This window comes from Octopus bimaculoides, chromosome 1 (assembly GCF_046866305.1).
Source record: "Octopus bimaculoides isolate indiv1 chromosome 1, ASM4686630v1, whole genome shotgun sequence".
Taxonomy (NCBI): domain Eukaryota; kingdom Metazoa; phylum Mollusca; class Cephalopoda; order Octopoda; family Octopodidae; genus Octopus; species Octopus bimaculoides.
The window spans coordinates 11,047,924-11,117,196 of NC_142928.1; the positions used below are offsets into that span (position 1 = coordinate 11,047,924).

The window sequence follows — 69,273 nt, forward strand, 5'->3', positions numbered from 1 at the left end:
TTCTCACACAAGAACAAGCCTCGGTCTATATATACGTGCGCTTATTAAGCTTAAGAGTGAAACATTACTTATGTAACAAAAAAAACAAAACAAAAAAAAACTGAGTTGCACTGTAATTCATTGTATAGTTTCCCATGATGTGTCGAAACGAATCATTATAATAAATAAATAAAGTGTCCAGTATACTCTGCCTTCCGTCTCCATTGTTTCTACTATACTCAACGTGGATTTAGAAATTCCTAACGTAGATCCAGCGACAATTGCGCAATTACCGTGGATGATACAAGGTAGCCATAGGTAGTGAAGTGCTGTGTCAGCATACTATTAAGGACGTACCCAAAACGCAGTTTAAATTTCGAATTTAAATGTAAACTTTAATTTCAACTAATATATATCGATGTTTGCAGCGATGCCCTGCTGTGTTGGTGTTTGTGCTTCGGCAGGGCAGCACGCTGCTCCACCACGGGCGTCTTTTCAAGTTAAAATAAACATGAGAATGAGCGCTTAACATCGCATTGATGGACAAATATTTTGTATTTGTAAGCTAACAAGGCCAGCATTGGTTTCATGCCGAGAGAAATCTTAGCAATTATGAAACCTGTCACCGAAGATCATGTTAGTGAATACGATAACCGTCAAATATTGTAAGAATCCTTCAAATGTGATACAAACATTCAATTCTAATTTAAAACACGCTGTTTAAGATTGGCATCATTACCAGCATTGAAATCGAAAATGGCGGTCAAAATCCAAGATGGCGCCCAACATTAAAAAAGTAAAACTTGCGATGAACAAAAAATAAGTTTTATTATAGTAAACCTTATATTTACTTTTTGAAGGAATTTTCTGCTATCGTCTTCACTAATTCAAGTTATACATACCAGACGGGATACATATAGGGCCAAGCTCTCCAGACGAAGCCAGTACTGCCATCACCTATCAACTGGAGGGTGAAAAAATAATGACGATGGCACATTCACTGGACTGAACTAAGTGCCATAGAAGAACAATGCCAAGCACTTAAAAAGGGCCATTGCAAAACTGAATGTGTAGGACGTTGCACATGCAAGAAGTCAGCCCTTCCCTGTACTTCAATTTGTGCTTGTCCATGCATTTGATTAATGATGACACCTGTATAACCTGAATTAGTGAAGAAAATAGTAGAAAAATGCATCAAGAGGTAAATATAAGGCTATTTGTGTAAAATGTTGCATAATAAATAACGTTTATTATTTTATTATAATAAAACTTATTTCTTGTTCATCGCAATTATCAATGTTTAATGCTGGACGCCGCCTTGAAAATTGGCCGCCATTTTCGATTTTCACGTTGGTAATCATGCAAACTTTAGGTGTGCCAGATTGTATGTTTATTTGCATTACTTCTTGAAGGATTTTCCTAATTCATTCTTGAGATTTTGAAATAGCCAAATAAATATACAGTTGAAGGGGAACAATTCTGAATTGTTATCTCCCTTACATCAGTTGAAATTTAGAAATATAAATATGGATACGTGGGATTTTTAGGGGGGGCTGTACCTCTGAAAAACCTAAACCTTGTGTATAATACACCCCCCCCCTTCTCTAACTTGAGTCAAGGATGTCGATATAACGTCCTTGGTTTGTAAACATATATACGGTAACGTCCTTTATTATTATTGTATATATAACATAATGCAAACGTGTAGCTTTTTTTTGTGCTCTTTGTTAGCAGGAAATAAAGGAATAACAGTAATAGCGCCAGTGAAAAATAAATATCAAGTAAATTGCCTTTTACATATTTATCACTATCAGTTACAAAAGCAAAAGCAAAAACATTTATTCAAATCCTTCAAATTCAACGTCACTTTCAGCATCAAATAACTGTTCCATTTGTTCCTCCGTAAACATGTCAGCATCATCGTCGTGTAAATCTCCGTCATCGTCAGATTCAAAGTGAACATCAGAAGATTCACTTTCATTTATTTCATCTTTCCATACAACGTCATCCTGAGTACCATCCAGCGCAGACGATATACAACACTTTTATTTTAATAAATGTTGCTTAATTGCAAGTTATGGATGATTCTTTTATGGCTTCATTGCTTTCAGGCTTAGCTTAAGGTATTTTCCCGCCCGACATCACAAAATGCGTCTGAATAAACATTGCGGGACAGCAAATAGACACGGACATGACTTAGAAAATATACTTTTCATTTTTAACCTCGTATATAGTACGCACGAGGGATTTTGAGCTTTAAATTTAGGGGAAAAAATGCGGATTATACCCGAAGATTTACGGTATGTATACTTATGCAGAATATGAGTCTGAGCACACATACGCGCGCGCGCACACACACACACTCACATTCAAACACACATACACGTACATACACAATCACACACACATCTTTACGTTTGCGTTATGCATGTTGTTTGTGTTCGAGTTGTGCTCAGAATTGTAGAGTTTCGCATATTTTAAAGTTCTATATTTCTTAACATTCACGGTCGTAGGATCGCGGTTTCGATTCCCAGACCAGCATTGTGAGTGTTTATTGCGCGAAAACAACCTAAAGCTTCACAAGGCTCCGGCAGGGGATGGTGGTGAACCCTGCTGTACTCATTTTTACCACAACTTTCTCTCACTCTTTCTTCCTGTTTCTGTTGTACCTGTAATTTCAAAGGGGCAGCCTTGTCACACTCTGTGTCACGCTCAATATCCCCGAGAACTACGTTACGCGTACACGTGTCTGTGGAGTGCTCAGCCACTTGCACGTTAATAAATGAGTTGCGACGTCACTGGTGCCAAGCTGTATCGGCCCCTTTACCTTTCCCTTGGATGACATCGGTGGCGTGAGGAGGGGAGGCTGGTATGCGTTGGTGACTGCTGGTCTTCCATAAACAACCTTGCCCGGACTTGTGCCTCGGAGGGTAACTTTCTAGGAGCAATCTCATGGCCATTCATGACCGAAGGGGGTCACAGCAACAATACCACCCACCGACTTTGTTGCCTCACAACTTCCAGAAAAACAGAATTGAGTGTGTAATGATTTGTTGGAAAAAAATCTTTCCAAGGTGTTGAAGAGAGAAGCTTCGGAAAATTCACACGACCCGACATTTCCCCCCCCCCCCCCTCATAACTTTCAGGAAAATGAGTATATTTTAATAAAATCGTATACAAACTCCTTTCAAACGGTATAGATTACGATTATAAAATAAATTGCAAACAAACTTTTGTGGAAGGTGGCGAGGAAAAAGTGTGATTTAAGGGAGATTTGGCTGATGTTTCTAGCACATCGCAAGACCGCACTCCTTGTTTTTTTCCCAACTCAAATATGTACTGATGTTTTTCACTATTTTTCTCCATAAATACAATTATGCTTTAAAAAAAAAGTTTGAAACTTTATGATTTTTAAAAAATTTTAAGCCCCACTTCCTGTTTTCTATTGTTTCTATTTATATAATTCTAAAATATTGGAGAGTCTGAGAAAATTATTACTGGGATTTATCCAGAGTGATTTTAATAAGAGGTAATGTAAAAGACGATTTATTTTGATAGCATAATTTTCCGGAGTGGCCGACCAAAGCCTTGTGAGTGGATTTGGTAGACGGAAACTGAAAGAAGCCCGTCGTATATATGTATATATATATATATGTATATGTATTTGTGTGTTTGTGTTTGTCCCCCTAGCATTGCTTGACAACCGATGCTGGCGTGTTTATGTCCCCGTCACTCAGCGGTTCGGCAAAAGAGACCTAGAATAAGTACTAGGTTTACAAAGAATAAGTCCCGGGGTCGATTTACTCGACTAAAGGCGGTGCTCCAGCATGGCCGCAGTCAAACTGACTGAAACAAGTAAAAGAGTAAAAAGAGTAAAGAGTTAGAAAATATTTGTTTGCTTTAAGTTTTCCTCTCAAAAGATCGTCTTTAGCACCAACAACAACTTGATCCATAATAAGTCTGTCTTTTAATTCTCCAAAGCTGCAGTTTTTTGCAAGTTGGCGCAAGACAGATATGAAGGTTTCTATGTTCTCAAAATTTTCCTGTTTTCGAAGGTGGAATTGATAAGACTCATAAGCCGTGTGCGTCTCACCAACGAAAAATTCCTCGAATTTGTTAATCACTTCAGATAGGTCCTTTTTCTGTTCTTCATCGTCAAATTGTAGTCCTTCATATATATCAAAACATTCTTCTCGAATAGTTCTCCAGAAATACTGAAGTTTGATATCCAGTATCGACTTCATTTGAGAGTCGACTGGCAATTGAATAATTCAAAAAGCCTCGTTTAAATCTTCTCCAATTGCTAGCCATATTTCCTGATAAAAGACATTTACTTCGGTGGTGGGACACTAGCAGAAAAAGGCCTTGCGGACATTTTCCAAATCAAAGGAAAAAAATAAAGTTTTTTTTTATTTTTTTAAATCCTTCGGGATCCCACTTCTGACACCATGTTGTATAATGAAGCTTGACGATATTGGTTAATAAGTGTGAGATAAGCTATTTCAATTTATTAGCAAAGCATACCTAGTAACGGTCTCACACAATTAGTGATACAAATGTGTTCTTTTTAAACTAGAGATTTCCCGTTATGGTAGGTGAGTAATGGAAGGGAGATAACACCACACAAATAAACCGTCTCGACAACAGACGTTGAGGTCTAGCTCGACTCCTAGCTTGGTGATATCATCAATGCCCAGAGCGGGCCCGAGTAGGTCGCCCTGTTGGACTCGTAAGATGGAGGTGATGGTTTGGTCACCGAAAGAGAGATAATCCTGCCATGCAAGGCGGTAGAGTTGTGGGACTTTCTATCTTACTGAGCTGAGGACAACATCGCGGCTGATGGAGTACTTCTCCCAACCACCAATTAATAAGCATTGATTTCCTACATGGACCTCTCTCTTTTACTCGTTTCAGTCATTTGACTGCGGCCATAAACACACCAGCATCGGTTGTCAAGCAATGCTACGGGGACACACACAGACACACAAACACACACACACACACACACATATATATATATATATATACATATATACGACGGGTTTCTTTCAGCTTCCGTCTACCAAATCCACTCACAAGGCCTTGGTCGGCCCGAGGCTATAGTAGGAGACACTTGCCCAAGGTGCCAGACAGTGGGACTGAACCCGGAACCATGTGGTTGGTAAACAAGCTACTTACCACACAGCCACTCCTGCGCCTATGGATATTTTTTAATGAGATTTTATACAAATACCTTTCAAACGGTGTAGGTTACGGTTACAAAGAAACCTGTGGGCAAACCTTTTGGTTAATACGGGTCTTAAAAAATTTTGTGAAGGGGTCAGGAGTTTCCGGAAAATGGATTTTCGGATCAGACGGTCTACGTCGGAATTTCTACGTTTTGACGGGGAATTTTTCCAATTTGTTTTTTCAGCACAGTCTTCGAAATGATGGGAGGCATCTTTTCACGAAAAGAAGAAAATTTTGAACATTTATAATTTCTTTCACTCCCGTCACCCCTCACTCCGGACCGATTTTGGCCAACCTTTTTTTTTTTTTTTCACTGCGCACTTAAAGATCTGGCTGTTGTTTCTAGCACATCCCAAAACCTCCCACCTCGTTTCTTTCTCACTCTCACATCTATTGATGTTTTTCAAGGCGGCGAGCTGGCAGAATCGTTGAGTTCAAATTCCGCCGAGGTCGACTTTGCCTTTGATCCTTTCGGGTAAGTAAGTACCAGTTGCGCACTGGGGTCTTTGTAATCGACTTAATCCCTCTATCTGTCTTTGTTTGTCCCCTCTATGTTTAACCCCTTGTGAGCAATAAAGAAATAAATATTTTTCTCCCCATAAACGCATTTTATGGAATGATAATGCCAAAGTAGTCCATTGCTGGAATATAAGCAAAGAAAAAATTAAAATGGTAATTTTAATTTTTACTCGCACCCCAACCGAACGAGGCCATGTATGCGTATGTGTAAGAAAAAACATTTGCTAACATAAAATTATGCTATCAAAATAAATCATCTTATTAAAATCACTCTGGATAAATCCCAGCAATAATCTTCTCAGACTCTCCAATATTTTAGAATTATATAAACAGAAACAATAGGAAACAAGAAGTGGGGCAAAATTTTTTTTAAAAATCATAAAGTTTCAAACTTACCTTGTTTTTTGGCATTTCGTTTGTTTCATTCACAAAATCAGCCCCCTTTAATTTTGTTGTGAATGAAACGAACTAAATCCTAGATGTGTGAGAAAAATTCTGTAGTGAATGCTTTTTAATGTTTTGTGTATCTGGTAAGCACAAGCGTAGCTTAGTGGGGTTGCGGTAGCACATCACTCTCTACCCACATTTTTCCCATCCACATCTTTAATATGGGGCCGTCAACAAAATCCGATTATAGGTATAGATGCAAATCCAATTACTTGTCTCCTTCTAAAATCAGGCATAACTTGGCGATCGGTCGGCTTATAACACTATTCTTCGTCTTGAATTTACTTGCTAGAGTGTGTTTGTTAACTTGACAACAAGCTCAAAGTGAGCTCTGATTGGTTGTATGGGGTCCGAAACTCTCGTGAGAAAAAAATTTCGCGCCCAAGCAGCGCAAACTCTAGCTACGCTAGTGCAGGAAAGCCAAAACGCACTCAACCAGCAAATTGATTGTTTGCTATTTTCTATTTATAGAAAAGTAGAAATTCCGGTTTAGCCCTGAACGACTGCAACAGTATGTAACAAAGAGTAGGGGAAATAAGCTGAAAATTGTAGGTCAATATGGATAGTATAGATAAAGGAAAAAAACATCCGGTTTGTTTATTGCGTTGATTTTTTTCTGACATTTCGTAATTTACTTATAAAACGCATTATTCATATAAACGAAAACTAAAAGCTGGTTCTAAAAATAGCGGAAAAAAAGAAAGGAAGGTGCAACTTTTAATGCAGAATCCTTTTCTGGATAGTAAAATCTGGTTTGAAAGGTTTAAGAGGTGTCTTACTTTACACAACTTTAGAATGACTAGTTTAGCTGCCAGTACTGACACAAAGATTATCCCTGATTATCCCGAAGAACTGCTGAAAATGATTGCCCTAAAGAATCCACGCATCAAAGCAAGAGTTCTATATTGATGGAACTGAGCTTTCTGCAGGTTAAAACTTATATTTAGTAACTTCAATATCGGTACCAAGGTTTAAAGCTTCGGAAAATCTCATGATGCATCTTTTGGAAGGAAATACCGCTTGTTTTATGAAATTACTCCCTCCCCCCCCCATTTGTGTATCACTCAGAAAATTCAAGGCTAAGGGCTTTTCATCTGCTTGTAATTTGCGATTCAAATGAGAAAGCATGTTATACTAAGAGCTTTTCACATGACAGCTTTACCAGATATATTTTCATTATTTACATTATTTACATTTGACGGATATTCGTCCTCATCTTGTTTGTTGTTAACACAACGTTTCGGCTGATATACCCTCCAGCCTTCGTCAGGTGTCTTGGGGAAATTTCGAACCTGGGTTCTCATTCCTATCGATGCTACTATTATTATTATTATTATTATATTATTATTATTATTACTATTATTAATCAGGTCGCTGCCGTGAATCGAACTCGGAACCTTGGGGTTAGTAGCCCGCGCTCTTAACCACTACGCCATATGCCCATTGTGTTAACAACAAACAAGATGAGGACGAATATCCGTCAAATGTAAATAATGTAAATAATGTAAATAATTCCTCATCTCTTAAATATAGAACAGATATATTTTGATGTATTATTTCTAACGAATACATTGAACCACTCATAAGACGTTTTAAAAAAAGTAATCTAAGGATATACTAGAATATATCCCACAAAACACACTTTGCTCTTGTCAACGTGTGATCGCCATTTTCAAGGAGTATGATTTGAGAACTTTCAAATATTTCATAAATTCATAAAAGCAGTTGAGTGAAAGATAAACCTATTGTTAGAGACACTGGCATTGTTCCGCGTTATAGAAGCTGTGGATAATATAGTCGAGACATGGGATGAAGTGAAAGCCTAAGTTATGAATGAGTTTTTTTTTAGAAAAACATGTGTCCGTGACGGTAAAAGTTTTCCACTAGCAGGAAGTCGGTATCAAGTTCAGTAAGATTCTGACGCTGGCAAATGCTGTAGAAATCATCGATGATGTAGCTGAGTTCCTTGCTTCTGTCTTTACTTCAAAACATTTTATTTTTTAGCAAATGACTATAAAAAGTACATGAACATTTTATTATATAATAGCTTATACTTGAAGAATTAAAAGTTTGTCAGCATACAAAAACACATTACATGTATATCAAAAAGCTGAAATAGAACAACTAATTTTGACTAAGTTTATTTGAGAAGGTGGCGCCATTAGAACAAGAACGAGCTGCAGAGCAATAAAATAGAATTTCCACCCAAAAAAGACGGACGAAATACCTATTTCTTTACTGCCCACAAGGGTTCTACACACAGAGGGGACAAACAAAGACAGACAAACGGATTAAGTCGATTATATCGACCCCAGTGCGTAACTGGTACTTATTTAATCGACCCCGAAAGGATGAAAGGCAAAGTCGACCTCGGCGGAATTTGAACTCAGAACGTAACGACGGACGAAATACCGTTAAGCATTTCATCCGGCGTGCTAAAGATTCTGCCGGCTCGTCACCTTAGCTTTGGTATTTATATTACAAATAAACAAAAGGCAATGAGCTGGTAGAATCCTTTGAATTGTCAGGCAAAATGCTTTGCAGAATATCTCGCGGGTCTTCACATTCTGAGTTGAAACCATTCCGAAGTTCAGTTTTGCTTTTCATCCTTTCGAAGTCGATAAAATAAGGTACCAGTCAAGTACTAGGGCCAATGGTATCGACTAACCACTCCCTTCAAAATCGCTAACTTTGTGCCTTAATAAGAGATCGTATTTCAAATAAAAACCAGTTAGTCTCACCATAGAATATAAATATGAAGCTAAAGAAGAAGTCACTACGTAGTAGTCTAATGTATCACGATGGACAGCAGAGTGTTCCTCAAATCACATCCTTCCGTCTGAAAAACAGAGAAGAGCCCGTCGCGAACAATTTTCCTGGATATGCTATACGCAAGATGTGGGGAAAGCCTTTTAATCATAGTTATGCTTTGTCGACGCTGACCTGGCATCAACAACACGATGAAAATTTCCTGCCTAAATTCAGAAAACTTTGAAATATTGAATTTTAAATACAAAGCCATTTCACTTAATTCTATTATTCTATTTTCGGTTCCAGCCGGGTTTGTAAGCTTCCTGGGGCACCAAGTAAATCTTCATAGTCATTTCTTAAAAGTATTGGAATTCCTTTCACTAACCACGACAGAATGAAAACAGAGTAGACCACATCAGAGAAACATTAAAGAGAAACATTAAAGAAAAGACAGCCAGGAAAATTTCTGTTATTTTTATTACTCTGAAAATTATTAAAATTCCATATCATAAACCACAATTCCTGATGACTGATAACCTATTTGTTCATGGACACTAATAGAAAGAATATTTTCTGGTTGAATTTTGACACTTGGCGTTATTCCTGCTTCAATAAACTTAGCTGATAACATAGAGATCACCGCTTTTGTGCAGCCTCGTCCGCGATAATTAGCATTGACATGTAGATATCCGATTGTTCCACTATCGGTCCCCAATCCATAAGCAACTACTTTCTCAATGGAATTACACAAACACACATTTGGGAACGTGTTTATAAGTACATTGATATATTCCTTAGTACTGTCCACTTGGTCGGTAGAAGATTGTTCCCAGGTGTCTGCGATATCGTCCAAATGTTCTGTGGTAAGGACTCCTATGTCTAGATTAGTTGGTGCTACACTGCAAAAGAAAAGACTTGAGCATTAATGATACTTCCATTATGATCTTCGTTACTTTACAATTATCATCAATGAATATCTCATTAGAATTTATAATTATCATGAATGAGTATCCCGTTAAAAATGACAGTAAAATAAGAAATATTCGCATTAGGAGACAACTAACACCTTCACAAGGGGTTTACGCACATACTAACACCTTCACAATGTCTAAGGTGTGTTTATTTGAGAAATGATTTGACTTGTTATTTTATGTCACACCTGAAACAATTACGTCGATGAGGAGTGATGAACACATGCATAAACAAGGTTGTGTGGCTGTAGGTGTGTTTGTGTGGTTGTTAGTTTAGTTGTAAGGTCGCTGGCCCGGCTCTGGTTGAATACAGGGTTTGCTTAGTCGCGAATCTCTCATGTAGGGGTTCCAAGTTCCACATCGTGGTACAGTGCCTCAGTTGACGGACTGGAGCACATGATGGTCTGGTGCTGACACTGCATCACTGGACGAGCTATGGCAACGGCCAGGGCGGAGGAGTCCCAATGAGACCAACAACCAAGTGTCCGTAACTGGATGCGACCCGCACTATACTTCTTCGACATCGGCTAGCAGTCAAAAGAGACAGCTCCACTTACAGTGTCTTTCATAAATGCAAGTGCTTGGGCTTCAGGTTAGCACCCTGTCCACCGTAGAAATCTCATACTATGAAAATAGTTCAAAGTGGAAACTCTGACTACCACATGTGCCTCCCGACCTTGGGGCACCTAAGTCTAAAGTCTTAATCACAGGTAGTTCTGTGTTGTTTAAAAGCTAATTAGAAAAACAATACAATTACATTGTTTCTTTCTTTAGGTAGAAGACCAGCAGCAGCAGCAGAAGCAGCAGCATATAACTTTCGAATAAGCTGACTTCATTTTAAAGCGTATTGATGCCCGTTTAAACTGACAATGGTTATATGCAAATATTTCTTCTCCCAAAGGAATCAAATGAAATCAAAGTATAATTTTTATTTACCTGCTTTGAAGGGAATTTTCGTCTAAATGATACAAGTTGTACATGTCGCATTTTTTAACGCATTTGTCTTTAGATTTCATGTATTCTTCTACAACACTTTTTCTTTCAGAGAGAATGGCTGAATTGAGAGAGAGAGAGAGAGAGGAGAAAAGGTGACATCGCATTAGTAATTCTACATTTCTCTCCTTTCGCGATAAATAGTTACAGTATATGATATAATACTATACACACACACATATAAACGAGAGGGTGCTGAAAGGTTCCTGGATTTAAGGGTAACGCGAAAAGGTAGAGCTGTTACCTTCACAGGAGAAGAAGGTTAATTGTTAAGGAGAAGATATGCAAAAAATCATGATGGTATACTATATATTTTACTTATTTTTGCAGATTTAACGCATGATTGCAGCTCCCACAGTGCATTTTGGTAATACTGAAGCACATCCGGTTATGAAGTTCTTCTTTTTGTAAAGCAAAGGAGCTGCGGAAATCCATGGCGAGATAAAGGAAATTTTGAAAGATGACCGCCCATCTTACGCCACAGTAAAAATCTGAGTGTCAATGTTTCGGACTGGTCATTTCGAGGCCACTAGATGAATCCCGGTCAGGACGATCAACTTCCTTGACTACGGAGAACAAAGCCGACTCTGTACACGTCATCATTCTCGAGGACCACCGGATTTCAGCTGAGACTATGGGAATTTTCTGCGAAAGAATTGACCACATCATCCACAAAATTCTGGACATGTGAAAGCTTTCAACAAAATGGGTGCCGAAATGCCTGGACGCAGATCAGACGCGCTTTAGAGTGACGACATCAAAGGCGATTCTGATTTTATGGCTAGTTTAATCACCCTGGATGAAACCCGGTTTCATCATTGTGACCCTCAGACTAAGCAGCAATCAATGGAGGGGCGAAACAGCGGTTCAACGTGTCTCAAGAAGTTTCTGACCCAGAAGCTAGCTGAAAAGTTTCTGGCTTTAGTGTTCTGGGAGAAAGACGGAATACTCCTCATAAAATACATACCAAATGGTGGTACCATCAATGCAGAATACCACATGTCTCTTTTGGACGAACTGTGTGATGCTTTGAAACAGAAACACTGAACTGTGGTGTTTTCCTTCTTCAGGACAATGCACCAGCAGGCATAACACATGAAGCTCTACGGAAAATACGCGATTTAGGATTCGAACCGGTAGACCACACGCTTCACTCTGACTCTGACTTGGCCCCCTCTGACTATTACCACTTTCCTACTGAAAAAAAACATCTCAAGGAAACGAAATTTCACTCTGATTCGGAAGTCATCGCTGCTACAGAGGCCTGGTTGGACACCCAATCTACCGACTTCTTTTGACAGGGTTTAGTAAAATTGAAGGAGCGTTGCAAGAAGTGTGTGAATTTGAGAAGGGAATCTGTTGAACAAAATCGTAATTAATTGATTGTCCTGTCTTTTCTTTCACACAAAACCAGGAACTTTTCAACACCCCTCGGATGTAATACATATAATGTATTATTTAATACATATACCACGTACTTTAGTTTAATATAATACTTACATAGTGTACGCTATATATATATATATTCTTTTACTCTTTTACTTGTTTCAGTCATTTGACTGCGGCCATGCTGGAACACCGCCTTTAGTCGAGCAAATCGACCCCGGGACTTATTCTTTGTAAACCTGGTACTTATTCTATCGATTTCTTTTGCCGAACCGCTAAGTTACGGGGACATAAACACACCAGCATTGGTTGTCAAGCAATGCTAGGGGGACAAACACACACACACACACACACACACACACACACACACACACACACACACACACATATATATATATATATACATATATATACGACGGGCTTCTTTCAGTTTCCGTCTACCAAATCCACTCACAAGGCTTTGGTCGGCCCGAAGCTATAGTAGAAGACACTTGCCCAAGATGCCACGCAGTAGGACTGAACCCAGAACCATGTGGTTGGTAAGCAAGCTACTTACCACACAGCCACTCCTGCGCCTATATATATATTTATTTATACATACATGTATCATAATTTGACTTAGCTACATGTTACTCAAAGTTCCGTGATGTAGGACACAGCTACAAAGCTTTCATCAACAAGGACTTGTGTGAAGTTGCTATTAAAAGCTGAAAGGTAAAGTTGAGTTCCGTGAAATTTGAACTCTGAATGTAAAGGGCCGGAACACTGCGAAACCATTTTACGAAGGTCATAGAATTTTGTAAACGCAGTGCCCTTGTGATTACGTTAATATTGAAAAACAAAAATCATTTCATATCTAGAGGTGCCCCCATCGATACTCAGACAAAAATTGTAATTTTAGATACTATAGTAATTTTGTGAGATAATTTCCTGAAATAAAGTAACCTTATTAAAAACTATATTAAATACGGTGAGTCAATCAATCAATCAATCCATCCGTCTATCTTCTCCGCACACTACTCCTGGGAATGTCGTGGGGATAGAATCCTTAAGCAACTCTTCTATCAGAAGAACCCGTCATTACACTTTCCCGTTGAATTCCCAAGCTTGACCAACTGAGACCATGATCAACCTCCAGATCTCGCGCCGGTTGGCTCATTTGACATTGTAATCACGTGTCCCTGATACCAGAGTTGTGACCTCTTAAAGTGGAGAAGTAGCGGCTCCATTTAGATAGAGTCCCTGATCTCAGAGTTACGAACCCAGTTGAGTAACGTTACTCCTGAAATCCTTTCGAGGCCGCTTGTGTTCACGATCATACACTTTCGGTCATTAACTCAGTATTTATTCACTAGTGATGGGAAGCAGGGGACTGAATTGGTTTGATATTTAATAGCATGAATTATAATAATTCAATTAAATATATTAAATTCCATCAGTTATCATCTTCATCAGATCTAACAGTGAGGTCTGACAGAAGGTATTCCACTTACGACCATCCCCCCTTTTGTTGAACTTGTATGACTACATCGACAAATGAATCCTCACCTTATTTTAAATGGTAGAGATATTTATTCACTTGCTATTTCTAGCAGGTCGAGCAAACACTTAGAAGCTTCTTTGTTACTTGCAACTAAAACTCAAAAACTATATATAAAGAACTGGGAAATTGTGACGTCCATGACTTCCAAAGTGATAAAAGTGACACTAAATTCTTTTCAAAAACAAACCAAAATCGAAACCGGATTGCAGTTTACACTTCGAAGTAACTTACCGTTTATTCTGTGACGTTCACCATAATTTTTTTAACAAAAAAAAAAAGAAAGAAAAGAAAAGAATGTTTTTTAAATTCTAAGTTTTTTTTTCCAATTAGATTCGACTCTGATATATTTCCCATTGAATTCCTTGTCTAGAGAATTGCAGTCATACTCATTCCAGTCTTTTATGGTTTACTTTCATCTTTCACAGTGATTAGATTGCGGCCGTGCTAGAGCACTGCTTTTAATGATGTAGTCAAACAAATCGTTTCAAACCAAGTACTTTTTGCGCCGGTCTTTTTTTTGGGTGGTGGTGTTGGTTCTGAATCGCTAAGTTATGGGAGAGAAACCTAAAGGAACCACTATTGGTTGTCAAGTTGTGCTAACACACACACACACACACACACACACACACACACACACACACACATGACAGCGTCCTTCAGTTTCTGTCTACGAAATTCACTTACAATGTCTTAGCTGTGTTATAGTAGAAGACATTTGCCCATGCTGCCGTACAGTGAGACTGAACCTGAAACCACATGGTTGAGAAGCAAGTTCGTTAATTACACTCTGCCAATGAATAAAGCGTAAAACAAATCCTGCAAATTTGCATACAGGCAAGTAATATTTAATAAATATAGATACGGAGCGGTGGTTTGGATCGTTATTGTGGAAATAATTAACAGGATGGGTAACCGACAGTCATCCGTACCGGTGAGACAACGTCACATGTCTGGTTCTGAGATTAGATCAGGAATTTCTTCCCTAAATGATATCACAGGAAAAAACTATTATTTTGAAAATTTAGTTCTTGAAGGGAACAACGTAAAGAGCCTGGCTTATGTAGGGGCTTTAAATGTAAGTGATTTGCTTTTTCATCTTCCATTTTGGTTACGAATAGTGTTTTTTTATTAACCATAAAGGTTGAAACACCGAGGGGACAGCACAAGAGGTGGGGTGGGGGGGGAATTCGCCAACGAATGATAAACGGAATATTTACAAATTTATGATCAAAAGAATAAAAATAACGATGAGGGAGGGAAGGACGGATGTGACCCCACGAACAACATTCCACCACTGGACCTTTTCAGTACTTTTGTCATCCTTTTAAGTAGACACCTTCACTCTCAACACTTCTTCCACTTTCATTTTGGTTTCGAATGTGAGCAGACAGAAACTTCACTTCGAAGTCACCGTCACCAGTCTTCTTGTAAAAGTATAATTATGTACTCTACGAAAAACTGAGTAATTCTTCAGTTTAAATGTAAAGTTGGTTTCTTTTAATGATATTTCGTCATAAGGCGGTGATCTGACAGAATCTTTAGCATGCCGGGCAAAATGCTTAGTGGCATTTCGTCTGTCTTTACGTTCTGAGTCCAAATTCCACCGAGGTCGACTTTGTCTGTCATCCTTTCAGGGTCGATAAATTATGCACCAGTTGCGTGCTGGGGTCAATGTAATCGACTTGCCCCGCTACCCACCCAAATTTCGGGCCTTGTGTTTAGAGTAGAAGACAATATTATCTCAACATGAGGCGTCGAGCTGGCAGAATCGTTAGCTTGTCGGGCAAAATGCTTAGCGGCATTTCGTCCGTGTTTACGTTTTGAGTTCATTGCCATTGGGGCCGAATTTGCATTTCATCGTTTTGGGATCGATAAAATAAGACTCAGTTGAGAATTGGGGTAGCTGTACTTGACTTAACCCCTCCCCTTGTATTGCTGGTCTTGTGCCAATTTTTGAAACCAATTACATAACACAATATAAGGCAGCGAGTTCGGAATATCGTAAAGGAGCTGGACAAAATGTTTGGCATTTTCCCCGAGTCTTTAAGTTCCAAGTTCAAATTCTGCAGAGGCCAATTATGCCATTCATTGTCTTCGAATTGATGAAATAAGTAACAGCCGACTACTAGGTTGGATTTAAATGACTGTCTGCTTCCCCTCAAAATTACTGGACTTATGTCGAAAGTAAAAAGAATTGTGACTCGACATAAACATAAACCCAGTTCGTATGCGATTTCGCGCATTATCGTCGATTGTCACGACTCGATAAGTTTCAATTGCTTCCCATTATTTCTACCCATCTAAAGGAATCAGTTCCTCATTAAATACTTTGAATTGACACTAATCTAAATTGCTCTACCTCCCTATTTTTATCAATAGGTGCTGGACAAAGTTGGAATCTTAGGGAAACTGAAAAGATTCGCTGGTGTAGGAACTAGTGGCGTCATAGTTTCTCTATTAGCTGCCGATTTTGATTGCGATACAGTCCAGAGTTTGCTGAACGAGCATATTGATAATTTACTATTTGGTAAGACTTTAAATCAAACATTTTTCTTCCCTGTTGAATTTCTATCTAATTTTACTGCGTTACTTCATATCTATATATATATAAATGAGAATGTGTCTGTCTGTCTGTCTGTCTGTCTGTCTGTCTGTGTGAATCCCTAAAACTCGAGAACTACGCAACCAATTTTATTCAAACTTTACACATGCCTTACTTAGGGTTCCAGTTGTGTTTTAGTCAAAAAAAAATTATTAACTTCTTGCAGAGTTCGAGCACACGGCAACATAATATCTCCTCCACTATTTAAGTATTACGTGTCAAAAGTGAAACAAAAACACTCATGTCAAATACTTTCACTTTAAAAATGAAACTATTCCACTAACTGAAACAATCACATTTCGATACTGTAGTGACAGATACTTTCACAGAGAGAGAAAGAGAGAGACAGAGAGAGAGAGAGATGTATACATATACATGTATATGTACACCATTTCGATACTGTAATGACAGATACTTTCAGAGAGAGAGAGAGAGATGTATATGTATACATATAGATGTACACGTATATGTATATATATATAGATCTATACATACATGTATATGTATACATATGTGTAGATGTATATACATATATATATATATATATATATATATATATATATATATATATATATATATATAGATGTACATGTAATATGTACACATATATACATATATACATGCATACAGATATCTATACATATATACACCCATCACACACACATACACATGCACACAAACACACACATTAGTCATTTGTTTTCTTATCCAAAACTACGTCAAAAGTACTGAATGGATCTTTATGAAATTTGGAAATTATATTCTTTGCATAACGGCCATAACTCCCATGAAAATTCATATATTTTTGATGTTGATGAAATTTTAACCCGAACATAACAGATGAGCATTATTTAGAAAATGATGTCACACGTTATCGAGGCTACCATTCTTTCTGGATGTGCAAAACGGCATGACGTCTTTATTCCAAGAATTCCTCTTACTCCATCAGGAGCAGACATTCCTTTTACATTCAGAAGACTACAATTCCCCCTTCGTGTGACTTTTGCCATGTCCATAAACAAATATCAGGTTCAAACACTGTCTGTAGCTGGTCTTCTCTTGGAAGAGCCCTGCTTCTCACATGGACAACTGTATGTTGGCTGCTCAAGAGTGGGCAGCAACAAAAAACCTATTTGTATATGCTCCACAAGGGAAAACAAGGAACATAGTTTACAATGAGGTGTTATAATCACAACAACAAGAAAGTATGTACATGATCACCTTCTTTTACGAAACTTCATTGACTTTCATATATTTATATTGATATACATATATATACGTGTGTTTGGGTGCGTGTGTGTATATACATCTCTATATATAAAGATGATGCGTAGTCTAGACGGCGTTTTTAGATTTCATTATTCTCTTTCACCCGGGCAACGCCGGGTATTTCTGCTAGTATATTATAAAATAGGTGACGTCAATTTTAATACAATGAGTTATTTACTGAAAAATACTATGCTTCAGTATAAAGTATTTATAAAGTATTTATATCCATGTATACAGGCGGAAACTTAAACCGAGTCGTGTGAGAGCAAAAGTTTCCTTGTTTCAGTTCTGTGCGATTTGAGTTTATGTTTAAACCGAGGACAAGTTTGTGTTTTACCATTTCGGAGCTGTAACAGTTACGCCCAGGAGTCGGTGTTTTATTCTCTCTCTTTGTCAGTCTTTCTATTTCTGATAAAAAAAAGTGTTTCTATCTAAAGGTAAATGTACTCCGCCAGGTTTAAAATCCCTTAACACATGCGGTATGTTACCGTATTGGCACCACGATTCTATTAGTCAGGAGAGGATCCAAGGCAAGGCATCCGTGTTCGTATGTTATGTATTTATTTTCAAGCGTTTAATCTGATGAATAGAATACCAAACCTCGTTTTTGTCTCAGTAGATTAACGTACACTTTTACCGCTAAATATTGCCGTGCTGGTATTTTTTCTGCGTTGAGTCTATTTTGCTATACACGGTTTATAAATGTGAAATTTATTTGCATCTTAATCGAAAACTTATGAAGGCAGTTATTTCTCTTTAGATAATCAATGTGCTGTACTTGCAAAGGATGTGATGGAAAAGTTGGGTCGTAATTCGGGAAGGAAGTTTTTGGAATGGTTTGGCAACATCTTAAGGATTAAATGTGGCAATGCTGACATTACCTTCAAACAGGTGAGTTTGATATTTTCGCCACAGGTTCTCTTCGTCGTTAGTGTTTAAAAGTGAGTTTGTGATAGCTGTGCATTCGGATGTTATATTCTCTAGGCATGACTGTGTGGTACGATTGAATCCCACCATTTAAGCGCTCGCGCGCATTCCCATTCAGTCCCTCCACTTGAGCTCTCGTGCACACTCCGATGAAAATCCCTCCACTTTAGTGCTCGCGAGCACTCCGATTAAAATCACTTTTCCATTCGCAAAATGTGCCCCTTTTAATTTTGTTTAGATGGCTTTCAATTTTGGTGTATCGATACAACTGTGAATTTGATTAAGATCAACCAATTACTATATCTCAAATTAAAGAATCTGATGTTATTTTGAATTAAAGTTGGGAAATTTGGGTAATTTTAACCAATCAACGGACAGCTAGGTGTTAACAGCTTGTTACCGTGACAACCGCACGTTGTGTTGTTTCACCCACATGTGTTGGCTCTTCACACCACCAGATTTACTTCATCCGCGTCTTTTTTCTTTAATAAGAATTTATATTTATCAATTAGAATTATATTAAATTTTTCACCAATTGTCTTTATATTTTACATATTTTTCATATATAGCAAAAATAGTTTGCGATGTTTACAGTTTCTTAGCATTATGAAGGTGAATGGAATATGTGAACTTAGTACAGATAATTTGACATCAGTTTTGAATTCTGCATGCAAAAACAAGATGCAGGGATTCTTTTTCTTTGGACAAATTCTTTGTTGACCAGTGTTATTCTTATCGTAGTTTACATATCCAAGCATGAAATCGTTACACAACTATGAAGTTTTGGAGACAGACGCCCATTTTCTCAACTGACTTACTGGCTGGCTGGGCTTCGCTAACTGGCTAAACTCAGCAGCCGTCTCGCTTGCTCACTCACGGCGTACAGAATATTGAAATACGCATAACTAAACACAATCATTGCGCAGACAAAAGAAACAATAAGATGATACCTGTTTATTTTATAAAGTATTTCTGTTTATATAGAAACTTACAATGCGGTGGTCATTTCACAGACGCTGAAGTGTAAATTTCACAGGGTACAACCTTAAGTTGACACCGCTCCGCTAAGCGCAGAATGTTTCTTTAGGTTTAAAAATCTAAACTGTATTTTTAGCTAAAAGGCTAAAAATACAGTTGTAGATTTTTAAACCTTTTCTTCTCCAATTTTTTTCTCCACAACATCATAGCAATTAGCCTGGAAAGGTATATTATTATAGCCGATTTTCACATTATTTTACTGTCTTTTGAAAAATGCATTTTTTTTTTGCAAATGAAAAAAATGTAGATCCAAGATCCCTCCACTTCAACGCACACTCGTGGCACCCCGGTTACGACGACGAGGGTTCCAGTTGATCCGATCAACGGAACAGCCTACTCGTGAAATTAAGACAAATGTCCCCTTAACGTAGTTCTCGGAGATTCAGCGTGACACAGGTTTTGACAAAGCTGGCCCTTTGAAATACAGGTACAACAAGAACAGGAAGTTGTGGTGAAAAAGTACAGCACGTTTCGCCACCATCCCCTGCCGGAGCCTCGTGGAGCTTTAGGTGTTGTCGCTCAAACACTCTCAATGCCCTGTCTGGGAATTGAAACCGCGAGTCTGCTGTCCTAACCATAAGGCCATTGCTCCTCCCCTGAACATAAAAAAAAATAAACACTTGCTATCTCACATGTTAACAAAAGGATTTACATGCTCGCGCCCGTGAGTGAAAAATACTTACATGCACGGCTCTGGCCCTTTCTCACGGACACTCAATTCTTCTATGCGAAGGAAAGTACGACAAATACTTTTACTTTTCTAACGAAAATAAATGACTAGAAGAACTACATACATACTCTCTTGCTTAACTTCAACAACTAAGTAAAAACAGTACTCACTCGCCGGCTGGCTACACCATCACATATGCACCACACCAGGCCAGCAAAACAAGAGAGTAAAACACTAACTACATCATAACATACACACCACATTGCACGACACCACACCAAACCAGCAGAAGTAGACAGAAACTAACAGGAAAACTTATTCGCTATCACATACACACCACACCATTTCCAGTTTGCTATTACCCCTTCCTTCCTTATTCATGTTGTGACGGAGAAAAGCACGAGTATTATTATAGTAGATTGTTATGCAGAGCACTCTCTCGACCCTTCAACGTATTAGGGTCCAGGAAAACATAGCAAATTCACACCTTCCCCACGTCTGGAAAAATGACTATCATCCAATGGCCACCCTGCATGCTGGATCAAAGCTGAAGGCCTCCAGTAGCTTTCTGTCCCCGTTGCTTCTTTCCATATAGCTCCTGTACTTAAGTGTGAGGGCGTCTTGGTTTGCTGAACAACCAAATATTATTGTAGGCATGGTTTGTGCAGACCCAGTTCCAATATCTGATCCCTCGAACTTGTCTTGATCTGGTGCAACGAGTACCACGATGAAATGTTTGTGTGGCGTTAGCTTCACTTAGACGAACAGCAAAAGAACTAAGAGCTGAATGGTTTCTTCCGGTTTGGGTCGATTGGAGTGTTTGTGAGCGACCTATTTCTGGATCCAATTACGTGATATGCTAGTTAACCCAAAATACAGTAAACACGGGGAACAATGGTGATTCAGAGCTGGTTCTACACTCCTGGAAACTCTGGAAGTCTCATGCTAAGTGCTCACTCACTCATTCATTAAATACGCGTGCGCGCGCGCGCCTGTGAGTATATACATATATGTTCATAAATATTTGACACATAGTGGATACAGTGTGTGAACACACACACACACACGCACACGCACAATAAAAAAAATTTCTATATATATATTTATATACATATATAATGTATATATATATAAACATATTACACAAACTGGATTATTTGATCTGACAGCTACATGACCAGACTGGCAAAGAGCTCTGTATTGTTGCGATGAATCTTAGCCGGAGGTGCGAAGAATATTTTCATGTGAAAACTACTCCAGATGCTGTGATACGCCGTGCAGTTCTCATGACCATATCATTCCCAGGTATCTTGCATTTTAATCTCTGATAATGATGAATACTTTTCTTTTTCTAATCATCTATCGAATTTCAGTTTCCAGCCTGTAACTGTACTAACTTTTGAAGTTTGTATTGTTTCAATACGCTTTTATGAACAGAAGCTATGTTAATCCCTCAAGGTGTATATTCTATAGTGCCAATAACTAGTCAATCATTCGTATAACTATTCGAAGTTCGTTATACGAGTCAACGGAGCCTCTACTTGGTAATTTTAGCCTTCAAAAAAAAAAAAAAATGCCAAATTCGGCTCAAACCACACTTTATAATAATTTTAGAGGAAAGTTCTTGGGTACTAAATTCAAGAATACATGAGCTTGCTTTATCAAGAGTTGGCTGTTTAGTTTAAGCTAAGACAAAACAGATAACCTCGAATACTTAGCCCTTTTTCTAATCGCTGGTGACTCTTGGCATTCAGATAGATATAATAAAGTTTTACAAATATTTTTTGTAATGCCAAGAAAATATGGCGTTCAAACAACTGAATAGGCTTAGCGGAATTACGGGGCAGGGGTTAGCGGCAAATAACAATTTATAATTCCAGTAATACAATCTATTTTAAATGTAATGAAGCATAATGTCCGGCAGTGTAAGGAGGTGATTTAATTTTCCATATGACTTTTATAAGGTTACAGCCGTTTCGTAACATTCGTGTACTATTTTCAATTTGAGTCTGCAAAATTATAGATACAAGATTGTATTCCGTATGTATTCTCAGCATTATACAATTGTGTATTCACAACTTGAAGCAAGTAAGGCTTACTCTTCAAATCACTGGGACATTATGGCTACATCTACAATTTAACTCTAATATGATACAGAATAATGGTAAATAACGTAGTGATATCTGTATTGTGTGCTTGTCATACAATTGGTTATTATTGCCTGTCGATTTCTGGATGGATGTCATTTTAGTTGCCGTGTGTCGTTTTGACACCGTTGTTGTTATGCGTGACATTGTTTTCTAAATCAATTTTCAGGTATGTTTCAGCCAGTCAAGTACCATGTCGATGGACAAGAATCGTATTACTTAGATGGTGGAATAATTTGCAATTATCCGATTAATTGCTTCGACGGTGGGTATGAAAGTCCTTTTAATGTTATTAATATTTTGAGAACAGAGGCAGATCCTTAAATAGATAGGGATCCTAATTTCTATAACAAATAATTTGGTGTGAATGTCTTTTTCTCTCTGTATAAACATACGACCGAGGGACATGAGCTGCACGAAAATGAAAGAAGCAATAGTATATTGTTGAGAGCAAATCTTTCCCAATATTTCTATGTAAACATTGCGATCAAGTTTTAAATTTCCCCGACATCTGACATCACATATTTAATCCATATTGAGAGTTAGACACAAGACCTGAAATTTTGTGGGGAGGGTTACATGAATCCCAGTGCTCGACTGAGATGCACATCCTCGACTAAAAATAAAGTACATGTATTTTCTCATTGGTTCAATCGTCACCGACATGGGATAACAGGTTACGCTCAGTTGTGAACCACGTTACACTTACCACGGATTGATCTGAGATAATGCGGGTTGTTGATCAGCCGAAGGTTCTTGTACCGCACAACTGCAATCCAGCGAACTTCCACAATGCTCAGTTAACAAGAATGTTCTGATTATCATGACTTGTGACGCCGCGTATTTTCTGGTGACAGATTTTCGTACTTATTAATCTGGAGCAATTGAGCAGAGAATACTCTGTACAGGAGTGGTGTGTTTGTGTGTGTGTGTGGGGGGGGGGGGGGGTAGAAAATACGAGATAGTGGGAGCTTCGCTGCTGTGAGTTTGGTGTCTATGAATCGACCATTCGTTCAACGTATCGAGTGCGTGGAGAAATCCCGGTGAATAACTAGGAAAGACGAACTGAAGGAGCTTTAATATTGTAAAAAAACGTGAGCTGTATTTATAAACTATTCCCAGGTGAGACAGATGATTGAAATTATTTCATGTAGAACGAAATCATTAACTTCGCAGCAGATATCAGACAACAGCAACAGATTCCACTAAATCGATGAGTCTCACACGAAGGGAAAAGGGGGATGTGAGTTCGAGTCCACAGCTAGTCACCTACACTTTTCTCTGCAAAATAGGGATAGTTTATCCTGTTCAGGCTATATTAGCATTATTCTGCGATTGAGAATTTAAAATCACTTCTTTAACTTTCTAAAAGACATCTCAACGCTTCTAAAAGCAAACTTCGTTTGTTTGTTTACGTTTGTCATAATTTGAATTTAACCTGAAAATTATTTCGTCAGCTGTCTGTCCAAATAAGATTTTTATTTCACTCCTCACACGTTAATTTCCAACATTGCGATTGTTTTATTTCGAGATTTGAAGTTGCCACATGTCTTGTATAAATTTAAAGTGAAAGGTTTGAATAAATCCGTCAACTTAGACTTTAAAGCTTTGTATATTTTATACTTAGTGAGTTTTACTTCTCGTCTCATTGAGTTTGTTACTGTTTAATGTCTAAGTGTTATATCGTTATACCTAGAACCGATGCACTCAACCAAATTTTAAATTTTTACTCGGAATCTTTAGAACAATCCACACGAAATCCTTGTTAGACTATCGCAAGCGAAGTAAGGAGTGGCTAGTTTGTAATGGGTTGTAGTCGTTTAACATATTGTAATAGTCAAATCAAATATTAAAAATGCATTCAAAATATATTTGGTTCGGCAACACATACGTACAGTATGTAATATATGTAGTGCTGCGAGGCTAATTAAGTTGCATTTAACGGAGAAATTATTTAAATACTTATGAAAAGCCATTTTATATTCAGGTTGGTGGCTGTCGATGGAATCAAAGAACAACTTTGTGGATCGGTGTTGTTCTGCGGCTGATGTTACAACTTTGTACAAAGGACGTTTCTTAGGCAAGAACTACGCCACACTAGGAATACTTTTGGTGAGTTACTTTATATAATTAAAGCAAAACATTTGCTTCATGCGATTTTTACACTTTAAAATATGAGAGGTATTGCCAGAATGATTGGTGTCGGAAATAATGCCAGTATACTTTAGATTCCATTATCTTCGTTTTGAGCTCATATCTTGCCAATGTCAGCTTTTCATTCTAGTAGTTCTCAAAGTACTGAAGGCGAAATGGTATTAGATTTATAGCTACAAATCTATGTACCATAAAATATATAGATTTCTATATTTATAGATATGGATTTATACTTCTACAGATTTATTTGTATAAATCCATAAAGGTATATTTATACTTGTTTGTAACACCTATATAAACAGGTAAAAATACTTATACTATTGGTAACAGTGAACACTAATGATTACACTAATACAAATATCCTTATAAACTACTTAAAAGTATTAGTTTGTTAGCATTAGATGTGACTGGAATTAGCAAGTAACTATTGGTTTAGAAGAGGTTTAACATTTCAGGCAGATCCTCTTATTTGATTCAGATATTGGAGCGACAGACATCTTTAAAAATAAATGAATAAAATAGAATGAAATTTAAATCTGTTTCAGTATGACAACTATCATTATACGGAAGAGTACTGCATTGTTAAGCAACAACTCTGCATGGCTGAGACGAATGCATTGATACCTGATACGAAGCTCGGAAGGTATTTAATTACTAAACATTTTCCTAATCGTTTATAAGTGATTTGGGAATGGCCGACTGGTAGAGAAGAAATTCGCTTCATAACTATTTGGTTTCGTGTTTGTATCTTTAGCAGCATCTTTAGGAAATCGCTTCTATGATATCCTGGGAGCAACGAAAGCTTTATTAGGGAAATTTGGAAGGCTAAAACTTAGGCTAAAACTTAGGCTAAAACTTTGTGGATGGTAGAATAATCGGTCTCTCCTGGATTTAAATAATGCTAATTCCTACAGAGTCCCAAGGGCCTGCGAAGCAAAGTTCCAATGCGAGGAGAATTCCTTCCATCAATTATGATGCTGAAAAGGCCTGGAGACTGGCATTGTTTTTTCTAAGACTTTAAAAACACATTTCCTTAAATCAACTTTTTTACGATAGATTTAAACAGCCCTATACTTCAATTTCGTAGATGGAAACTGAAATAAACCTGAGTGTGTGCTTGTTCCCCCCCACCACACACCGCTTGAAAACTAGTGTTAATTTAAGTCTTTGTAAGCACTGACGCCCATTCTGTGGCTATGGTTTTTAAAAGGAACAAAAGCTTACTTTTGAAAGGTATATTGGTTAAATTGTAGCTGGATCTACATTAGTATTACCTGAATCTGAAGAGTTCATCATTACCATTTTAACTTTATATACTCTTTTACTTGTTTCAGTCATTTGACTGCGGCCATGCTGAAGCACCGCCTTTAGTCGAGCAAATCGACCCCGGGACTTATTTTTGTAAGCCTAGTACTTATTCTATCGGTCTCTTTTTGCCGAGTGACGGACATAAACACACCAGCATCGGTTGTCAAGCAATGCTAGGAGGACACACACACACACACACACACACACACACACACACACACACACACACACACACATATATATATATACGTATATACGACGGGCTTCTTTCAGTTTCCGTCTACCAAATCCACTCACAAGGCTTTGGTCGGCCCGAGGCTATAGTAGAAGACACTTGCCCAAGGTGCCACGCAGTGGGACTGAACCCGGAACCATGTGGTTGGTAAGCAAGCTACTTACCACACAGCCACTCCTGCGCCTATAGCCACTCCTGCTCAGATTCTGTAAAACATTTTTTCGGATTCTTTTAAATCACTCGAAACACAAAATCAGGTTGTGCATATAATTTTAATTTTTCCTTCTAATAAGCTAACCTCTAATGATCTAATTAAATCTCTTTGTAAATTAATATTTCCCCAATCTGAAATTTCTTGGCAGACAATTTAATGATGCTTCAGAGATATCGATGTTACAAATGGAAGTGTTTGAACGGTTTTCTGACAGCAATGAACAATTCTGCATGGTAAGTTGTGTACTTTTGTCGGGTGACTGGCACGTTGCCTAACAGTAACTAGGATTAGTAGTTTCTACTGAGAAATTGTACTAGCAGTTAAGACAATCATAGTTATGTTTAAGCAAAGTGAAAGCTCCTAAAATCATAATTTACTTGATCTAACAGATTAGTTTATGCATGCATCCATATTCTCACCCAAAATTTCCTTAAGGGTTATGAGGGTAGACTTCAGACCTCCCCCATAAGGTCCTCTGAGAAACAACCTTCATTACACTTTGCGGCTGGATTCCCTATCGTTACAAAGATTATGGATATTAGCCAACCACCTTGTTCTTAGTTTATCCCTTAGGTCTCTCATCGATTGGTTTTGCTTGGAAACTCCGTCTTGTAACTCCAGTCCGTTTTACCGGAGCTATGATCTCTCACTGCGGAGAAGTAGAGGCTCGATCTGGAGAAACTCCTTAATCTTGGAGCTACAAACCCAATGAGTAGTTACTCGGGTGGATTTGAACCGGAAGACAGTGTCAGAAGAAGTGCTGATGGGCACTTTGTTCGACGTACTGACGAATCTGTTAGGCAGCTACTTCATGTTTATAAGATCTTGCTGGATTATGCTTACACTCCGGAGGATAAAATTAGAAAGCATTTCATTGCAGATCACTTTAAGAAGTCTGTCCAAATCTGTTTTCATATATTTTAATACACTACAACGAATGGTCTCTTTTGATCAAAATCCTTTGCAACATATTTTAAAACTGAATTAAGAATAGATTTCAGATTTTAAGTAACTGTAGCTTCCATAAAATTACATACATGCTATTGGCTATAATACAAATGGCAGCCGTTTTGTTGCAGTTGTTGGACAGCTTGAAAGATTGCGATGATGCTGTGGAAATAAATTCATTGGCAAAAGTATTAAGCAGCAATGTAAGTAAAACCATTAGATTCGTCTTTCTTTACTCATCCCTGCAGTATATAATATTTTGACTTGGTTGTGATGTGATAGTTGCATGTTAGAATCATATGGAATTAAATCTGATCAGCTGCGAAGTTCAACTATTTCCGAAAGCCGTAGACTGCACTGCTGAAGGATCGCTCACCGACACTCGTCAAGCATTAGTCTTACTTCCTGTCAGTCCTGCACCAGCATGTGATGTACTGAATGTTGCATGTCCCTTATACTTACTGTCCTTATTATCTTAACTGTCTAACTATGCACCGAACCGTTTTGCAAAAGTTGCAGCATGTTTCTCCACTCATCTTAAGAATACAGCTAATGTTCAGTTTCATGCTTTATCACAAGCTTGGACAGACGTAAAATGTTCACTGAAATTGTCAAATTAGAAGTAAAAATCGGTAATTTGACGCAAAAGCTCTGTTTGTCTATCAAACTTCATTGACGGCATTAATCAACTTGACGATGGAATTGACTATTGACGAAGGTGCGGCACAATGGGTTCGCAATCGTAAGGTCATAGTTACTAAGCGAACCTTTTTATGCACACAGCCGCCATGCCCGCGTCTATATCACTGATATTTTACAATAACACGCAATGTGTGAGTCTCCGGTCAAGCAGATGGAGAGAAGGGTAAAACAAGAAACGGAGTGGGTGACTATCACAAACTCTGAAGGCAGGTGAATAGCATTCAGATTTTTCTCTCGAGTCACTGGTATTTATGCTATAATAGAGAAAGCTGCTTATTAATTAGGCATGCAACAATTACTAAAAGTACTAAAAGAAAGCAATTATTACATGGTTGACCGTCTGGGAACATTTTTATAAATTCATGTTCTAAGAAATTTCCTGTAATTTCGATTTCTGAAGTTTCTTGAATTTTTTAACTCCAATTTCTCGCAAATTTAAATATTCATGCATCCAATTCACAACTTTAAATATTCATTGCATTCACTGCGGAGTAATCCATTCTCATTTGCAGAGTCTTTCAAGTTCTCTTATAAGTTTTCATTCGCAATTTGGGAAACCGTCAGCTTATTCTATTAATGTATACGTAATTATTTATTGAATGAAAAAAATTTAAATACTCGTATAATTTTTGAACGCGGGATAGATGTGAGAAAAGCCTAGAAAATTGGGTAATTACTTTTAGACGAGGAGAAAAAGTTACCGAGAAGTACTCGAAACTTGCACGCTATTCAGTTTCCAAACACTCTGTACCACTAAGCCAATATATACACGAGTTGCACGAGCGACTTCAACACTGACATACTCGCGCGCGCACATAGATACACTGACACACAAATGAAAGGCAATGAATGTGTGTTTGCTGTTCATTGACAAAACTTGGCGCTGCATTACTTCTGCGAACAGGTCACGGTTTCAAAGTGAAGAAAATAGTTTGAGACAAATGAAATTTTAATTGCAGCGTGGAGGGTGTTTATAAGCCATTTAGGAAACGCACAAAAGCCGTTAGATCCTCTTCAACATTTAAAATTTAATTTGCCAAAATATTTCCGTCGCTTTGAGATCGAGACCTGTTCACTGACAAAATTCCGTTGTGTGTGTTTGTGTGTGTGAAGTTGTATACATATATAGACGCACGCATATATATGTGTGTGTGTGCGTTTGTTCCTCTCACCCCGTCTATCAGTGAATGGATACGTCTTAGGTTATATATGCGCATGTAACCTTATACATATTTACAAGTACACACAATCATATAGACACCTACACGCTCTCAAAAATATACGTATAATCTTAAAGTACACACACACTACGCTTATCCATCTCTCTCTCTCTCTCTCTACACACACACACACACACATATATATATATATATATATATATATATGACACCGTTTTCAATGACAACGGTTAAAATTCAAATTTGCTTTTATTTTACACGCATACATATACAATACATACGTATATCTACACACTAATACTTGCATGCATGTACATACTCATACACTAACATACTCACGTATACACACATACATCTACAGATACGTATATACGTATCAAACTATATACGCTCATACGGTTATATATAACGACATATATTTATTTTAGTATCATGCATCTCAATATGTATGTATGGATTTCCACATGTAAATGAGAGAGAAGGGTAGCTAAAGAGGGGTCCTCCCGAGTGGAATCTTGATGTTATCCCATTGGGATTTACGGTTGAGAGTGGGTTTGTATTCCTGTATACAGACAGCTTCAGTGACTTGTCTCAGCATTGCATCACTGGGATGTGTGGATAAGATGTTTAACTTTAGGTTAGTCGCACAAGCACCTTCTTGGAACTTAATCTGCTATACAGTGCTCTTGGTTTTGCAGTTCACATGTGGCTTTGTAGAACATACTACACAATTATTTTGACACGTGATTCTATCAGATGGATATGATCTACATAATGCAGATTTGATAGTCCTACCTGTCTTTTCTACAACTTTGATCTTAATGCCAGTTGTACGCAGAATTTTCTTGAATGCCTTGCTTAATTCGTTGTTAGGTGTAGCGTCAACAAACATAACACTGAAATTTCTTGTTATCATACCAAATATTGTTTTTATTTCTTTTGTTGGTGTCCTTCTCTAACCGATTCCTGAACTAGTTGCAGTATAGGAGGCATATATAGTTTTCGTCTCTTAGAATGCGTTCGAATCTTGTTTTCGCTCCTTTTTAATGTTGAAGTGAAACTGGTACTTCTTAAATACAGAGATCCCTTAACGGTACTACTTAAATACAGGTGTTGCATCCAAAATATTTTAAATGTACGTTGTGTGGACGTGTAATGACACGCTAACTAAGCCTAAAACTAGCCCTTCCCTTAACCCTAAAACTAATCTTCCCTTTCATATCGTTACGTAGATGCATCGGGACCTCCTTTATTTAAGTAGTTCCGTGAAAGTAACGGATTCTGTGTGTTCTTGAATGGCTTACAAACACCTCCGCTGCAACTTTTGTTTCAGCACACGATCTCTCATCAAGTCACTTGCTATGCAAGTACATCTCTGTGATGTTTTAAAATCACTGGATAAATGCCAGCAATGACCTTCTCAAGCTCTCCAATATTTTAATTTCTAAATAGAAACACGCGGGGTCTGGGAGTGAGGTTGCAAAAAATTCATTATTTCTTAAATTTTCTTTTTTATAGCATATAAATGTATTTATGGGGAAGAATATTGAAAAACACCAATACATGCGAGAGTGATAAAGAAACGAGGAACGTTGTCTTTAGATATGCTAGAAACAACATCCAAATCGCCCTTAAATCACTCGCTTTTCCGTCTGAAAATATTAACAATTTAAAAAATTTACCGAAAATTCTCTTCCTGTGGGTTTGCAGTACCAAGGAAAAAAAAATTGGCCAAAACAGGTCAGGAGTGGGATGAGGGCGGGGTGTGTGGAAAAAAAAGCGTTTACAAAATTTTTTTCAAAGGTGCTCCCCACTAACCCATCATTTCGAAGGCTGTGGTTAAAAAAACAAAATGAGGAATATCTCCGAAAGAATTTTCCCCACAAATTACATGCACCAACTCACTCAATTTCGATTGACACCAAACACATCTCTAAAAACCGAGTTCTTGCGGATTCATTTTCCTGTCCAAATCAATCTCCCATTTTTTACTAGTTTCCTAAATGTCCTTTTTGTCTTAGGAATGTTTGAGTGCCACGGAAAAAGAAGTCCTGTTTGGAAATGCGATGATCAGTGAAGCTGAGTGCATTGAATTCTTAAATAAGATAAGTAATGGCAATGATATGGTGAGTAACGTTCTATGACGTTGTAATCGATAACTTGTGTTTTGTAATCAATTCAAGTGTATGAGTTCAGTTGATTGGTGCAATTTCTTTTCAAGTTGGCCGTCTCAGATATGGAGAATCTCTTGGAGAGTAAAAACTGGGCGTTATATAGCCAATGCTTATGCAGTGAAAGGATTGAAATAACCAACCACTTTTGTTACTGGGGAGTTATAGCAAATGTTTTACACAGCGGTACCAGTAAAGTATTGGTAAGTAACGAGTCATAAATATAGTTCATTGTCACTTTAGCGTGAAGTCTCTCACCTTAATTGTAACCCCGAATAAGTTATTTCATAGCTTTCATTGCGATAGACCTCTGCTTTAATTCTCGACGCTTATTTGCCGCAAGGATTAGTTTAGAGAGATCTACTTTAACATTTGTAGCGATTAAACATGAAAATATGACCAGGAATTGCTCTATGAAATAATGAGTGTTGAGACGGATCATCATCTGTTATGTCGGATTTGAATCATAAACTTACATTTACATAACTTAGAACTGTGTGTGTGTGTGTGTGTGTGTGTGGAGGTGCGTGACTTAGTGGTTAGGGCGTTGTTCCCCTGTTCGTAAGACTGTGGTTTCGATTGCTGGGCGATGCGTTGCGTCGTTGAACGAAACACTTAGCTCTACGTTGCTCGTCCAACAAAACTGAGTAATCCTGCGGTTGACCAGCGTCCTGTCCAAGAGGGGAATGTTACACCACAAAATCTGGGGAACTGGCCTTATGAGCCCTTGGCTTGGGAAGGACCTGTGATCCCTATTTTTTGTTTTTGATATATGTATGTATATGTATCGGTATGTGTATTTTAGGAACTTGTTTACTTAATTTTTCTTGCAGATGGACAATTTTGAAAGGACTGTTGGTGTATACACTGGATATATCGACAACAGCGCACTTCATCTCGAAGAAGCTGATGAAAGTTATCTCTTTCAGGTGAATATAAATTTCACAAATTTTATTTATTGCTTTTGACATTTATACACTGTCTAAATGCTTGAATTATCTTGTATATGTAATGTGTATATGATTATATATATATAGCAAGGATGGAACTGTACTGTGTCTTATCTGCGGCAACTTACCATGTGAACCGAACGTACTGAAGTGAATCGAAAACCGGCTGATTAATTAACAACGACGGTCTCAACAATTGTAAAATATATAAATTAATAAACTGAGTTTGAGAAAGTATTTTCGTACTTTGTACTTCGGAAGAGACATTATGCTAGTAATAAACACACACATTGGTTCTATTTCACTTCATTTGTTTATTAACCAATCAAGTGATCGATTGTTTGCTTAATCGAACATTAAGGTTTGTCAGTCTTATCGTCACCATGCGACCTTATCAATGCTTTGGGTCTGACTTAATTTATGGATTTATAATTTTATAGGGATGCATATCGTAATTTTCTAGTTTGTTGAATCGAAAACTTATTTACTGAATATTATTTATAAGTTGATGCACAACTGAATTGAGATCGTCTGTTCTCTTCTAAATTTAACAATTGAACTTTAGTAATGCCAGTGTAGCTGGCTGGCTGTCACAAATCAGGCTGGCGAACTCTCGTGCTTGTGTTTACATAAAGTCGTGTTGAAAGTGAAAGGGCCAGCTCGAAGTACTAGGAATGTTTTGTGGGGGAAATGAGCTGGTAACCCTTAAAAAGCTTCGGAAAGGAAGATGCAATGAAAATGGATGCAGCTGTTCAGGGGATGTTTTTTTGGGGGTAAGACGAAACGAAAATGGATGTGGGAGTGGAGAGGAAGACGAATACAAAATCTCGTAAGTGGCGAGAAGAGGCCAGAACAGTCACAAGTGGCGGTGGCGGCTGATAGCAGTGTGCACGGTTGCGTCCGGCTCAAAGAGAATAAATTGGGTTTATGAGCTGTTCTAATCTTTTTCAGACAGTCCCGTTTTCCGTAAGGTACTGCGAAAAATGTTATTCGTCATCCTTACAACAAATGTATTAAGCATTTGAATTTTATTGATTAATTGACCGATTTTAAAACTGTCGACCGGAGTTTAGATTTTCCGGTTTACGAAAACTGTTTCTTAAAACCAAAAGTAGTCGGTTTTTGATATTTTGTTTACCATAAACCACGGCAAAGTATTCATGCCATTAGTTAGGTGCCCAGTGAATCACGGACTGACCACAAAAACGTCCGATAACATGCTCCAACATTAAAGCAGTTATTTTCACTTTCAACAACGGAAATTAAATCGGTTATTCTATGAGATTGTGTTGTGAAGAAAAAACAAATCTTACTTGCAATTAGATTTACCTAAATATAAAACCCAAAATAGCTTTAAACTTAATGTTTGAAGAATCAATGTTACGATCCCGTCTTTGTACTATGCGGATATACCACCAGCACTGCTCAAACGGCCTTAACATCAAATTCACAACTTATCCAAGGCTTGTATCTCGTGCCATATCCACCCCAACAGCAAGCCAGTATCCTAACACAACCACACTGCAACACAACTCTTCAAGTTCTGCTTTAATGTTATTGCATTATTATTTTTTAAAACGGATTTACTACTCACCAGGAAATTTAATTGAAGAACTTCGAACAATTCCAGGTGTTTGTAATAATTTTAAAAGACTTTCTTCTTTCAAAGAGAATTCGTAGTAGGTGTAGCTTATATGCGTGATCTAAAGAATATATTAAAAATCGAGATTATTTTTAGCTGCATAAAATGTATTTAAGAATTCTCCAAAAACGTAGTTAGACTTTTTAACCATTCGTCGACAATTTCTTTCATTAGTTAACTTGGAAATAAAAGTATTTGTTAAAAGAGGAATTAATATCTGCGCAAGTGACTACACATAATTTAGTTCTTAGTTATTTCATTCATTGGATTGCGGCCATGCTAGGGCACTGACTACACAGGTTTAGTTGAACAAATACATCCCAGGACATTTTTAGTCTGGTACTTATTCTATCATTCACAAACCAACACCGGTTGTCAAGTTGTGTTGTTGTGGGACACTTTCACACACTACGTACTTCTTTCAGTTTCCGTTTAAACCCACTCAAATGGTTTTGCTCTTCTCGTTATAGAAGACAAGGTACTCCGCAATGGAACTGAACTCAAGATCACAAAAATTGGGAAGCAAAGTTAGCCACGCCTGCGCCTATATACGATTATAATTAAACTCGAATATGGACCTACTAGAAACTTATAATATATATCAGCATTACGACATTGTGGTTGGTAGGGCGGTGTTTCTTTTCTACTCTAGGCACAAAATTTTTGGGAAGCGAGCCAACCGATTAGATGTACCCCAGTAGCAACTGGTGCTTAATTTATTAACCTCGACAGGGTGAAAGACAAAGTTGAGCTCAGAACGTAAAGACCAGCGAAACACCGCGAAGCATTTCGCCCGGTGTGTGCTAACGTTTCTGCCGGCTCGCTGTCTTGGCGTTGTTGTGCTAACGTTTCTGCCGGTTCGCTGTCTTGGCGTTGTTGTGCTAACGTTTCTGCCGGTTCGCTGTCTTGGCGTTGTTGTGCTAACGTTTCTGCCGGTTCGCTGTCTTGGCGTTGTTGTGCTAACGTTTCTGCCGGTTCGCTGTCTTGGCGTTGTTGTGCTAACGTTTCTGCCGGTTCGCTGTCTTGGCGTTGTTGTGCTAACGTTTCTGCCGGTTCGCTGTCTTGGCGTTGTTGTGCTAACGTTTCTGCCGGTTCGCTGTCTTGGCGTTGTTGTGCTAACGTTTCTGCCGGTTCGCTGTCTTGGCGTTGTTTATCATTTCGAAGACGGCAAGCTGGCAGAATGGTTTGGATGCTGAGTTAAATTCCGCCGAGGTCGTATTTGCCTTTCATCCTTCCGGAGTCGATAAATTAAGTACCAGTTGCATACTGGGATCGATGTAATAAGACTAATCCCCCCCCCCCCCCAAATCCAGGCCTCGTGCCTCCAGGAGAAAGAATTATTATTATCATTACGATTGTCTGAAAATCATTTAAAGGTACATACCTCAGTAACGGTCCAATCGTATATAACTAAAACTGCGTTGAAGTTTGGCCATGCATCTACCCAGACTTCCAGCAAATAATTTTTGGGTTTCGGTGAGGATAACTGGATTATATTTTTGATCTGAAATGGAGTTTTAAATATTTAACTCAATGCTAGCATAGATAATTTATGTATGAAAAATACCAAGCTCGCATATATTTAGCTCGAGTATAAGCATAAATTGTCGTAGGGGTGTGTAGATATCATATGGTTTCAGGTTCAGTCCCACTGTGTAGCACCTTGGATAAGTGTCTTCTACTGTAGCCTTGGACCGACCAAGGCCTTGTGAGTAGAGTTCGTAGTTGCAAACTGAAAGCCCGTCGTGTGTGTGTGTGTGTTTCTCCATCACCGCTTAGTGGTTCAGCAAAGTCTGACAGAATAAGTACTGGGTTCGAATTGTTCAACTAAACCACTCCTGGAAAAATCCCCCCCCCCCCCTTCTCTCTCGGTCTTATCACTCTAGCCCGAAATGGCCTCTCGCCTAGAAACATTCTTTCCCCACTCCCCTCTCCCTGGGTCTTATCACTCTAGCCCGAAATGGCCTCTCGACTAGAAGCATTCTTTCCTCTCTCTCTCTCTCTCTCTCTCTCTCTCTCTCTCTCTCTCTCTCTCTCTCTCTCTCTCTCTCTCTCTCTCTCTCTCTCTCTCTCTCTCTCTCTCTCTCTCTCTCTCTCTACTCTCTCTCTCTATCTCTCTCTCTCCTCTCTCTCTCTCTCTCTCTCTCTCTCGGTCTTATCACTCTAGCTCGAAATGGCTATCTATCTATCTATGTCTTTCTTTCCCCCTGCATCACCAAACTTGTGTGTGTATGCATGTGTAATATAATCATATACACAAATGCAATTTCTGTCTTACCATCTTGCTGCCTACAGCAGTGAACCAGTCTTGACGAAACTTTACATGTTAAACTAACATCCAGTTCAGTTACAAGCTAATTGGATTTCAATAAAAATCTATAATGGCCCTCACTAGGCTAGTATTTGAGGGAGCAAGAGTGTTAGTGTGAGGGAAATGTGGTAGCATAGTGAGTGTGGCTGGTATCAAGGAAGGGGAGAACAACGTTGTGTAAGCGACATACGTAACTTTTAAAACGCCAAAGGGAAAGAAAGGCGGGTGTGAGGAATGTGATCACCTGTGTGTACGTTTGTAAATGTGTGTGTGTGAGACGTCCTATAACTGTCTGTCTATTTTTGTAGGGTCTTCCTTGTTGCTGTTACATTGTGAAATTCAGTTGCAAAAGATCTTGATTGTGTATAACGATTAAAAGTTTTTGAAAATCTTGCGTAGGCACTGAGCAGGTATCGCCAAGCTTTTGGCAAAATTTGATGCAGATTCTCTGCTCAATTTTTTGTCATGGTCAATGCGATGATCACATGCTACACACCTTCCTTCCAAGCACTGCTGTAAGCAACAGAAGTGAGCTAGAACGTTAAAATTTAGTGTGCATGCATAAGCAGAGTTCAAGGTTAATTTGCGCCAAGAGGCTTTGCTCTGCGGGATGTAGCTTTGTCCGAATACTTATTGATCAGACTACGTATATATATATAAGTATTATGTGAATGATGAAGGGGAAAATAGGAAAGCTTCTGACAATGCGGCAAGTTTCACAAAACCTTTGTTTTTGGTGCAAAGGCCCATCCTCAGAAGAAACAGTCTGGGAGATGTCTATTTATAGAGGTTCCGTTAACCCATCCAAATCCCTCAGCGTTATCTTAGCAGCAGAAGTCATCCTCCATATTCGTCTAACCGAAGCATTTATTCACAGTGAGTTCTTTTCTCGTATTAAACAGGAATCATGGCTAAAATCAATGTTTATTGAGCGATGAGTGAACAAACTACATTTCTAGAGACCACACTTTAGTGCCCACCTCACTAATCTCAGTAGACACTGAGTGCAGCAACAATTTCCCTGTGCAACTCTGTCTGCCACCAGATTTACAGATGTCACAAAATATTTCTGGTTGTGTCCTGTTGCAGCTCGTGACTGTATAGACACATAAAACAATTATCAAAAGCGGTGTTACCAAGTTATATTCGCTTGAGAGTGGCGGCAGCAGTACACTATTATAAAGTAAATGATTTTTATTAATTTCCTCCAAATATATTTATACTTTGCTTTATCTTCATTCTGTTTCATACTTTTCATACATTAAACAATAATTTTAAAACCACTATTATTCTTCTACCAAATAAAATCAATTTTTATGATCGTTTTATCGATCTCAGTAGAGTCATTATTGTTTCTGAATAGTTCAATGTTACATCGTTAAAACAAAACAAAACGTGACTACTTGTGCTTAACTCAACACAAATGTAAACCAGGCTTTCAGGTTCAAACGCTCCTACAAACTAAACACAAAACTCTAGTTTTTAAAGGAGAGATAAGTGTGGATTTTTATAATTTTCGAATTAGTTGTCTAACTTTTTCTTAGCTTGTAATTTGTAAATCATCGGCAAATAATAGGAATTACAACAGTCTGAAAGCTTTCTATATCCAGATCGCTATAATTTAACATGATTTTGAAGATAAAATAATAGGAAACGGTTACTTACTAATAGTGCCTTTTCTCCGTATTCGTTTAAGATCTTAATCAACTGTAATGTATCAGATTCATTTAACTGTAGGGGTGCCATGGCGTTTATTAAAATAAAGTAAATTAAAAAAGTGCCGTCAGCTTCTTTCAATTATTACTGTTAAATTTCCACATCGATTTGTTTCACAACTTCCGTTAATTTAAGAAAGAAATGACGAGACTTTAGTTGTTTAAGTTTGATAATATAACAAGTACACCGCGTAACTTATAACTTCGAAGTGGGTTACTCAGGATTGCAGTGACAGTAGAGGTCGACAAGGGTTAGATAACAGCTTGTATTTACTAAAGTCTCGTGATAATCATTAAAGGCTATCAGTAAACAACTTAGTTTTCAATTAAATGTAGATGGTGAAAAATATCTTGTAAGAAACTGATATTGTATTGGCTGTTATTTTATAAAAGTTGACTTACAATTATTATGTAGAACAATGCATCATTTATATAAATGCAACGTAAAACCTAATGCATACAATAATCATTCTTATAAAGATTCATTATACTAGTACAAAATGACAACTATATAAGCGAAGGGTGTAATCCATTGAAAAGATAAATATACTATTGGTTCTTGTGGAGGCACAATGGCCCAGTGGTTAGGGCAGCGGACTCGCGGTCATAGGATCGCGGTTTCGATTCCCAGACCGGGCGTTGTGAGTGTTTATTGAGCGAAAACACCTATAGCTCCACGAGGCGCCGGCAGGGGATGGTGGCGAACTCTGGTGTACTCTTTTACCACAACTTTCTCTCACTCTTACTTCCTGTTTCTGTTGTGCCTGTAATTCAAAGGGTCAGCCTTGTCCACACTCTGTGTCACGCTGAATCTCCCCCAAGAACTACGTTAAGGGTACACTTGTCTGTGGAGTGCTCAGCCACTTGCACGTTAATTTCACGAGCAGGCTGTTCCGTTGATCGGATCGACTGGAAAACCCTCGACGTCGTAAGCGACGGAGTGCCAACGCTATTGGTATTTATTTTTATCGAAAGGAGGACCCAGATAAATGAAAAGCAAAATCACCTGAGCAGGACTTGCACTTAAAACATAGAGACATAGCTATACACGGCAGGTAATTTAATCTGGCGTTCTAATGTTTCTGACGTTTATCACAAGCAGCGGCTTCCATAAAGAAAATAGGACGTTGCGGGTATTGCATTCGCTTTGTAATTACTTGGTTTCAGATGCAGACCCACTGCGCAGCACCTCGGGCGAGTATCTTCTACTATTGTCCAGAGTCGAACAATACTTTGTGAGTGAATTTCGTTAGCAGAAACTGTGTAGAAGTCCGTTATACATACATACATACATAAAGCTGAAGATCAGTGAAAAAGAGAACACCTATGCTGGACTATTGAGAAATCATCAGTTACTCTATCCAGATTAGAAGTTCAGGTTTATACCTGTAATTATTGGAGTCCTGGGGTATGTAACACACTGCCTAGATACCAATCTTGAGAAATTACGCTTCTCAAAACCAGAAAGGAGAAAGCTAATTCAAAGACTACAGATCCAATCAATCACTGGAACTGTAAGAATCTGTAAAACTTTCCAGAAGTTTATCATTTAAATATATATGAGCATGTCTAGACAAGTAACAATATGCATGAGAATACATACATAAAACAAAACATCTGCACACAAAGACATACGCACATACACACACATACATACCTGCATGCAGGCCCTGTTGTTGATGTTGAAATTCCAACGAAGGAGCCTTGGATCTAGGTTCGAAACCGGTTCTTTCTCTATTGGCAAGAAATCTTGAAATAAACTGAATAATAACATACATACACACACACATACAGTGCGTGTGTGTGTGTTTCGATCTTTTCTGTCCGCCCACACTTTGATAATTGGGGTTGGTTTATTTACGTGTTATTCACTTTGGTGGTTCAGCAAAAGAGAAGGATAGAGTAAGTATTAGACTGGGTTCGATTTGTTCGACCGAAACCCTTCACAGCGGCGCCCCAGCTGGGTTATAATGCAATTAGTGAAACTAATATGAAAGAAAGAAATAATGAATTTTTAAACAAGTAAAATTCAAAGTTATCAGTTTAACTTATCAGTTTACAATCAACAAAAAGAATGGAACATGAAAACTGGCAACGTTTATTACCTCCGCCTTAGCGAAGGTGGAGGTATTGTTTTCAGTCGTGTTTGTTTGTTTGTCTGTAGACAAGATATCTCAAGACTCGCTGGATGAATTCAGATGAAACTTTCAAAGATGTTTGGCCTCCTGACTGGCACGAACTGACTAGATTTTGGAGTCGATTCGATACCGGACAAGGATTCTGGATTATTTTTCTGTTTTTTTTTTTAAATTTAACTTTTGAGAGCGGTCTGGTTCATTTTCATTATTCTCGTTTGTGAGAGCAGTCGAGTTTATTTCAGATATTCTCATTGATATCATCATTGATAATATATAAATGATAAACTTCATTTTAATCTTAAATGTCATTATCAGTTTGAAGAACTAAAGTGCAGAGTAAATCAGTTCTCCAAACTGATGATAATATATTTACTTTAATTTGTTCCATGAGCTTTTGGCTTTTCAAGTAATTTGAACATTTTTCGAACAATTCCCTCTCAGAACACCCACTCCGTTCCTTGAAAAATAACCGTAATTCATAAATAGATGTACTCCTGAACGTTATTGGTCATTTAGTGATCTTTTTGTCTATCCTTTTCTGCTTATCCTAATCTTACCTTCTTAGGCAAGATTACAATAGTTTTAAAAAAAATCTTTACTTGTTCTCTTACTTGTTTCATTCAGTTGTCTGCGGCCATGCTAGAGCACCGCCTTAAAGGGTTTTAGTCGAAAAAAAGTCGATCCCACGACTTAGTCTTTGTAAGTCTAGTACTTATTCTATCGGGTTGTTAGGCTGAAGCGCTAGGTTACGGTGACCTAAACATACGAACATCTGGCAGAAACGTTAGCACGCTGGGCGAAATGCTTAGCGTATTTCGTCTGCCGCTACGTTCTGAGTTCAAATTCCGCCTAGGTCGACTTTGCCTTTCATCCTTTCGGGGTCGATTAAATAAGTACCAGTTACGCACTGAGGTTGATATAATCGACTTAATCCGTTTGTCTGTCTTTGTTTGTCCCCTCTGTGTGTAGCCCCTTGTGGGTAGTAAAGAAATAACACAGACACATACATACATTCTCTTCCTCTCTTTCTCCCTCCTCCCATACCCACCTTCCTCCTCTCTTATATCCACCTTGCCCTTCCCCCTTCATCGACACCCCTCCCCCTTCATCGTCAACCTTCTCTCATAAGTTCATCCCACCCCACCCCACCCCACCCCACCCCACCCCACCCCACCCCACCCCACCCCTACTCTACTTTCCCACTCCACACCATCCAATTCCTTACACCCACCCCTACCCACATACCCCCACCCTCAGCTTAACCCACACTCCACCCATGCCTTCCCCACCTCCCAACACTCCGAACACCCTCACATCACACCACGCTCACACTACAACTAACCAACTCCTTTCTCTCCTCCCCATTTTTTCACAGATGCATACGTCAAGATCACCAGCATTCTTTCTCTCTCTCTCTCTCTCTCTCACACACACTCACACACACACACACACACTCACACACACACACACACACACACAGCTCCTCGTTCTTGGGTCACCGTTCTTTCTTCCCCCTTTTGTTATCTCCCCTTTTTCTTAGCTCTCGTGCGTGAACTTTCTGAACTTTCTGTCCGCAGAAGCCATGATAGATCGTTGACCAAACACCATTCATTTTTTTTTTTCTCCGTGTTTTTCTCCTTATTTTCTCCGTATTCTTTCTGTTGAAGAGCGTAGCTCGAAACGTTAATGACTTTCTGTATTCCCGAGCGTCAAACTAATACATGCTTTTGTTGTTTATCCCACCTGTCCTCGTCTGTTGTTGTTTTTTTTCATATATATATATAGGTGAGAGAATTGGTATGTGAAAGCACGTGGTTGGATGTATAAAAGAGAAAACGTCATGTTAGAAAATAATGTTATAAAATTTTGTGTGTAGTGATATTGCTTTTGGAGAAATAACCGGTTTCGTATTTTCTTTTCAAATTACTCAAATTTCTTTACCGATACTGTGTTACCTCTTCGCTATTTTATAATACTTTTCTAACATGACGATTTAAATATATATTCTTTAACCATATAATACAAGGCTTCTGTAGTTTTTTTTTCATTCTATTTTGTCTATATATATATATATATATATATATATATATATATATCTTTTACATATATATACTATACTGCTAGTATATATATATATATATATATATATATATATATATATATATATATATATATATACTAGCAGTATAGCCCGGCGTTGCCGGGGATTAAGCTAGGATTAATAAGTGATCAAGTGCTTTATTTCAAACCAAAAATGGTTTGCTGGCAATTTGATTGGGAAATCCCATAAGGAATTAGTTTATCGGTTATTTCCACTCATTGACTGTTTTTTTAAAAGTTGCATTAGAGATCTGCATAGGAGAAGGTTGATCTGAAGGTTTGCATTGGGAATCTGGATTGGAGTAACTTAGGAAAACTTACCAACAGCCTTAACCAAAAAATAAGGGACCTGTCCCTTCTAGGTTAACTCTATGAGCAACCTAGCCATTCTCTGATATCAACCGAGTGAGCATTGTTGTTGGAGAAGTCAGCATTGTCCAATAAAAAAGAGGAAGAGTCCATAAGTCATGTTGCCATGGTTTGAGAATATGTACGGCCAATGCTTCCGGATCACTGTTTATAACCACATCGGCTGCAATGACAACTTGTCTATAAAACTTCGCTATAGACAACATTGCATGTTCTGCCCTGAGGAGCATACACAAAAAGAGCGTTTCTACCACCCACACGGGAGCAGGCCACATAAAGTTGCCCATGTGAAAAGCATACTCCCCCTCCCCCCCCAAATGGATGCCTGCCATCAGTGTGCTGAAATCCTAGGAATTTCACTCCCCCCACACATTGATCTTTTCACCATCTATTTTTCAATGTACGGGAAAAATACGGAGATTACGAATATGGATAAAAAAATTTTTTTAATCACAAATTTACCATGAAAAACTCCAGCTAAATCTTTAGATAACACTCGCACGATTTTCACTAAAAAAATAAGAAATCGGATTTTTTGCGTGGAATCAACTATCCTGGCCTGCTAATATGCTACAAAACCCTTTTTGTGGTCCGAAAAATGGGTTGTGGTGTAGTGGAAGCCTCGGAAATTTTACCCATTTATATTGTGTAATTCACTGACAAATTGTTACACACCTCTTTGTTTCATTGTTGTTAAACAAATGGATTGTCAATAAACTTTTTTCTTCGGCGTGAAATATAAACAAAACCTTTTCGGTCCCAAAGTAGTATGTGTGTGTGTGTGTGTGTGTGAGAGAGAGAGTGAGAGGGGGGAGGGGAGGAGAAAGATGAACGATTTAAAATAAATAAATGATTTAAAAGAAATATATTTTAATTGTTGTGTGAGAAAGTATATATAATCTCCTTATAAAATATAGTGTCTTTCAAAAACATCCCATATTTGAAACTATATCTCATGTTTAAGAAAAAAAAAGCATTTCACATTTTCATTTTTCATGAACGATCACACTGTCTACACACACACACACACACACACACACACACACACATATATATATACGTTATATATATATATATATATATATATATATACGTTATATATATATATATATATATATATATATATATACGTTATATATATATATATACGTTATATATATATATATATATATATATATATACGTTATATATATATATACGTTATATATATATATATATATATATATATATATATACGTTATATATATATATATATATATATATATATATATATATACTTTATTTAAAAGCAGCAGAAATATAACGTGAAACTCAGAGTAACGGTTTTTTTGTTATATTTCTGCTGCTTTTAAATAAAGCATATTACTCTACCTCTGGTATTTGAGTACTCTTTTTTCCACCTTGTTGCACATTTCATGTGCTTACTCCGGTATATATATATATATATATATATATATACGTCAGGCTTCTTTCAGTTTCGTCTACCAAATCCATTCACAAGGCTTTGGTCGACCAGAGGCTATAATAGTAGACACATACCCAATGTGTCACGCAGTGGGACTGAACCCACAACTATATGAATGCATGACTTTTATCTTTTACTTGGGTTGTAACAGAACTTGTTCAAAAATGATGTTTACGAACAAAAATGACAGATGCGACTTGTCCTTCAGTTTCTATCTCTGACCACTTGATATGTTCACCGGAATACTTTACTGTCTAAATTAAACAAAAACGAAGCATGGGCGCCATGACATGTAAACGTATGCAACATATATTGTTCAGGCTTTTCGGCTCCATTAGCTGACCCCTATTTCTTCCTGTAACTGTATGAGGCACTGATGTATACTAGACCGAACCACGAACAGATAGAATTGTTGTAGTATGGCGACAAATTCTCCTACAGTCTTTACAATTTTTACACAGTCAGTCATTAACAGGTTGGACTAAAGACTGCAAACGGAAAAGTTTAGGTACAGTTGCCATGAATGGACATAGACTGATAACCTGAATGTTGAAAACACTTTTATTCGGTTCATGGTAAGAGATGAACAACCATTGTGAATTTGCTTTACAATAACTAATAACAAGAGCACTCAGAGAGTGCAAACCTCCGCCAAGGCAACACCAACGTCCTCTCAACGATTAGCCAGAGATGATTTTTAAAATGAGAATATCTGAAATAAACTCGACTGCTCTTACAAATGAGAATACTAAAAAAGAACCCGACCGCTCTCAAAAATTAAGTAAAAAAACCCGGAAAAATAATCCAGAATCCTTGTCCGGCACCCGGTCGATCCCAAAATCTAATCAGTTCGTGCTAGTCACAAGGCTAAACATCCCTGAAAGTTTCATCCGAATCCATCCGGCGGTTCTTGAGATATCTTGTCCACGGACAAACAAACAAACAAACAAACACGACTGAAAATAATACCTCCGCCTTCGCTAAGGTGGAGGTAATAAGTGTTTCTTACGCAGGCATAGGGCCAGAAATTTGTGGTGGAGGGGTGGAGTCAGTCTTTTAAATTGACCTTGGTACTCCGAAAGGACAAAAGGCAAAGTTCACCTCAGTGAGATTTGAACTCAGGCCGTACAGAACTCGAGTAAATATCGCATTCTTTTTTAATGTTCTAATGATTCTACCAATGTATCGCCGTTTCTTGTAATTAGTGGATGCGCGTGGTTTAGCGGTTAGGGTGTTGGACTCAATCGTAAGATTGTGGTTTCGATTCCAGGACCAGGCGACACGTTGTGTTCTTGAGAAAAACACTTCATTTCATGTTGTTCCAGTCCACCCAGCTGGCAAAAATGTATAATCTTGTGACGGACTGGCGTCCTGTCCAGGTGGGGAATATATACACCATTGAAACCGGGAAACCTGCGCCCATGAGCCTGGCATGGCTCGAGAAGGAAACATTAATTAATTATTTGTTTATTTATTCTTGTAATAATTACTTCCGATTTTGGCACAACTTTTGTTGTGGTGGTGGTGGGTAAGACGATGTCATCAAATTTGTACTTCTTCAGTACTTTATTTTATCGAATGTGAAAGAATAAACGAGGACGACAATGATGAAATTTAGTTAACTGTCTTTGACGAGGCGTAGCAATGGAGAATGATTAAAATTGTGTTTAACTGCTTTCTTGCGGTTTAATATTTGAACTTGATTACTGGGGTCGTATAGAACACAGTTTAACCTGATTATCAAAGTCTGAAGTGTTGTATTTTTTGATTAAACCGCTTTTTTCTGTGTAATTTTATCAATACAGTACTTGAGAATAACACTTAGACTGATAAGGGAAGCTATGAGATAATGAGGTTACTTCCACGGCGGACGAAATGCTTAGCTGTGAATTATTGTGAATTATTGTGACTACTGCTGTGTTGCTTTGTGAAAACTGTGTGAATTACTGTAAGTTGTCTCTGTAAATAATTCTGATTTTTGTGGAATTATTGCTGTTACGTTTCACGTGAGCCGCTGCATTTTCCCCAGCAATGGCAAGTGGTAGTGTCTCCAATATGGAGAGCTACGCCTGGGTCACTGCGGCGAGGAAGCCAGTGCCGCTGGAAACCAAATTGATCAAGTTGGATATGGAGGAGGTGAGCAGAAGCGGGAATTTGATAGAAGTTGAGGGAGACTCATACAAATTGTGCCCCACAAAAGAGACTAAAGAAGACAAAATGATCTCTGGCTGACCACCTCCCGAAGAAGTTAAAAAGATTATTTTAATTTGTATGTCACACGTTTTGAGATTGTTGCCATCGTGGAAACGATAGCAACCCATAAAGACATTCGGCAGAATCGACCGGATCTGTGTAGCACAAAGAATTGGATGCTTCACAACGATGATGTTCCCGATGTCCTCTCCTCATCAGTGAGTTTCTCACCGAAAACAACATGGTATCGCTTCCGCATCCGCCCTAAGATGAAAATCGACATCAAAGGTGACTGTTTTAATACCGTTGCTGAGATCAAGAGCAAGTCGCAGACGATCCATGACTCGCTTACTGAAAATGACTTCCAGGCCGGACTCCGAAAGTTGCAGAAACACTGGGACGGGTGCACTGCTACGCAAGGTGACTATTTCGAAGAAGATGATGTTGAAACTTGAGTAAATAAGTTACTTTTTTTTTTATTAAACATAACAGTCCCGGAACATTTTGATACCATGTCGTAATTTCAACAGCAGCGATGATTAATTATTAACAACAAATATGAAGTAAGGCGTAGGAGTGGCTGTGTGGTAAGTAGCTTGCTTACCAACCACATGGTTCCGGGTTCAGTCCCACTGAGTGGCATCTTGGGCAAGTGTTTTCTACTATAGCCTCGGGCCGACCAAAGCCTTGTGAGTGGATTTGGTAGACGGAAACTGAAAGAAGCCCGTCGTATATATGTATATATATCTATATATATATATATATATATATATATATATATATATATATATATATATATGTATGCGTGTGTATATGTTTGTATGTCTGTATTTGTCCCTCCCAACATCGCTTGACAACCGATTCTGGTGTGCTTACGTCCCCGTAACTTAGCGGTTCGGCAAAACTGACCGATAGAATAAGTACTAGGCTTCCAAAGAATAAGTCCTGGGGTAGATTTGCTCGACTAAAGGCGGTGCTCCAGCATGGCCACAGTCAAATGACTGAAACAAGTAAAAGAGTAAAAGAGTAAAGGGTAAGTAAAAAAAAAAAAGATCTGTTTTGAAAGAGCGAAAATTATGCTATTCAAATGGATGTAATAATGAAAATGGGATGAAAAGGTGAAGGACTGAGGAAGTATCATGTAATTACACCTAGCTGAAGGGTGATCAGACTTTATAGGCAGTTCGCCCCTTGCATTTCAGATTTAAGACATAAACACACACACACACACACACACATACACACACACACACACACACACACACCGATGTACAGTCATACACCTATTCATGTACACACTTGTGTCCAGTTGGATTCAAAGTTGGTGGGTTGATAGGAACGATGATGTGGGTTGCATTGGCTTAGATCAATGGTTCCCAACACTTATTTAAATGAGTTTTCCCACGGGCCCCTTTTAATATGCTTATTTTGTATATATATATATATATATATATATATATATATATATATATATATATATATATATATATATATATATATATATCTGTGTGTATAGTAAATCCCAAAAAGAAGAACACAGGTACATATAAAGTATTAGCAGACGTTCAGGGAAGGAAAAAAATGGTTTAACGTTTCGAGCAAGGCTCTTCTTCAGAAACAGAGGAAAGTCCAATAGAAAGGAAGACGGAGGAAGAAAATCGCTAACGAATCATATGTGGTTACATTGTGTGTGTGAGAGATTTTGAATTTAGTTTACGGACCCCCAGAACTACCTTTCCGGAATACCATGGATCTGCGGACCCCAGGTTGGGAACCATTGGTTTAGATGTTAGGGATGATGGGTGGGCATTGTTTGAGGTGTGATGGTCATATCGTTCTTGCTAATTGTATTGTTGTGGCTGTTTAGTCTCAAGTCGATCCTCATAGGCCTAAGGTCAAAGACATTTCATTCAACTTTTAAAATACACTAAGATACTGTATTACATGTTTTATTTGAAAGAATTTGTTTATCTGCTTCACACTATGTATTACTAACCATTAACTAATTATTGTGATTTGAACTAAAATGCAAGTGGTCATTGAACTAAGAAGAAAGAGTAGCTTTAAATTGTAAAATATCCAGAATTTGAACTCAATGTCTAGAGACAAGAACCTTTAAAAATGCAATCGATATATTCTAGCACCCTGTCCCCCACACACCCACTGATTTCATGGAACGGGAATTCTGAAGATATTTCAGATTTGTTTTACTAATCTCTGGAATCTAGTAATTCGGGAACAGGTATGGCTGAACGAATAAAAAAGTTCGCTTCTCAAGCATGAAGTCTTGGTTTCGATCCTGCCGTGTGGCCCTCTTAACTAACTAACCCCACTTCCTACACGTAGACTTTTGTTTACATAAGCCTTGTAAGCGAATTTAAGTAGACGAAAACTGTGCGGAAGCCTGTCACATGAAATGTACTCGCAATTCTAAATGCCCATCTTTATCATATACTGCGTTATACTGATTGTTCACGAGGATTGAGCAAGTGTTTCACGCGTCCACGGAATACTCAGCCACAGGCACTGTAGTCCAATGAGCTGGTAGTTCAGTTAATCGAACAACAGCAATACTCATCGTCGAAATCGACGGAGGATATATTCACTTTATTACAATTCTTCTTATAGCCCATCTTCTAGTTTCTATGTAAATCTCTAAATATCCGTTTAAGCAGATAATCCACACTCAAGTTGAAAGCGAGAGCGCCGCACTTGTTCAGGTATATGTGGCCCATTGCTCCTCCCCACCCAACTCCCGCTGCTTTACCTCAGCCTCTTTCTTTCTCCATTTCTTTCCTTCTGTCGTCTCTCTTCTTTCCTCTTTATTTGTATTTAATTATTTAATAAAGCATACATTTGATTATTTGCTACTTATTCGTCTCTTTTTGCTGGAAAACAGTAAAATTTCCCCCAAATAATGCAAAAGTTTTCCAAGGGAAGCTACTCAGAATTCGTAACAAAAGTTATTGCCCTTAGATTTCGTAATTTTTTTTTTAAACGCTTTATGGTGTTTATATTATTACTAATCCATAATTAATATATAATCAAACATCGTGGATTATTTTAGCGTGACTTCGGTAAATTAAATGAAACGAAACGTGGTTGACAATTCTTTATGCACAATTATATAAAGCTACAATATGAAATGCATGTCCACTGAAAAAAAATCAGTCTGTAATTCCAGTTGAAATTCTTATATTTCTGAGGTGAAAAATAAGTTATTTGAAGTATTAGATTTACTTTAACCAATTCGTTGATATATTTATTATATGATTTGCTGTTTTCATCATAGATTACAGAAAGAGAAAAAGCAAACCACAAAAATATCATGCTACATAACCCCCCCCCCCCCTCCCACAAAAAAAGACTAGCAATATTTGTCTGTTTCTCTCTCTCACTCAATATATATGTCGAAACGTTAAAGACTTTTTCACTTCCCGAGCGTTAAACTAATACATCTGTTTGTTGTCTACATCACCCGTCTTCTTTTTTTGAATTCTCCCTATATAGATATATATGGCCCCAGCATGGCAACAGCTCATAAGCTGAAATCAAATTAAATGAAATATATATATATATATATATATATATATATATATATATATATATATATATATTAGGAGAGATACCCGGCGTTGCTAAGGATTAAAATGGCATAGTTAATTTTTAATTCTTTTACTTCTTTCAGTCATGTGGCAGTAGCCTTGCTGGAGCACCGCCTTTAGTCGAATAAATCGACCCCAGGATTTATTCTTTGTAAGCCTAGTACCTATTCTACCGGAGTCTATTGTCAAACCGCTGGTTACAGGGACGTAAACACACCAATATAGGTTGTGAAGCGATGGTAGGAGTACAATTACAGACAGACAGACACAGATGCACACACACACAAACACACACACACACACACACACACACACACACACACACACACACACACACACTAGACTACCCGTGACCCGTTCGGTCACCGGGAAAGTCTGAGTTTCCTCACAACGTGTTTGTTTTTTCCTGGTTATTTTGCATGCTTTCAACGAATGTGACATCGAAATAACGCGTAAACAGCTTCTTTCCCCAGAAAAGGAAAGATTTGACTACTATTTCTTGCACGCCCTGCTACCACGATCAGGTATTTCGGATCCTTTATCGCAAACAGCAGTTACGTGGTAGTAGGGCGTGCTAGAAACAGCAGCCAAATATTTGGAAGTGAGATACGTTGAATGCACTCGCAAAAAAACCTATGGACAGAAATTATTTCACTCTGAGGTTAAGAACGGGTCTTTTAAGAAATATTTATGCGAAAAAGAATTTTTGTAATGGTATTCATTTGAAAATAATTTTAAAAAACCATTAAAATATTGTTTATTTAAAGAAAGCTAAAATATAAATACTTATTGTACAAACAACTTACCTTTTTGAAATCACATTCATGTGAAAATATTTCTAAATGATTACAATATTGTGTTTAACAAAAGTGAAAATAGAAACATTTTTCGTTGTCAATCGAAAGGTAAGAGTTATGTTCCTTTCAGGATCAAGTTAATTTCGCAAACTTTTCCCACTATGCAAACTTTTCCCACTATGCACACTTTTCCCACTAGCTTGCTTACCAGCCACATGGTTCCGGGTTCAGTCCCACTGCGTTGCACCTTGGGCAAGTATCTTCTACTATAGCCTCGGGCCGACCAAAGCCTTGTGAGTGGATTTGGTAGACGGAAACTGAAAGAAGCCCGTCGTATATATATATATATATATATATATATATATATATATATATATATATATATATATGTATGTGTGTCTATATGTTTGTGTGTCTGTGTTTGTCCCCCCACCACCACCAACTTCGCTTGACAACCGATGCTGGTATGTTTACATCCCCGTAACCTAGCGGTTCGGCAAAAAGAGACCAATAGAATAAGTACTAGGCTTACAAAGAATAAGTCCTGGGGTCGATTTGCTCGACTAAAGGCGGTGCCCCAGCATGGCCGCAGTCAAATGATTGAAACAAGTAAAAAGAGAAAAGAGAGAGTATATATAAGGGTGTATAATGATTTATATACAGAGTGGTGACCCTTGACAGAATGCCTTACATGCTAGAAAAGGCAGCCAAACCCAGCCAGAAGATTTTGTATTCTGTTTGTCTGTCTCCGTCTCTGTCCGTCTCTCTCCATCTCTCTCTCTTTCTCTCTCTCTATCTCTCTCTCTTTCTCTCTCTCTACCTCTCTCTCTCTCTCTCTCTCTCTCTCTCTCTCTCTCTCTCTCTCTCTCTCTCTCTCTCTCTCTCTCTTCTCTCTCTTTTTCTCTGCCTGCCTGTCTCTCCTTAATAAAGGCTGCTAAAATGGAGTTGATATCTGATATGCTTGTGAATCTCAAGGGAAATAACTTGTACTAGAAACATTGAGTAACCTCCCTTGAAAACCTTTCATAATTTATTTTAAGAATAATTGTTGGTATAATCGCTAGAACCCGTGGCAAAATGCCAAGCGGTATTTCTTCCATATTTGTATATATATATATATATATATATATATATATATATAAAGTGTAGTATATTGCCACTTAAGTGTGGCTGACCCCTAGGGGTGGATGTTACTGTTGCTTTTAGCCCCAGGAGGACATCTCCTCCAGCTGGCTTATCGACACACGACTGTGTCCTGTTTGCCAAGGGTAGTTATCCCTCTCACCAACATCTGCAGCACGAACGGATCCGGATTTCAGGGTTATTTCCCTTCGTCGGCGTCCGATAGCCGCTGACCTTGGTGAGAGAGACAAAAACCTGGCAATCTTATATCTTCTTTTCAAGTGAAATTCTTCACTGATATCGAAAAGGTGAAAACAAGCAATGTTAATTCTCTAAATGAAGTATTAACAGTAACTGCACGATAAAGTGTAGTATATTGCCACTTAAGTGTGGCTGACCCCTAGGGGTGGATGTTACTGTTGCTTTTAGCCCCAGGAGGACATCTCCTCCAGCTGGCTTATCGACACACGACTGTGTCCTGTTTGCCAAGGGTAGTTATCCCTCTCACCAACATCTGCAGCATGAACGGATCCGGATTTCAGGGTTATTTCCCTTCGTCGGCGTCCGATAGCCGCTGACCTTGGTGAGAGAGACAAAAACCTGGCAATCTTATATCTTCTTTTCAAGTGAAATTCTTCACTGATATCGAAAAGGTGAAAACAAGCAATGTTAATTCTCTAAATGAAGTATTAACAGTAAATGCACGATAAAGTGTAGTATATTGCCACTTAAGTGTGGCTGACCCCTAGGGGTGGATGTTGCTGGCTTATCGACACACGACTGTGTCCTGTTTGCCAAGGGTAGTTATCCCTCTCACCAACATCTGCAGCACGAACGGATCCGGATTTCAGGGTTATTTCCCTTCGTCGGCGTCCGATAGCCGCTGACCTTGGTGAGAGAGACAAAAACCTGGCAATCTTATATCTTCTTTTCAAGTGAAATTCTTCACTGATATCGAAAAGGTGAAAACAAGCAATGTTAATTCTCTAAATGAAGTATTAACAGTAACTGCACGATAAAGTGTAGTATATTGCCACTTAAGTGTAGCTGACCCCTTGGGGTGGATGTTACTGTTGCTTTTAGCCCCAGGAGGACATCTCCTCCAGCTGGCTTAGCGGCTATCGGACGCCGACGAAGGGAAATAACCCTGAAATCCGGATCCGTTCGTGCTGCAGATGTTGGTGAGAGGGATAACTACCCTTGGCAAACAGGACACAGTCGTGTGTCGATAAGCCAGCTGGAGGAGATGTCCTCCTGGGGCTAAAAGCAACAGTAACATCCACCCCTAGGGGTCAGCCACACTTAAGTGGCAATATACTACACTTTATCGTGCAGTTACTGTTAATACTTCATTTAGAGAATTAACATTGCTTATATATATATATATACATATATATATATATATATATATATATATATATATATATATATATATATATATATAGGCGCAGGAGTGTCTGTGTGGTAAGTAGCTTACTTACGAACCACATGGCTCCGGGTTCAGTCCCACTGCGCGTCTTCTACTATATAGCCTCGGGCCGACCAAAGCCTTACGAGTGGATTTGGTAGACGGAAACAGAAAGAAGCCTGTCGTATATATGTATGTGTGTGTGTGTCTATATGTTAGTTGTGTCTGTGTTTGTCCCCCTAACATCGCTTGACAACCGATGCTGGTGTGTTAACGTCCCCGTAACTAAGCGGTTCGGCAAAATAGACCGATAGAATAAGTACTAGGCGTACAAAGAATAAGTCCTGGGGTCGATTAGCTCGACTAAAGGCGGTGCTCCAGCATGGCCACAATCAAATGACTGGAACAAGTAAAAGAGTAAAAGAGTATATATATATATATACATAAAATAAATTTTAGAGATAATACTTGATAAGTTAAGTAAATGTTAGAGAGAGAGAGAGAGAGAGAGAGAGAGAGAGAGAAAGAGAGAGATAGAGAGAGAAAGAGAGAGATAGAGAGGAGAGAGAGAGAGAGAGAGGAGAGAGAGAGAGAGAGAGGAGAGAGAGAGAGAGCGAATGCATTCATTATATTCCTCTCTCCGATTTGAAAAATTATTTCTCTTTTGATTATCATGGTTAGAGTGGAGGCGCAATGGCCCAGTGGTTAAAGCAGCGAACTCGCGGTCATAGGATCGCGGTTTCGATTCCCAGACCGGGCGTTGTGAGTGTTTATTGAGCGAAAACACCATAAGCTCCACGAGGCTCCGTCAGGGGATGGTGGCGAATCCTGCTGTACTCTTTCACCACAACTTTCTCTCACTATTACTTCCTGTTTCTGTTGTACCTGTATTTCAAAGGGCCAGCCTTGTCACACTGTGTCACGCTGAATATCCCCGAGAACTACGTTAAGGGTACACGTGTCTGTGGAGTGCTCAGCCACTTGCACGTTATTTCATGGGCAGGCTGTTCCGTTGATCGGATCAACTGGAACCCTCGACGTCGTAAGCGGCGGAGTGCCAACAACAACAACAATCATGGTTAGTATCTAATGGCAGAAAAGTAGCAGGAAAGAAGGGCCCTTCAACATCTACAGAGCCATAGGCGATGGATACTATCGCTGGTTACATGATCAAGTACTCAGCTCGGTTGCGGCGGTGATATACACCACCACCCCAGGAAAGAAGGTCGCTGGAGAGAAATCCAATTCACTGAAACTTCGAAGACCGTCGTCTTCATTTTCCATAGACTGGCTGCTGAGAGTGAATCTTGTGGAATGAATAAATTTCCCAGAACACACATTGTATCTACAACATACCGCTAAGGCATTGTGATCTTAAATCCCACCAAACATATGGTCATATAGGAACTGACTGAGCCTTTTGAGGAACACATGAAGAAGGCTCATGAAAAGAAGCTGGCCAAATACCAAGAGCTGGATGAGGGGTGCAGAAATAGGGGATGACAGGAAGCTTACAAGGCAATTAAAATGGGCTGTGGATCTTTCATCCTGCAAAGCTCCGACTGGGCTAAGAGTTATTGATGCAGCAACGATGAGAGTTATGAATTCCATCACTGAATCTGTAGAGAAGGCTGCTGAGTGGCTTGGATGAAGGGAACAAACTAGTGGTTTGTTACTATTGGGACGCAAGATGGGACTTGGTCAACCTCGGCTTGGTCAACCTCGGCTTGGTCAACTGGGTAAGGAGGTGGGATCTGATGTTGAAAGACCCCCCCTCCCACAACCCCACTGAGAATCTAGAAACGTCACTGACGATGCATCATAGGGCTTCTGCGAGATATATCATAAAACTATCTCTTGCTACGTTTTTTGATTCAAAAACTGTACCTGTTTTGAATTTTGTCAGTGATATTCGACATCACACTGGGGAATGGGGGTGAGGAAGGACAGTGTTTGGTGTGTGTGTGTGTGTGTGTGTGTGTGTGTGTTTGTGTGTGTGAATGTGTGTGTGTGTGTGTGTGTGTGTGTTTGTGTGTGTGTGTGTGTGTGTGTGTGTGTGTGTGTTTGTGTGTGTTAGAAATTACATAATTAAAAAAAATCTTACTTTACTTCATTGCTACGAAATATATAAATTAATTATGGTCTTATATTTTAAGGTCCACATTGCTTTGCACCCTTTAGAGGGGTCGATTAAAAACATGTGCCGATGCAGGGTTGTGGACTGATAGAATTGTAAGGAACTGGGAGAAGTTGCTTCGTGTGGTATTTGTTCCAGTTCTTTATATTCTAAGTTCAAATCATGCCGTGGCCTGCTTATGTTGTAGACTCAATTCAACGCTCCGTTTAAAACCACTGCCTGGCACCTTGGGAAAGTGTCTTTTACTATAGCCTCGGGCCGGCTAAAGCCTTGTCAGTCGATTTGGTAGACGGAAACTGAAAGAAGCCTGTCGTATATATATATATATATATATATATATATATATATATATATATATATAAAATAAAATAGTGTACATTTAAACACAAGAGAAACTACCTTTAGCATGTAGTTTTACACGCTAGAAGAAGCAGTCAAAATAACCATATGTATACATATATGTATATATATATATATATATATATGTATATATATATATGTATATATATATATATGTATATATATATATGTATATATATATAATGAGATAAAAACCAAGGCTGTGTATAATATAGAACATTTATAAATAGAAGGTCTTACAGCTGTTTCCAGGATATTTATTATATCCCTTCATCGGAGACGGTGTGAGAGGATGGTTAAGCAATAGTTAGTTTAGATAAGATAAGAAACAGAGAGTGAATGTAGGGAATATTGTATTTGCAAATCCATTGTTTAGGCAGAATGGTATACATATAAGATTCCAATACCTTGTGAGTAAAATCCAATAGTCTTTAAGATTAGTCATTGCCTTTGTAAAGCCATTATTAAGATTCCAATACCCTTTGAGTAAAATCCTACAGTCTTTGAAATTGGTCATTCCAAATACAGAGTTTATACGCAGTGTTACTGAATCTGATGAGATTCCAAAGATTCTCAGTATAGAAGACAGTAGTGCTGGAATGATTCAAACTTAGACGCCAATGTCTTTACAAGGCATCAGTTCCACGGGCTAAAGAATGGCTATAAGAAGGATCAGGTTGGGCAGATATGGAGGCAAGCACGCGGATAGACAAATGCAATGTATTAAATATAACAGCTTGGCTACGAATACATGCAGAACGAGAGAAAGCGAAAAGTGGAGACTTTCAGACGATGAATATTTAAGTATAAATACATAGATATTTATATTGAAATAGATCCAACTTATACAGAGTTAAAACCACACACACACACACACACACACACACACACACACACACACACACACACACACACACACGTGTATTGGGGTCCTTTCATTCGACTAAAAATTCTTCATGGCTGTGCCCCAGCATGGTCGCAGTCTGAAACAAAAGGTAAACGATAAAGCTTTGAGATACCACAAAGAAGTGATAGGAATAGATCAGGAAAATTGGTATAGGAACAAGGTTAAAAGCGTACTGTAGGTTCTCCCACTAAATGAAATTAGGCAACTGATCTGTGGTTAGAACCAATATCGGACCTTCGGCTACTCCTATCCTACAGAAAAAGAAAAAAAGAAATCAAACAAAAAGTCATACAACTGCAACAATTAGAATTATCCAATATTATATTCAGCCACTAAGGCAGCGAGTTGGTAGAAACGTTAGCACGCCGGTCGAAATGCTTCGCGGTATAACGGCTCCGTGAATTATTGTGAATTATTGTGAATTATTGTGAAAACTGTCTCGGTGAATAATTGTGATTTTTGTGGAATTTTTACGGTTGTATTTCACGTGAGCTGCTTCATTTTCCCCAGCTATGGCAAGTGGTAGTGTCTCCAGTATGGAGAGCTACGCCAAAGCCACTGCGGTGATGAAGCCAGTGCCGCTGGAAACCAAGTTAATCAAGTTGGATATGGAGGAAGTGACCAGAAGCAGGAATTTGATAGAAGTTGAGGGAGACTCATACAAATTGTGTCCCCCAAAAGAGACTAAAGAAAATAAGATTCTGAGGACAGTAGTGTATCGTACACAGGCTGTCGAAACCGGTAAAACTGAAATGGTGACGGAAGAAGAAATCTAGGAGTGCCTGGGTGAAATTGTCAATGAAGCCACGTACATCAACAGAGGAAGAAAGTTCGGTACGGTTGAGGTGAGGTTCGCCACTATAGAAGAGGCAGCCAAGCATGCAACCAACATATTAAGAATTGAGAAAATAGCATTGCTACCAAGCTATAGAGGAAGAAGAAGTGTAAAAATACGAATTTCCAGAGTTACACCAGATATTAAACCAGAGTGGTTGGTTGCAACAGTGCTGGCTGCAACCAAGGAGGAGCCGGAATTGGGACCAGTGGCGAAATCAAAAGTGTGCAAATGGTGGGGATTTGGACTCGAAATGTGGCTTTTTGCCACATTCGAGGACATAGAAAGAATTCCCTACCAGATAGAAGTAGAGGATGAGAGAACGCTAAATGTTGTAGTCGAGGGAAGGAAACCAAATAGCTACATATGCGGGGAAAGAGGTCATATGAAGACCAAATGCCCCCTTTATGAGTTCACACAACTACAGCAAGAGAAAGCACAAACAGAGGTGGAAAACATTGTAGACCACACGGAAGAAATAAAAGAGAGACAGAAGTGTGAAACAGAGAAAACAAAGGAGAAGAACGCAAATGGAGCTACTAACCCTAAAAAACGAAAGAAAAATAAGTCGAAGGAACGGTCAACAGAAAACATAAAAGAGATAGAAAAGCTGGAAACTAATAATGTACAAGAAGAGGAGGAGAGAACGGAGAAAGATGTGAAATACAAGGGGCTTTTGATAAAGTACGAGAATTGTGAGCAGATGGAGAGAAAAGTCGAGAGTTTGGAGGAAATAATAAGAGTGAAAATGCCAGAGAAATGTGCTGAAAAATGCATTTTGATACGTGAGGAAAGATGCTTCGAGTGCATAAAAGAACTTGGTGAAAATATAATAACGAAACGGATATGGTTGGTGGAGACACCACCCTCTAGAACTGATTATTTGCAGTTGTTAAGGACGGACATAACAATGATTAATGGAAGAAATGTAACGCGAGTGTTTGAATTTTTTGAGTTACAAAACCGTTAAAATGTTTACATGACGTTGAACGTAAAAGTGAAAAACTGGATAAATGTAACCACCCGATTTCGGGGATCGACTGGACATTGCGCTTCATTTTTTTCATTCTTGCATATTATAATTTTATTTTAATTACCCCGATTTTATGTTTGCGTTTTGTACTGTCTTTATGTTTTGTGATGTCTTAAAAATTCTTTGTATAACCCTTTATGGGTAATAAAGAAATCGGTATTGTGCAGAGATCTCTCACGTATCAGAAAACTTAAGAGAGGTTTTAAGCACACCCAGTCACTCAAACCGTAAATATACACTCTTAACTGCAAAAGGCAACCGAAATAAAATTATGTGAAATTTATTTTATTATTTTCATATCTGATTTTATATAAGAATACGGTTCAGACATCGAAGTAGAAATGTCACTGATGTCATATATTTTAATCATATGATTATCTGTCAAGAGAAAGTCTGAAAGTTTTAAATTAGTTGGAATAAAAATGATCAGAAGAAGAAGGAAGAAACGGACGAGAAAGAGGACGGGGGTAAAAAGTACAAAAAAAAAAGATCAACTTTAGGACGAAGAATATGTTATAATAATGAATGTGGTGATGAAACAGTAAAACTATATTTATTGATTTCATGAATTTGAGTGATAAATAGAGTCTGTGGTTTGATCTTTTGTGATGAGAAATAGCCATTGATGAGTTATTGTGACTCTTGATCTGTGCAAATAAATATCGGGTACCGAAATCCGTTTGTGAAATGACACAGAGTGCAATAACATGAAGTGTAAAAATGTAGAATAAGGTGAAGCGAGACGGTGCAGGATAAAATGAAGGGAGACAAGAATAAGTCATGGGATTTTAAAGTTGAAAAATGTGCATCCTCTGCGCATCTTGCCATGTGCCACTCGTAAGACTCCACTCTTTGGTCCGGAACATCTTCAGTGAGAGTGCGAACTATTCTAACGACAGTGCTTCAAAATATGATGGACTTTTGATTTTGAAATTGCTTTCACAAGACTGTCTTGTACAGATATTCTTGAATTCTGGGAAAAAAAACTTTAAAACTTTCTTTGCACCCTTTCTTGTTTTGCGAAGCTCGTCGATGTCCATGGTCTAACGGAACGTTTCCTATAGACATTCTGAAGAGTTCCATCTGCTTCAAATTTATCTCTAATTCCAGTGTTAGAATCTCTTTAAAACTCCTCCCTAAACTGTTTTCGCACTTCGTCTGTATTTTCAAGCTTTTAGTAGACCTTTAAGAGGAATTTGTTTAGTTCAAAGCTTGGGTGTAGCTACTTTCATTATTTCTAATGGATTAAATCTAAACAGAAATGAAACTGAAGCGAGCTGTTAGCTGGTATAAAGTGTGTATACATTTCTTTGGAACACTCTGCATATATATACATACATGCATAGATACATATACACAAACATATGCACTCTCCAAATATATATATATATATATTATAAATATACAGGGATTAGCATTGAGTTGCTTCTCCAACATACTGAAAATTTAGAAATAGCAGTCAAAGAACTACTGATTCTAAACTACAAATTTTTCTCTAAACGGATGGCGATATTTATGGCACACATAGAACAAAAAAACCGGAGGGAAAAGCAAAAACAAACCCGCCTTTAGTTAATTGGATACGACGTTTCGCGGTTAAGAGAATGAAATTACTCTATTCCGCATCTTCAGCCCAATATTCTGATAAATTTGAAAGTGTCTCTAAAAAATTCACGGTAATTTCTGGCCATGTGACACCAAAAACCAACGAGAAGATAGGCACTTAAGAATTCATCGGCTAGTGAGTTCAGGCGCCTCACCTCAAAGAAATCTATTCTATGTGCGTCACAAATAGTCCCGTATGAAAAAAAGTCCCGTGTGAAGGGATTACGGTTTAACCATCTAACTTAGAGGTATCAAATATAAAATATACAAGAATAAGGGCAGGGAATCGTCAATTAGTAATAGAATTAATAATTAACAATTTTGCCAAGTAGTTCAGTATGAAAAAACCTTTATCGGTAAAACCATTTATCATCATAAATATACAGGGACTAGCATTGAGTTGCTTCTCCAACATACTGAAAATTTAGAAATAGCAGTCAAAGAACTACTGATTATAAACTACACATTTTTCTCTAAACGGATGGCGATATTTATGGCACACATAGAACAAAAAAACCCGAAGGGAAAAGCAAAAACAAACCTGCCTTTAGTTAATTGGATACGACGTTTCGCGGTTAAGAGAATGAAATTACTCTATTCCCCATCTTCAGCTCAATATTCTGATAAATTTGAAAGTGTCTCTAAAAAATTCACGGTAACTTCTGGCCATGCGACACCAAAAACCAACGAGAAGAAAGGCACTTAAGAATTCATCGGCTAGTGAGTTCAGGCACCTCACCTCAAAGAAATCTATTCCATGTGCGTCACAAATAGTCCCGTATGAAAAAAAGTCCCGTGTGAAGGGATTACGGTTTAACCATCTAACTTAGAGGTATCAAATATAAAATATACAAGAATAAGGGCAGGGAATCGTCAATTAGTAATAGAATTAATAATTGACGATTCCCTGCCCTTATTCTTGTATATTTTATATATATATATATATATATATATATATATATATATATATATATATATATATATATATATATAAGAGACGTTTTTTTTTTTAACAAAATAAACAGCAAGCTGTAAGGAGCGCCGCATGGAAAAGTCAAAGTTAGAACTGAAAGAACACAACAAACGGAAACCATCAAAACACAACATGCGGAATAATGGACGATAGCACGACAAACAGCAAACAGGACAAAACCAAGATACACGGATCGTTCGCAGCCGATTACTTCTTGAGCCGGAGACCGGAGTGTTTTTTCAGTTTTGCTCCCTTATCTCCGATACTACTTGAATCCGGTGGGGCCAGGGACTTAAGCTAAAAGTATTAAGCCTCTGGGAAAGGCAAACGAATGCGTACAAGGACGACAATGCCTTATATATATATATATATATATATATATATATATATATATATTACGGAGATGCACTTGCATAGCAAGTGACCTGATCTGAGATCGTGTGCTGGAACGAAAACAATTGCAGCGTGGAAGGTGTTTATAAGCCATTTAAAATAACACACAAAATCCGTTAGATTCACTTCAACATTTAAATTTAATTTGTCAAAATATTTTGACAAATTAAATTTAAATGTTGAAGTGAATCTAACGGATTTTGTGTGTTATTTTAAATGGCTTATAAACACCTTCCACGCTGCAATTGTTATATATATATATATATATATATATATATATATATATATATATATATATATATATATATATATATATATATATGTATATATACATATATATGAATATATTTTCACACATGCACCTCCCCACATGTTTGGGCCGTGATATATAGAATTGAACAGAAGAGTGGCTCATATTTCAATAAATATATACATTACATCAATCTCTAACACAGTTCAAAATTTTGGCAGGGTGACACTCCGCCCCATCTAACATAATATATAAATATCAAAGGAAATATAGAAAAGTAACTGAATGAATAGCTCTTAAATTATGGGTTTCATTCGGAGATTAAAAGAAATTCATGGCGAGCGAAAACTGTCATTAATTGAAAATTTTCTATGCTACCATTATGTGAAGTGATGTAAGAAGATGCTGACGCCATTTGACGCCTGAAAGCTGACGGTGTTCTATGTTTTGTGTATATCGGATGACAAAACGAAGCTGCTGAAAATATTTTAATATCTTGCTACACATTTCAGTACATAAGAAAGAGTCCAACATCATATTCAAATCGACACCCAATTTAAATTCCAGTTTAGATGGGACTTTTATAAATAAGAACAAAAAATGCCTAACAAGACGCAGGAGTGGCTGTGTGGTAAGTAGCTTGCTTACCAACCACATGGTTCCAGGTTCAGTCCCACTGCGTTGCACCTTGGGCAAGTGTCTTCTACTATAGCCTCAGGCCGACCAAAGCCGTGTGAGTGGATTTGGTAGACGGAAACTGAAAGAAGCCCGTCGTATATATATATATATATACATATATATATATGTATGTGTGTTTGTGTGTGTCTGTGTTTGTCCCCACAACATCGCTTGACAACTGATACTGGTGTGTTTACATCCCCGTAACTTAGCAGTTCGGCAAAAAGAGACCGATAGAATAAGTACTAGGCTTACAAAGAATAAGTCCTGGGGTCGATTTGCTCGACTAAAGGTGGTGCTCCTGCATGGCCGCAGTCAAATGACTGAAACAAGTAAAAGAGTAAAAGAGTAAAAAAGAACCAATGTCAGACATATCCCATCTATGTTAAAGAAAGTAGTGTTAAGTTATATGTTTTCATTACCTGGCATATGCCTAACATGACGGGCTATCGGTTGACGAAGCTGGTAACCTCACAGGGAAATACTTTTCTAAATTGGACAGAGAGCAGAAAGTCCCTGCAACAAGACTTGTCAGTAGGTCGAGTGAAAGTGGTACATTATCCACCGTTTCTACCGCCATTTGTTGAGGCACCAACACCATTGAACTCAGATGCAGAATGGTCAAATCTGATACTTCTGAGGAGGGTCCATTTAATTACGCTGTACCCTTTCCGGTTGTGATGAAGGGTTGCTCGTAGCTCTATCTTGTGCCTTCTCAATTTGACGTGCTAACGTTTTTTCCAGCTCGCCTTTATATATATATATATATATATATATATATATATATATATATATATATATATATATATATATATATGCATATATATATATATGCATATATATATATATGTGTGTTTGTGTGTGTGTGTGTGTGTGTGTGTGTGTGTGTGTACGCATATTTGTATGTTTATATGTACACACATATACACACAGACACACACACACGCACACACATATATATATATATATATATATATATATATATATATATATATATATATATATATATATATATATGTATATAAAAGGCGGTGAGCTGGCAGAAACGTTAGCACGCCGGGCGAAATGCTTAGCGGTATTTCGTCTGCCGCTACATTCTGAGTTCAAATTCCGCCGAGGTCGACTTTGCCTTTCATCCTTTCGGGGTAGATTAAATAAGTAGCAGTTACGCACTGGGGTCGATATAATCGACTTAATCCGTTTGTTTGTCCTTGTTTGTCCCCTCTGTGTTTAGCCCCTTGTCGGTAGTAAAGAAATAACACACACACATATATATATATATATATATATATATATATATATGTATGTGTATATATATATATATATATATATATATATATACACGTGGTCTCATCAATAAGTATCCGGACTTTTGCTATAGTAACGAAGCTAAAACACGGAGAGTGAAGGTCCTTTGGCACAAATTGACCTTGAACTCTACTGTGTAGGTGCACTAAGTTTTAATGTTCTAGCTCACTTCCGCTGTTTACAGCAGTGCTTGGAAGGAAAGTGTGTAGAGAGGCTGCATCAAATTTTAGCAAAAGCTTGGCAATATCTGCTCAGAGTCATACGCAACGTTTTCAAAAAGTTTTCGTCGTTCTCACCTCAATCAAGGAGCTCTTGTGCAAGTGAAAACTGTGTCTTTTTCGTCAGCTAAAAGCAGTTTTGGCACAAACTTGGCAGACACGTGTCTCATACCCTAATCTTCAGTGAAAATGAACTGAAATGAACCCTAACTAATCTGTTCATCCCTTGATAACTCACAGATGGTGATTCGACGATTTCCCCTCACAGCCACACGCACTTCTGCGATGTTTTTCTCAGTTCAGCTGGTTGCATGTCTCCCAGAACGTTCATCACTATCAACATTTTTTTCGGCCATCTTGGAAACGTCAAAACCACTCGAAAACTTGTGTACGGTTCATACACTCCTCTCCATACACTTTCTGCAACTTTGCGCAGGCCTCTAAGCAGGTATCGCTATGACACCTTTCTCTGTCATGGTCAATGCGACGATCACACGCTACACATGTTCCTTCGAAGCACTGTTGTAAACAGTGGACATGAGCTAGAACGTTAGAAGTTAGTGCGCATGCACAACAGATTTTAAGGTCAATTTGTGCTTAGCAACTTCACTCTGTGTGGTTTGGCTTCGTTACTATGGCAACAGTCCGGATACTTATCGATCAAATCTCATATGTATATATATCTACTTGGTAAAATTATTAATTATTAATTATTAATTATTAATTATTAATCAATTAATAAATTTTACCCTTTTAGTATTAATATTGAAATTATAATTTACTCCCTGATCGAAAACCGCAGTTTCTGCGCGATTGCTCGCAACATGCACGTGGGTATTAAGGATAAATATGTGTTCACATTTGGCTGTATATTTTTGGAAGTGTTGGTTGGATATCAGTTATGCGATGGCGTTCGATCGCGTACATATTTAATTCTAACACTCTCAAATTTATATTTGAACTGCTGCACTGAAGAGGTGAAATAAGTAAGTAAATATAACTTTACTTTAATCCCGAAACGTGTATGTAGCTAGTCTGAGTCGTGTGGATTCGGTATTTTTTCTTTTTGGCTACGTAAAAAAGTGTGTTACTATCTGGGAGATCTTTACGGTAGCAGAAAAGGAATTTTAACTGCTATTTCTAAATTTGGTGCGTGGTGAAGCAATTAACTGACCCCTAATGCGCGCATGTGTATGTATGGACTGGTACGCTTACGCGAATACTATGGACATTTTTACTCCCTTACCTTTACTCCCTCCCCTCACTTAGCGGTCATTCTAATAGCTCTTTTGTCTTAATAACGGTCAATCACATAGTAATTTCCCTTTGTTTAACGGTCCATTTCATAGCATTTTTCAGTGACCTGATAACTGAAGAGATAGCGGCGTGGGTTTCTGCCCCGACATCCGAAACTCGGAGTTTTATCATGGCTACCGAATAAGTGTCACATATTATTTACAGTTAAATTCCTCTATTTACATAATATTGAGGTCTCTTTCTTTCTTTTGTTGTCTTTTCTATCAACACACACACACACACACACACACACACACACACACACACACACACACACACACACACACATACACACACATATGTATATATATATATGCACAAACATACATGTGTATGCGTCAATATACATATATGTGTGTGTGTGTGCTTCTGTGTGTGCTTGTGTATGTCTGTGTGTGTGCAAACATAGTCTGTAACGTTTCTGCATTCATAGTAAGATATTGTAACATGATGATATTGTACTACTCACAAGTACACACACACACACACACACACGTTCACATCTGCTTGTAAGTACACACTTTCACATTAACATAGTATCACACAAACATTTAATAAGGAAAGATAAAACCTGCACACATACATGTACTCGCATACAAACACGCACACACACACACACACACACACACACACACATACACACACACGTATACTTACATATCTAAAACACTAAAACCGTACACAACAACCACAAGACATTTATACATGTATTCAATCATCGTGACTATATTCTGTCGATGAGATTCTGTCTAAATCTAGTGACCTTTTAATTGATGATATAACCTTTGACCTATGACCCTTGTTCATTTAACACTGCTTTGGCTTCGAGGGAAATAGTTTAATAAAGATAACCTAGCTTTCATTAGCTCTAGCTTTGCATGTCTTTAAAATATCTACCGGGAACCGGGCAATTTCGTGCGATACGAACACCGCAGGGATTCTACTAACCATTTCCTTAATTTCCTTTGTAATATAACGGAATCATTCCAAGTTCACATTTTGCTCTTCTTATGAAATGCATTGACACAGTATGTCTCACACTGAGAAATACACGAACCATTCGTATGAGTGTGTGCAGATACTGGGCTGGCTAAAAAGTCCGTTCGCTTTTGTCGATACTAAAGTTCAAACATTCTAAATAAGCAGCTAGCTTCAGTCAGTCCTATGTGCATGTGTACTTGTTATGAAGGTTGACACAACGACGTAGTTCGATGCAATTTGCAATGAGACAATTTGTATTTTGTGTGCTTGGAATTACCCTGAAAATGGGGAACCAAAACGAACATTATCGATACCTCATGGTCTTTTTATTTTAGAAAAAAGCAAGAAAGCAGCGAAAATCTGAAGAAAGATATGGGCTGTGTACGGAAAGGATGTTAATACGGAACAAGTGTGTCAGAAATGGTTTTCAAGGTTTTGATGGGGAAATTTTTCGGTTCAAGATGCACCTCTCTTTAATCGGTCAAATGAAATTAACAGCGACACCAATCCCTGTCATACGACCAGAATGATTCTAGATATTCCCCAAATATCCAGTCGAGTATTGGAAGTCAGCTGCATCAACCTGGTTACACCAACAGTCTCAATGTTTGGGTCACACATCAATTGGATGAGGCTAACCTTGCTCAACAGATTTCCATCTGTGATTCGTTTTAGAAATGTGAAGAAAACATCCGTTTTTTTTAAAGAGAATGGTAACAATTGACGAAAAATGGATTGCCTGTAACAATGGGAAGTTCAAACGATCTTGTGAGATGCACGACTAATCAAACCACTACAAACAACCTCAAAAGCAGGACTTCACCTGCTGGGTGGAGTTGCTTATCTCTTCTGTTTGAAAACATAAGGACACGGTATGCTTGTGTTACATGGCCAACTAGAATCGGTGTTTCTCGGGGCTAAATAGCAGTAGCATTCTTTCCTTTCCTGGGACTGCCACATTAAGTTGGCAACAAACCATCACTGTATCGTGTATATATCTACATACATGCATACATACATGCAGCCTCTGTGTGATGTCATTCATGTTAAGGAAGTCTGAAGGGTATCTCACTGGTTCACAATGAAACAGAAATACCAAAATTACACATTGTTTCTTTGTGGATGACTTGTAACTTTAAGCAAAGAATATGCACGAGATGAAAAAGAGCCCTGACCTAGTTACATCATTCTCAAAGGATACAGGGCTGGAGTTTGGTCATGATAAATATTTTTATAAGGTTGTGAAAAGGGGGAAAACTGTAAACTAGACTAGCAACATCTCCACCAATGACTTGACTGTTTCCACTATATCTGACGAGGAATGTTACAGGTATCTAGGGGTGGATGAAAACATACCTTACAGTGGCCTCTGTAACAAAATGCGTGTTACTAAAGAATATTACAACCGAATAAAGAAACTTAGGACCTCAGAACTCTTTGCATTCACTAAAATGTGATCCACAATGTGTTTGCAGTGCCAGTATTCATACCAGCATTTGGGCTGCTTGATTGGACGCTTGATGAAATCCTAGCCATTGATGTTAAAATATACATAATTTGCACATAAGCAGTGACGTAGACTGCCTGTACCTAAAACAAGGTGGCAGAGGCTTAACATCGATCCAAAATACCTTTGATTGTCGTATCATCGATCCAAATACCTTTGAATGTCGTATCATCTCTTCAGCAACATCTATTAACGACCAAGTGACGAAGTGCATCCCTTGGCCAAATTTGCATACATGAGGCTAATAACATCACAAGACCTGGAAGGCAGCTCCTTGAGCAATATTCTTTGTATGCATGCCCAAAGAAGTCGCACGACTCTTCTGCAACGTATCATCAGATGAAAGGACGAGCCTATATCAACAGAAGATTTTGCACGGATATATTAGTAGAAAACTCCGAGATGATAGTAACATTGATCATCAAAGGAGTATGTCATGGACCAACAGCTGGATTACTACCTCCCACTTTGAAGGGTATGCGTTTGCAATCCAGAAGGAGGAAATATCAACCAAATACCTGATGTACATAAAGGATAGAGATGCAGGACAAGCAGTAAAATGTGACAATCGATGCGAATTTGTGGAGTTCACACTGAAGATATCACCCGTATCATAAGTAGTTGTCCGAAAATGTCATCACGGTATTATCTACCGATGAGACGTGATGTTATAGCTAGGACACTCTATTGTGGAATCTGTCGGAAGGATAACCCCGAGGACAAAGAAATGATAACTCACTGTATGATAGAGTCAATAACCACTCATAATAAAAAGGAGTACTCGTGGAAACCTCAATAAAACCCCAGTAAAATGAAAGCACAACAGATTTGATATAATGATTTGAGATGGAGAAGAGAAACTGTGTGGAGTTGAGGAAATTAGCTGCCCAGCGGATGTTAGCATAAAGCTGAAGATCAGTGAAAAAGAGAAGACCTAGGCTGAACTCTTTTACTCCTTCACTTTAATTTGTTTCAATCATTTGACTGTGGCCATGCTGGAGCACCGCCTTTAGTCGAGCAAATCTAACCCAGGAATTATTCTTTGTAAGCCTAGTACTTATTCTATCGATCTCTTTTGCCGAACCGCTAAGTGACGGGGACGTAAACGCACCGGCATCGGTTGTCAAGCGATGGTGGGGGAACAAACACAGACACACAAACATGCACACACACACACACACACACACACACACACACACACACACACACACACACACACACACACACACATACATACGACGGGCTTCTTTCAGTTTCCGCCTACCAAATCCACTCACAAGGCTTTGGTCGGCCCGAGGCTATAGGAGAAGATACTTGTCCAAGGTGCCACGCAGTAGGACTGAACCCGGAACCATGTGGTTCGTAAGCAAGCTACTTACCACACAGCCACTCCTACACCTGAGAAATCTGCAGTTACTCTATCCAGATTACAAGTTCAAGTTTATACCAGTAATTATTGGGGCACTAGGATATGTAACACACTGCCTAAATACCAATCTTGAGAAATTCGGTTTCTAACCAGAAAGGAGAAAGATAATTCGAAGACTACAGATCCATTCCATCACTGGAACTGTAAAAATCTGTAAAACTTTCCAG

General features: G+C 38.2%; 2 protein-coding genes across 3 annotated transcripts; one reads left to right on the forward strand and one right to left on the reverse strand.

The window, feature by feature from the left end:
* Positions 1-9,384: 9,384 nt before the first annotated feature.
* Positions 9,385-38,418, reverse strand: LOC106878188 (uncharacterized). 2 transcript variants are annotated; one of them, XM_089348613.1, is made up of 5 exons: positions 37,950-38,411; positions 35,358-35,477; positions 33,926-34,034; positions 10,833-10,950; positions 9,385-9,824 (listed from the first exon to the last, which is right to left on the reverse strand). In XM_089348613.1, the coding sequence occupies exons 1-5, from the start codon at positions 38,028-38,030 to the stop codon at positions 9,419-9,421; spliced, it is 834 nt and encodes a 277-aa protein (XP_089204739.1). In that variant the 5' UTR covers positions 38,031-38,411; the 3' UTR covers positions 9,385-9,418. The 2 variants fall into 2 exon arrangements, with proteins under 2 accessions (XP_089204739.1, XP_014782813.2); XM_014927327.3 differs by lacking the exon at positions 35,358-35,477 and having other exon boundaries at positions 37,950-38,418.
* LOC106878189 (uncharacterized) lies at positions 14,679-32,568 on the forward strand. Its single transcript, XM_052978517.2, has 13 exons — positions 14,679-14,893; positions 16,198-16,345; positions 18,450-18,580; positions 21,494-21,629; positions 22,641-22,736; positions 24,459-24,583; positions 25,171-25,268; positions 26,531-26,615; positions 27,462-27,533; positions 31,232-31,336; positions 31,432-31,584; positions 32,215-32,310; positions 32,419-32,568. The coding sequence occupies exons 1-13, from the start codon at positions 14,723-14,725 to the stop codon at positions 32,464-32,466; spliced, it is 1,464 nt and encodes a 487-aa protein (XP_052834477.1). The 5' UTR covers positions 14,679-14,722; the 3' UTR covers positions 32,467-32,568.
* Positions 38,419-69,273: the final 30,855 nt, after the last annotated feature.

Coding starts and splice junctions, on each gene's coding strand:
- LOC106878189 (XM_052978517.2), top strand. CDS start 14,723: ATGGGTAACCGACAGTCATCCGTACCGGTGAGACAACGTCACATGTCT. Junction 16,346..18,449: donor TATTGATAATTTACTATTTG/GTAAGACTTTAA, acceptor ATTTCTCTTTAG/ATAATCAATGTGCTGTACTT. Junction 31,337..31,431: donor TAAGTAATGGCAATGATATG/GTGAGTAACGTT, acceptor TTTCTTTTCAAG/TTGGCCGTCTCAGATATGGA.
- LOC106878188 (XM_089348613.1), bottom strand. CDS start 38,030: ATGGCACCCCTACAGTTAAATGAATCTGATACATTACAGTTGATTAAG. Junction 35,478..37,949: donor ACGGAGAAAAGGCACTATTA/GTAAGTAACCGT, acceptor ACTCCATTTCAG/ATCAAAAATATAATCCAGTT. Junction 10,951..33,925: donor TTCTTCAATTAAATTTCCTG/GTGAGTAGTAAA, acceptor CTCTCAATTCAG/CCATTCTCTCTGAAAGAAAA.